This window comes from Periplaneta americana, chromosome 1 (assembly GCF_040183065.1).
Source record: "Periplaneta americana isolate PAMFEO1 chromosome 1, P.americana_PAMFEO1_priV1, whole genome shotgun sequence".
Classification (NCBI taxonomy): Eukaryota; Metazoa; Arthropoda; class Insecta; order Blattodea; family Blattidae; genus Periplaneta; species Periplaneta americana.
In genome coordinates, this window is record NC_091117.1 from 145439978 (window position 1) to 145512066 (window position 72089).

At 34.7% G+C, this 72089-nt stretch overlaps 1 protein-coding gene across 1 annotated transcript; it reads right to left on the reverse strand.

Moving 5' to 3' along the window:
* Positions 1–2146: 2146 nt before the first annotated feature.
* LOC138701831 (UBX domain-containing protein 4-like) lies at positions 2147–41549 on the reverse strand. The gene is made up of 11 exons (XM_069829127.1): positions 41331–41549; positions 36491–36621; positions 34350–34497; positions 24728–24889; positions 22701–22792; positions 21687–21856; positions 17749–17856; positions 13677–13799; positions 10422–10533; positions 8650–8858; positions 2147–7304 (listed from the first exon to the last, which is right to left on the reverse strand). The coding sequence occupies exons 1-11, from the start codon at positions 41410–41412 to the stop codon at positions 7166–7168; spliced, it is 1476 nt and encodes a 491-aa protein (XP_069685228.1). The 5' UTR covers positions 41413–41549; the 3' UTR covers positions 2147–7165.
* Between the last annotated feature and the right edge of the window lie 30540 nt (positions 41550–72089).

Consider the following 72089-nt stretch of genomic DNA (forward strand, 5'->3'; position numbering starts at 1 on the left):
ATATTAATTTCCTTATGTTGTACAATAGCAATTAAATTAAAGCATCATTTCAAGCTAATTATCGGTGTAATTCGGGGATGCATATTATTTAGATTTTTTTCTTTTAAAATCAAAATTTTAACGAAGAATATTTTAATAATCTCTGTTGGAAAACAAGAAATACCGCATGTCTAAATATAGGCTATGTTTAATTCTACTGTTTCCAGTAATTTTAGTAATGTGCTGTACGTAGGCTACGTGTAAGCTTTCTCAAATCGATAGAACTTGTCCTTCCAATATTACTTGCTATTATTACACCTTATTTTGTTTGCAGTTTATTATCAATTTTATTCTCACTTTGCTTACACAGTATAATCCCTCGTATCCGGCACCCAAATAACCGGCAATACCAAAACAACGGCACTTTTGGCTAGGCCAAAATGAAAATGATCATTCATGCGAAAGGGAAGAGTCGGACGATGTGAGTGGTTTTCATGGATCGCACATGCTGCATATTGTGTTTACTCTTTACATTGTTCGTGCGTGAAAACAGACAAAAGAAAACCATTATGTCCCTGAAGTATATCGGGTAGCATCGATAAGCTGTCACTTGGACCTTGCAAACAATGCTCAGAGAAAAATGGAAAAGGCGGATTATTAGCTGTAGTTGGATTAATGAATGAATATGCACAATAATATTCAGAATTAGCAGAGAAAATTTAAGTCATAGCTGTCTCTGCACCAGAAGGAAAATAAGAAGATACAGAACACTTTTTATAAAGAACTCCATAACGTATTACAGTCAACTTTGGATACAGTGAACTCGGTTATAGTGAACATTCGGCTATAGTGAACATTCGGCTATAGTGAACCTAAATCGTTGGTCCCAACCCGCATACATTAAAAAGTACATTATTATTTCCGTTTATAGTGAACCCTGGCTTCGGTTATAGTGAACCTTGTATCCTGACAAATTCTTATTTGAAGTCAGACCTTCTTGTATAAAATTGAAAGAATGTGTTGAGAACAACATTCTAAGTTTCTTACTCCTTTAGTCAAAGGTCAAAGGTACGATTAGTGGTTTCTAGACAATGAGCTGTACTGTAAATCCAGGCAATGCGTGACGAGCTTGCCTCACTCCACCATCGAAGGGTGCCATTCTGTTCTCAAGCACTCTACTCTACTGTTATTTCTAATCCTACACCGTCAAAGGGTTGCCTTTTGTTCTCAGAAACATTTCCATTATGACGGATAGCATCGAAACAACAGAAAATGAAATTGCCTTCTTTTATTAAAAGGAGACGGACATTATGTCCAGAGCATAAATGAAGGTAAGACTTCGATAGCTTTCAAACTCCATCAACCCTCTCCCAGTTTCCATTAAGTGACCCAGGAAATTCCAAGGCTGAGTACGCAGTCACACCATAACAACGTTTCTCATTTCTACCTGATCAGTCTGTTTCTAGTGTTCCAACAGTGACTGTACTGTATAAAAATGTCGAAGCGTAAAGTGTTTTCTTTGGAAGATAAGGCTAATATTATAAGTGACATTGAACGTGGTCTTTTGCTAGCGGACGTGGGTCAACAGCATAGTTTAAGTAAATCAACTGTGAGTAACAGTATACAGTGTAATCCATTCCACAAAAATGAAATATTTTATTTTTTTGTTCACATTTCGTTCATTTCTGTCATTTAAGGTTAGGGGAGAGTCAGTGATATAGTGAACGAAATATTCAAGTCCGCAGAGGTTGACTATATCTGGAGTTGACTGTATTTGATAAAATTACAAACATGATTTTATTTTAATTGGTGGAGACTATAATGAACGACTAGGTAAGATGCTTACAGAAAATGTAATAGGATATTGTGGGAAATTCACTGTAAGTCAAAACGAACAAATGTTAAGAAAATAATAGGATGGTGTGGAAAATTCACTGTAAATCAAAATGGACAAATGTTAAGAAACTTTGTAAATTTTAATAACTAGGATACTGAATTCTTTCTTTGAATGCAAAGAAATGCACACTTATGCATGGGCGACAAGGGAATCAAGTACAATAATTGACTATTTCCTCGCAAATCAAAAGACATCAGTCATTAGTCAGAACATTATTCAGTAAAACTTCTGAAGGACAGAAAACATTATTCAATAAAATAATCACAAAAATTCAGAGAATTAATTTTATTGAGGATCAATTGCATAAAGTTTACATAAATAATGCTAAGAATAATGTTCATAGAATATATATAACATACAAATTCCTGAATCTATGGAAAAAAATATAGTATTTTTATATCTATGGTTTCAGGAACCAAAATATTACACACCTATATCTACAGCCCCAATTGTGAGTGAATATAGGATATATGTACAAAATTCCTACAGAATCATTTGAAAGTTTTTTTTCCTCCATATATCTAATGTATTCATACAGAATGATACAAATCACAGTTTGATTAAATAGTGCATACTGCTAGTCACTACAACTACGTAATAACCAACCAGAATCTTATGTACTGTAGTATCTATAGGTAAAAGCGTCTTCAGAAATGACAACTCAATAACAAATGAAATCAAATCATAAAGAAGCAAAGCCATAATAATAAGTGCAGAAAAAAATGAGATAAAAGAAGATATATTATTATCGCTATACATGGATGAAAGAGAGAGTAAAAAATTATAATTGTTGAGGAAAGGACAGTTTAAATGCTAAAAAATAAAAATAAAACACACTGTGTGTCAGTGCATGTAGGGCCAAGGCCTATCAGTCGACTCTAGTCTCAGATGGGAATTACATGTAGTTAGCTGTTATAGCAGAGCTTTTGTAAACAAATTTTGCACTTACTGTAACTTCTTGCACTGGTCTCATACACTGGCCGAAATTCCATACTGATCGAAAAATCGAAAGAGAATTGGGAGGGCAAATTTAAAAGGTACGCAAATCGCGTCCTTGCAAGGGGTTGGGGGCTGTACAAATCTAAATATGTGAGCTCCAAGCCTGTTGGCCACTAGTCTCACTCCGGGTTACGCTGCTCCACTGAAGGAACTCCAGAAAATTTTGAAGGGGAAGCCGAAATTGGACGTAACCTCTTAGGTACCACATACGTGAGGGGGACTGATAGAAAATTTTCTCCCTTAAGAAGACTCGAATCAGAGTTCATTCTGTATTGCTAGTCTAAGGTATGACAAAAGACCACATGGCTACAGCATGAAACTCGAATACTAAGAAGAAAGACCTTATAAAGAATAAGGAAATAGTGTTTATATTTTATAATGGTGGTAAAATGGTCACGTCCTCTTCCTATTCAGGAGGTCTGAGGTTCGATCCCAAGGGTCAGCTATCCTGACTTGAGATTTCCGTGGTTTCCTAAGTCACTTCAGGCAAATGCAGGATAATACTAATTCAAAGGGCCACAACCTACTTTTTTCTCAATTCTTAAAATAATTTCGTGTATCATCATCTCACCTTCTGCAGCAAGCTGATCATCTGTCAGAGAAGTATTGTAACTGCTGGCCAAGTGTGCTTCCCTCTATCAAGAGGGAAGAATAATTTGTGTCTGTGTGGTTGTTGTTGTTTTGTTGTTGTTGGCAGTAAAGCCATTAGCACTCTTGATCTCCAGTATATGTTATGTATCCAGCAGGTAGGACTTTGCAGGTTCTGTCATTTTTTTTCTTTTTTTTTTGTCGCACAGAGGGCAGTTTGGGTTAGGTAAGATCATTTACTCTCCAACATACCATTATCGTAACATAATTTCTCATGTGAAAGCCATACAAACAATCCTTTTCGCAAAAACTTACCATAGATAGCTTGGTCTAGCTGTGTGGGTGGAATTTTGAACGAATATGGCGCTGGTAGAGGGGAGCTATCATCTACTATTTATAACTACGTCCAACTATACTCGTCTTTAGGGAGGAAGTTCTTGTAGCTATGTCAACATTTATTATACCATCACTCTTTTCCCCATTATGACCAACAGTGTCTTCCAGTTTGAGTATTTAACATTGTGCAACAAAACTAGACAAGTTTCAATGAATCAAAACTTAGAACAGCATATTCTCCAATGTTAATTAAAAGCCACTCCAACAGATTCTAATATATCATACTCCAATAGGTCGAATAAACCTGGGAAGATGAAGAAAACGATAGAAATTGTAACAGACTATTAGGTCTAATATGTGAAAGGGGATGATGATGATGATGATGATGATGATGATGATTCAAACTCTGAAAATTATAACGCTATAAACAAAATAATAATGGATGTGCAAAATAGCAATTATAAAGTCTTAATTAGATGTCAAATTCATGAACATACATGACATAATATTTTGCACCCAAAACTAGTTATGCATGAAGATTTCAATTAACTACTTGCATGTAACTGCTACAAGCACTTCAGATATAAACTGTAAGTGCACCAGTCTGTATGAAATTTAGTGATAAACCCTGTACAAATAGAAAACATGTACAATCATATTTATAGACACAATATCCAAATCTGTTACATGTGTAGTACAATAAATAAGAAATACTCAATTATAATCATTTAATCTGAATTCAAGATAATACCAGTCACCATGGCGTGGCGCATCCTCAGGTTACAGATAGAGAGACGGCCTCCAGATATGGAGGGTAGCTGTGAATATATTGAATAAGCAGTCGTGGACAGCCGATAAAGGGTGGTCCTCCAGCTTGGGGGTTGGGCAAAGGGTTAACAACTCATCACGGTAAAAAACAGCTTGTTACGAAACCCCAACATAAACTGGATTAATCTTGCTCAGGATAGGGACTGATGACGGGCTTATGTGAGGGTGGCAATGAACCTCCAGGTTCTCCAAAAGCTGTACATAAGTATACATTCAGTGAAGAGCTGTATTATCTTCTAACCATATTAGATAGATCAAATACAGAATATGAAATTAAATCTGTGATGAGATGCAAAGCTTTTCTTTAGAATGAATACACAAGGATTATAATCTCTGAAACAGATTCCAATTCACTTTGGCTGTTAAATGCGTTCATATTATAACAAAACATAAATATCCCTTTTTTATTAAGCTGTTATTTATAAAAAAAAGAACCAAAATGTACTTTAATAGGTTAAGAATTATGAACACTATATATGAGCTTTACAAGTTAAAACTCTTTGCCGCTAATGTAGATGCAATGCATGTTTGGAACTTCGTCTTGTAGTTCAAGCCTGTGCATTTGCACCATTGGGTACACTTCTTCAATGAGTCTTCTTTCAAGAAAGAATGTGTAAAGATACTAAATTTGTGACACACATTTATATGCAGAGAGGCCTGACAATACCATGAATATAATTTATTTTGTATACGTTTTATTATTTTTTCTGAGCTAATGTATATGAAGAAGAAATTTTGTTTTTGTAGAATATTATTTCGTTGCACTTTCAACTGTTATGAAATAATGAACAGTGAATGCTTTCTATTTGCAGATGAAGTTCTCTGTTCTGAATATGTTATGTATTATCTCAAAGATCTATAAACTCTTACATGCATTTCAATGTCCTCGTTAAAGAGAACACAGCATCTTATTTAGACTGATATACCATGAGCAACAACACTAACAAGGCTGTATAGTGTGCACAAAAGACGAAACTGTAAATGTTTGTTTAGAAGATGAATGAATGCATTGGGTTTGACTACGTAGGTAATCATGTCTTAGATTTGTTGTATGCTGATAAAATTTCCGAGATTTAGACTGAACAAGCACAGGAAAATTGCTAACTCAGGAAGCAATATGAATTCGAACAGCAATTATGACCTTTTTAGGGAAGTATGCCATTTTCCATATTCTGCATTTAAATACTTTCTAATATCGCAGCAGACATATTTAAATGTAAAATACCGACAAAGGGTTAGTTTATTAGGTTGAATGTAAACTAAATATGTTGTTGTTGGTCTAATGTCTAGGCCCGTGACAATGAACTCATAACTAATAGGGCATAAAATTTCCCGCAAAATTAATTTTACATTTCCTGTCAACTGAAAAACAAAGAAACTGCTTCATACATCTCAATCAGTGTAAAGAGTAATTTAAAAACCTGTGGCACACTCATAAAATCTAAACCAGTGGTTCCCAACTGTGGGGATGGGGGAGAGGGGAATTTTGAGGATTTTAGGAGGGAATGTGTTTCCTGAATGTTGACTTATGTGGATTCGCTTTTTTTTACTACGACAACTTTTACTATTTTAATTTTCTTGCAGTACACCGGTTGAGAATGGCTGATCTAAATCATGACTCTGTCTTTCTGCTAGCACTTCTAATAGTGAAGAAATACATTCTCACAGAAATTTCGTATAAAGAATCTTATAAAAAAAACTCTCAATTACTGTAATTTTCTCTCAGTTAAACATTTTTTGGAGTGTTTCTGAAATGATAAATCCATACAAAATTTAATACCTCTAAAATGTTGAATACTTTTGGGGAGAAGTTTCACATGAATTTATATATAAAAAGCTTTTGCGGGTGCTGCAATTATATCATAAAAGTGTCACTGTATTAATAAATTATAACTGAGTGTAGGAGTCTTAACAGTATTTGAATGAAATTTATTTCACACATTTCTGTTTCAAATGTGAGTGATTCCAGTACAGAATAAGTTACAAAATTGTATCTTGGTGAATGTTATGAACAAATTTCTATTTTTCTTTTATTGTTAATCAGAAACATATGGCTTGCAGCTTCTTATTCACGCATGAAAACATTTATTTGTTCCATTACCCAGTTGCAACTGGAGACTTTATTCTTAGAATATGTAAGACATATGCAAGGTATATACTGTATACCTACAAATAGTTTGCTTCAATGAATTCTAACAAATTCTTTAAAGTCAGAAAATATCCCTTCATGAGAAATGGATAAGCTTAAAAATATAGCCATTACATACAATCTGATAAACCATACATCAATTGAATATGATTATGAAATAAGATATTGTGTTCAACCCATAAGATATGTAGGGAATATTAACTGGAAAGATTTAAACATCAAAAAGAAAGATTTAGAATTGCGTGACTCTGCAACAACCACCTACAAATGTAAAAACCCAAATGGTGTTAGAGAAGGTTATCTAATCAATCATTACCTTTGTCATAGGACACTGCTTAAAGGGGCTCTATTCCTATAAAATAAAATTGCAGTTCTACTGGTATGACCCATCACATCTGTTGTGTTGAGTTTCCATTCCATGTGTTATTCTCGTCATCACTAGAATCATGTCTGTTAGTAAGACGATGTATATTGCCTTGGCGACGAACAGCTGTGGTTTCAGATGTTGGTGTACGCCTCTTTGCACCCCTGTGTACATGATATGCAATCATAATTACAAGTGGAAAACAGATGGGTTACTTTGCAGCTGTAACAATAGGAAAGGCCGAAATGTTTGTTACTGTAACATAATGCACGTGGTAGAGTCAATAATTTCGTGGATCATGGAGACTGAACACTGATAACATAATTGTAACATCTTATCAGTGGCGTAGCATGAAATTTTGAGCAGGGGAAGCTAATTCAAGTTGTCTTTCATGCAATATGAGAAAATGTATTACAAAAATATAGTCTTAAAATAAATAGTAGTCAATGTCAAGTCAGCAGTCGAAGACTGGTTGGAACCTCGTAAGTAACACCAATAAGGCATGACTTCAAATGGTACGTAGTAAAATATGATTTCACGGTTTACACATCAAATAGACACGTATAGTATAACACTAGCTCACTCCCTGTCACAGTTAGAGAAATCACAATATTAACAGTCAATAGATACAGTATTAGTATCATTACGTAAGTATGCGTCTGTCTTTTGGTTGTGTCCTTCATTGACATCAAGGGTGTCGGTCATTTGTTTTTTAGATCACACTTTTGTTCGTAAGTCAGTCTTGATAATAGAATTGTCCTAAAAAATTCAAGTAAATTGGTGTCAGGAACTGTTATTTCACTCATTATTTATTATATCAGCCACAATGCACACTAACACTTCAACTGAACACAACTGATGAAAAGGGATAACTCGGAAACTACTTATTTTCAATGTCAAAGCTAGCTTCCTGCGAGCCTTGCGACCAGGGTAGTTCAGTTAGAAAGGGATGGAAAATCTGCGGGGTGGGTTACACAGAAGAATGAGTGTAAGAAACCAGTCTGCTTGGAAGCTGGTGTGTGCAGGCTTCTTGTTTACTGCTGCATCACAAATCATCCTGAGCTGCCGCATCACAATATTTAACGCGTAAATATAAATTCTATTAAAATTAATAAATAATTTTGTCCATAGACTGTAGGTTTATTATGAAATTATTATTAACTGGGGAAGCTGAGCTTTTTAGCTTACACTGACGCTACGCCACTGCATCTTATATAGATTCACCTTCACAGTAATCTTATCCAGCCATAATGTACTTCTGCCAAAGCTGTTATGATTATTGGAAACAGTCCCAGAAAAAGTTTTTGGAATTGAATGAAAGGATTAAATTGCAGCTGTGATATCTTTTGGATTGAAAAGAACCTAGATACTCAGAAAACTATGAAGATTGTGGCAATACTGTGCTTATCGTTTTGTATACCTTCTGGTACTATCACTATCACAAGATAACATTGTCCATGCAACCAAGCATGTAGAAAGTATTGACTCTACTATGTAACTGATGCTTACGTGGAGTTAGTGGTAGATTGTTGTGTGTTTCTTTCACTGCTATTTTGTCCAAAATTATTGCCTCCTATAGCTCGTGATCCACCACCTCCACCAAACAGCAGGGTTCGTAAATAATTCAGCAATGAGAAAAGAGGCGTCAATAAAGACCAAACCATATTTGTGAGGCCAGAGCCATTCGATGAAGATGAGACAACAGTACCAGATGCGGCCTGAAACAAGGACATCATCACTTTATTTCCCAAATATCAAGTAACTACCATGCTTACTATCAGATGTAACTTTTGAAATGCAGAAGTAAATATAAGTTTAATTAATTCTTCATAGTGCTACAACCCTTAAGGAGCCATGAACTAAATCACTATCTGTACTTTTTTTTGACACAACAAAAACCACTATAGTTTCATTTTTGACTGGGTCACTGGTTCACTGCCTACTGAAGGATGCACCGAAAGGAATGGTGAATGGAAGAAAAGTTCGGGAAAGAAGATACCTGATGATAGACAATATTGAGATACAACCAGTAGCGGCTGGTGGTCAAAGTAATGAGTGTGCTACAATCTCTATATCGGCCTACTGTATACACTTATATGTATTTATCTTAATTTGAGACTCGCCTAGTGACGAAATATGAAGTCCATACGACGTTCCTTCCTACTGCAGAACTTGTCAATTACTCTCCATCTTGGACGTCATACTCTTTTCTATTGACAGTATTGCAAGAGCAGTGAGGCGATCCTGGGACATTGTGTTCCTTAAAAACGTTTTTATGCGTTTCAAGCAAGAAAATATTTAACAACTTCGTTACTTCACAGATTGAATCCTGTAAATTGTTGAAAATTATGTATTGTAACAATTGAACAGCCATCTATATGTCGGAAGCTGGGTCTTCCGTATATAACTCCAAGTTGTGTCTTTAACACTCTTTTGTTCAGTATAGTATAGCTGTTGACAGCAAGTTCAAGTTCGTGTTTAGAAAAATTATGCGAAAAATTGTCAAAAATTTTGCTGTTTAACAATTTTGTTGCATCTAGGTAGCTTAAAGACTGGAAACGGTGAGTAGCTTCCTGAATTATACAGTCACATACTTCCTTGGCTTCAATTTTCTGGGATTCCATTTTCTGTCGCTTACTGAAAAATTCAGGAGGAACCTCAAACAGGTAGATGACAGCAGCAGTAGGACACTTGAATTACCAAATACATTGTAAATAGTTCCGAGTTCTTCCATAAACAAGCATTCTTTCGTTCCACTTTACTTTTGCAATTTCCAAGCTGTGTTGTGCTGAAACTGACTACAGTACTTTCCCGCGTAAAAATAGCCAAGCAGAGCAGTGATTTCAGCTTCGCACATGCGCATAATTGTCTACATTCTCATGTGGAGTTTCGAGTAGCACAATGAACCCCCTGAGGCACCAAAGAGCGAAGACTAAACTCTCTGTAACGGATCATAAATATAACCACAGGAAATTGTCAAATGACAGATCAAATACATTTGAGCAAAAATTATCATTGTGCTGTAGCATTGTAGCACACAAGGACGGGCCACCCCTGGATACAACGATCATATGCGGAGATTAAGAGGAAGAAGGAAAATAGGAGATTGGAGAACTATGAATGAATGACTGAATCGGTACATTGTGGAAGATAACTCTGAATAGAAATAGTCACTTATACAATATTTAACAAATATTACTGTAGATGTCTTATAATAATGACTCTTACAGAACTGTGCTATCTTCTTGGACAAACTGACATTAAACTGTATCATAGCTTACCGGAAGTATTAAAATGACAGCAGTTGGCACAAGTTGCAAATCTCTGACAGTTTGACTGTCATAATTGGCAGTGAACTCACGACGTGGAAAAGCTGTTGACATCGCAAATTCTCTGAAAATAAACAAAGTGAGAGTGTAAATATTGGCCTTTTGAAATTGCCAATAATTAGAACTTTTAGGATTTATGACATTGGAAAGGAAATCTGATTGTGTAATGTCAATGTACATTCAAATTTCATTCGGTAGCTATGCAGATGACAGACTGAGATAATAAAAATCAAGAGATCTGACAAGCTGTTATGTAATTTTCAGGACCTTAAAATAGTCTAATTTTTGTTTTTAATCTTACAAAGCTACTAAAGTTTATAGTGCAATTAATGCTGTCACATTTCAATGAATGTAATAAAAATTGTTTAATCAAAACTGCTATAAAATAATAGTAAAGAACCTATTTATATAACCATAGAAATCTAATGGCTAAGCATGCGGGAGGGGGGGGGGGGGAATGGAGGAGATAAAGCATATATGTATGCAGATATAAACTAGGATAGTGAATGAAAAGTGTCAAAACTCATTGAACATATCTAAACTTGCAGTTATGTTCTTTAATAATTGGCTGCAAAAGGGTACCTGTTGGATACAGGGGGGAGAGCCATTAATCCTTCCCATTGAAGGCTTTAAGGAACCAACCTGGACAAATACCCAATGTCCCATCCCTACCCTCCCGTGACGCAGCTGTTAGTAAGCATAATTTTACAAGCTGAACTAAAGGGAGGGGCTACTCATCAATTAGCACTGGTCAGCTTGATGAGTTAATGACTGAATTTGGTACAATTTTCCTCTATTCAATACCTAATTCCCTCTTTACCCTTTCCTATCCAGTCCTCTGACTGAACTCTTACTTTCTTCGACCCCGACGGCATTAGAGCATTCGAGGCCTAGGGGTTCATTTCACTTTCCTTCCTACCCTTTCTACTTTTCTGTTCCTAGTGCTGACCTGCTCTGGCACTAAAATCGTCCTCCAGTGGCTTAAGGAGGGAAAATTGGTGATCAACAAGCTCTCCCAGCCAGGTCCAATGGACCCGTAGACCAACGGCAGGTGTGGTCCTCCAGACATTCTGGGGGTTGTGTGTGAATGAAGTAGCCACCAAAACGTTAAAATATGGTGTTCACTTAAATCGGCTATAACTTGCCATTTAACAACTCCAATATCATGATAATATCTTTGAAAAATATTGGAGTGCAAGAGGTCAAATGACTCTATTGTCAAACGTCTGGATTAGAAAACAACAACATAATTGAATCATTCACCCGAACAATGTTGTGACAAAAGTAAATTTTACAGAGAATAAAAAATTTGTTTAACACTTCACCATTATTCTTTTATTAATACAAACTTAATATTTAAGTTAACACCGATCATTATACAAAGTAATGTAAACGTTTTAACACATTATGTTTCATTTACACCTGATTAATATAAAAATTAAAATGTTCTAGTAGAAGCAATGTTGCATCTGGCTAGTTACAACTTTGTTCTTCTTTATCTGAAATCTTTTGAAATTAAGGAAAGTAATTTCAATTTAGCATGAAATAGAAAACAACAGTTAATTCTTTGATACAATATTAACAAATAATTGAACGAAAAAGATATTATGTAATACAAAAATTCTATAGAAATTTAGAATCTAAATTTCGTTGAAACATTCACTGTGTTGTACCCAAACCTGTATTCTAAAGTAATCACTTTTTCAGAATCTGATGCAAGTGTTTTTTACACTACCTGGCCTAAACGTGATGCATTGTGCTTTCAATTAAAATGTTTCTTACTTCTTCAGATGAAGCAGCAATCCTCTGCATGAAAATTTGTCACAATATGAACATGAATCGGACCTAGAAACACGAAATTTCAATGGAAAATTATTTCTAAAGATGGTTTTATAGATGCTTTCAGAGACATAAACATTATGATGTTTCTCCCGGAAATCTTATACAGCTGGAACGTCAGTGGAAGTCTGACAAATTCCAAAAGAAAGTACCGGTATGATTCAACTGTTGGACGTATTCTTTTTTCAGACAATACAAAACATATTGGAGGACTATATCGGATTATGCAATCAAGGACGACCATTTTCATTCAAAACTTCATGACAGAGATACTATTGTCACTCTGCATTCATTTCTCGACAATCAATTTCAGTCACCGCGATTCAAAGACATGATTCGATATGCATTTTATAAATCAGAATACATTAATGATCCTACTGAATGTTTTGAAGTGCGAAGCAGTACGCTTTTCACATATCAGGAGTTAACTTTTGCGACATTTGTGGAGGTTCTTCCTACTACATTCATTATATTAATGCCTTTGAAGTTCACACTTCGTATTTGTATTCCATTTCCCATGACCATTAGCAGCTAAAATGGTACATCAATGAACTCTACCAATGCATACTGTGTCAGTATATTTTCATTCTGAAAACGCACAGGCGAACTGGAGAGGTCTACTTGTCAGTTACTTTTAAAATTCTCGGTGGGTCTCTTTCAGTCATGGCTCTTCCTCTACTAATGGATATCCTTATGCACAACTAGTATGTTTTTCCCCTTATTTTAATTAGTCCTTTGTGGTACAAGAAATCTGAAGAAGATAAGTGAAAACCACCTCTACTTGTTGGGATCATACTGTTTGTATTTCATTTGTGTTTGAAAGGACTGGAGTTAGTCCTGGTGAACTAAACTGAACCGTAACCATAGAAAATGTTAATAATAATAGTATAACATAACCAGTATGTGAAAATTTACTGTAAACGGTAACCATATAAAAATGTATATACAAAATACTAGTAGATCAATAGTCTGTGTATATGTGGAGGTACTATGATAATGACTCATGCCACATGTATATCAATTGTCTCTAGGCAAGATGTAGTGTATGTCAACGAGTCATATGTCGATTGTCTGTAGGCAAGATGTAGCATATCTAACCTTAATCGTTATCAGGACTCATATCCACAATAACACGTATTCACAGCAGAAATACGGTATTGCAACACTGATAACTCCTGACTGTACTACTTGGCAAAGTCAAGATGAAACCACTTCCCATTTGAAAGATTGTATAATTAACTGAGTGTTAAGTATCCTGTGGAGTTTCAGTTTCAGTCATTGAAAACTATATAAAGGAAAGAGCAACAATTTTTAAATGGAAAAGACTATTCCAAAGATCTATATCACATGCTCTACAAGCATATTTACCTAAATGGAAAGTTGAGTTGAGTGGCCGCATATATCCTTACTTCACCAAGAGTTGCTGATGCTTCGAAGTTATGAGAATGGGTTGATCCATCAGGGAGACGGAACTGTATGCGAGCCACATCACTGAAATTTACAAACACAAGAGAATTCTCAAATACGAAAATACATACATAGTATATAAGCACCTATAATCTCTAGTTAAAAAGTCTGTGACGGAAAATTATAATTTCAACCTCGTTATTTCAATCAAATGATATTTACATAAAACAGATACACATGTATTGTAATATGTTCTAATGTTGTTTTTCTGTTTACCAGAAATGGCATTTAAAATTGATATAAATGTTAAAAATATATTAGTACCGGTAGTTAATAATCAGGCTCACTAGAGACAATCCTACCTTCTTAATGCTTTCTTTAGGGGTATAATCATGTGTAACATATTTCACTACTGGCACTCGCAACTGTAATCCCCTTGATTATATGGGAGTAAAAGCCTGTCCCATCTTTTATCTGCTCAGTAGTATGGATTATAATAAATTTGAAACCTAGAGTAGAAAGAATTTTATATGTATATAATACATTGAAAAAAAATTTCTCAAATGGTACTAACTCGCCTGTCCTGTCAGTTTATTATACATAACACAATTACTTACAAATAGCTTTTAGAGAACCCAGAGGTTCATTGCTGCCCTCACAAAAGCCCGCCATCGGTCCCTATCCTGAGCAAGATTAATCCAGTCCCTACCCCAACATATCCCACCTCCCTCAAATCCAATTTAATATTATCCTCCCATCTACGTCTCTGCCTCCCCAAAGGTCTTTTTACCTCCTGTCTCCCCCCCCCCCCAAAAAAATCACAAAGATTATTGTCTGGTGATTATCAAAGCACCATTTTTTTACATTTATTTATACATGCTTTAACATCTGTAGTCATATCACGTGCAAGATCTTTGGGTATATCAGTAGGCCATTGTTACTATTGTTGAGTTCCTATTTCTATTGTCGTGTGTTATAAATGTCTTTTTTTTTAGTAGGTTATTTTATGACACCTTATCAACATCTTAGGTTATTTAGCGTCTGAATGAGATGAAGGTGATAATGCTGGTGAAATGAGTCTGAGGTCCACCACTGAAAGTTACCCAGCATTTGCTCATATTGGGTTGAGGGAAAACCCAGGAAAAAACCTCAACTAGGTAACTTGCCCCGACCGGGAATCGAACCCAGGCACCTGGTTTCGTGGCCAGACGCGCTAACTGTTACTCCACAGATGTAGACTATAAATGTCTTGTGTTCATGTAACTGATTTTAGATTTTGATTAATGTTTATGATATTGGTGATTGAGGTAGTGATGAATCATGGTATGTAAAGTTCCAATCCGACATTTACCACTGTGACTGAGGGAGACCATAAAAACCTCAGTCACGGGGTTTGAACCCGGAACCTCCCGAATACACATTTCAAATGTTACTGAGTCAACTCGCTTGCTTGAAGCACCAGTTTGTTTTTGATTTTAAATAAATGTTTATTAATTTTTAATTAAAATTTATTTCATCTGCACTGTTCCCAGATAAACTGACTTGTAGATACTGAACATGAACACACTTTCACCAATAGTGTAGAAGAAATAACTGCAGGCAGGCAAAGAGATGGACAAACAGCAAGTCAAAATCACCTCTCTTGTATTGGGGATGCTGAAAGCGTGTATTTCAGCAAAAATCTCAAATCAATATTTTGCAGCATTATAATACAGTATTTTTTCTTTTATGTATACTAAGGAAGAACTCCATATGTAGATGAAATTATTGGGGATCATCAGTGTGGTTTTAGGCGTAATAGATCAACAACTGACCAGATATTTTGTATTTGACAAATAATGGAGAAAAAATGGGAGTATAAGGGTACAGTGCATCAGTTATTCATAGATTTCAAAACGGCATATGACTCGGTTAAGAGAGAAGTTTTATATGATATTCTTATTCAATTTGGTATTCCCAAGAAACTAGTTCAATTAATTAAAATGTGTCTCACTGAAACGTACAGCAGAGTTCGTATAGGTCAGTTTCTGTCAGATGCATTTCCAATTCACTGTGGACTAAAGCAAGGAGATGCACTATCACCTTTACTTTTTAACTTTGCTCTAGACTAGAGTATGCCATTAGGAAAGTCCAGGATAACAGAGAGGGTTTGGAATTGAACGGGTTACATCAGCTGCTTGTTTATGCGGATTACGTGAATATGTTAGGAGAAAATCCACAAACGATTAGGGAAAACACGGGAATTTTACTGGAAGCAAGTAAAGAGATAGGTTTGGAAGTAAATCCCGAAAAGACAAAGTATATGATTATGTCTCGTGACGAGAATACTGTACGAAATGGAAATATAAAAATTGGAAATTTATCTTTTGAAGAGGTGGAGAAGTTCAAATATCTTGGAGCAACAGTAACTAATATAAATGATACTCGGGAGGAAATTAAACACAGAATAAATATGGGAAATGCGTGTTACTATTCGGTTGAGAAGCTTTTATCATCCAGTCTGCTGTCAAAAAATCCGAAAGTTAACTTTATAAAACAGTTATATCACCGGTTGTTCTTTATGGTTGTGAAACTTGGACTCTCACTTTGAGAGAGGAACATGGGTTAAGGGTGTTTGAGAATAAGGTGCTTAGGAAAATATTTGGGGCTAAGAGGGATGAAGTTACAGGAGAATGGAAAAAGTTGCACAACACAGAACAGCACGCATTGTATTCTTCACCTAACATAATTAGGAACATTAAATCCAGACGTTTGAAATGGGCAGGGCATGTAGCACGTATGGGCGAATCCAGAAATGCATATAGAGTGTTAGTTGGGAGGCCGGAGGGGAAAAAGACCTTTAGGGAGGCCGAGATGTAGATGGGAAGATAATATTAAAATGGATTTGAGGGAGGTGGGATATGATGATAGCGAATGGATTAATCTATCTCAGGATAGGGACCAATGGTGGGCTTATGTGAGGACAGCAATGAACCTCCGGGTTCCTTAAAAGCCAGTAAGTAAGTAAGTAAGAAAAAGAAACACACCAAAATATTTACAGAGAGTCTATAAGCTAATTGACAAATGACAAAATAAAAATTACAGTAACGTATAATGTATAACAATAGCAGAAATTTATCAAGGTGTTCAACAGAGGTTATCTACTATTCTATTATGTTTATATTTTGATTTTGAAAGTCATATGATAATGACAGAGTGTTTTAGAAAGACTAAATTCAATATGCAGTACATAAATTAAAAAATGTAAATAAATATAACATCTGGATCTCTATAGTAAAAGTAAGGGCCTTATTATGACAATACTAATTAGAAAAAAAATAGTAAGAAACGATAAAATAATTGAACAAATCAATGGTTTTAAACATTTGACATTTACGAAGGACAAGGTTTTTTAATTGAACTTAATTTCAAGAAGGGGCACTACGATCAAGTACTGTGACGTAAAAGATTTATTGTGCTAACCCTTCAAGCTAGATGCATTCCCAGTCCACACCAGCTGACTACGCTAAGTATTTATAGATGTGATATTTCTTAGAAAAACTGAGGGTTATACATTACTGTACAGGTACCGGGACCAACCTGTGTGCTTGGCATATATCACAGTTATGTCACATATCTGTACGAACACTAGCAGGAATGTCTGAACTGACACTTGTGAGTTAGCTTATCTGTTGGTACTCTACCTCCTTGCCCAAGCATTGTAACAAGTTGTAACAGTTGTGCAACTGCCGCTAAGCATAGAGATTGGTCCTGGTATCTATACACTGCTTAAATATCGCACTCTTTTTCTGGTGATGGATAATTTGCAGAATGTTTAACTGAGGGACAGACAATCGAGATTAAACTGTATCTGCAAATAGATTTATGAATCAACAAACTTTGATTCTTGTTCAGGTATGAATTTACCTTTGATTTCATGTAAAAAGATTAATAATTATTTTTGATAACCTTAACTATTTTTATAGCACCCTTGAAATACACGTTTGACATTACATGAATATTAAGAAATGACAGTTTTAAAGACATAACTTACCATTTAGCTGCAGCTTCTTTCGCTTGTTCTTCTGATCTCTTTTTCAAGTCTTCCTCTTGTTTCTTGGTAGTGTCCTGAGCCATCCCAAATCTTGAAGCTCTTTCAGCTCTGTATATAAATAAATATAAAACTTAACATTTGCAGATAGATACATTAATGAAATTAACGGTGAAGATCTAACAATTACTTTACACTCACGAATATTGAAGTTACTTCTGGTACAGGCAAAAGAATATCTACATAATTACATTAGATTGACGTAAGCACAGTAAAAATAAAAAAAAAAAAATTATGAATGAAACCTTATTGGTGTCGCTTATGAGGTTCAAACCTGTCTCTGGACAGTTGACTAAACAGCAACAACCTGTGTTTAACTAGCCAAGCCGGCTTTGGCTGTAGTGTAACAGATTTCGGACTGGAAGGGTCTGGATAGGAGTAAGAATCAGATGTCATAACATCCATATTAGCTCTGGAATACTCATCTTTAATAAAATTAAGTACTTGGTCTTCTCCTTGGATAAAATCCAGCCAGAATATGTATTCTGTTGCTAAGGTGCAAAAAGCATGAGAGCTCTGCTTCTGCAGACACTTCACCTTTAATCCAGTTTAATTTGGTAGGCTTGACGTAACATCAGCAAGTATCCAGAATTAGATTTTTGGGCATTCCACTGTGTCCTAGTACTTAACATTTCCAACATTTCGAAACTACATACATGTTCCATTGATTCCCAGACTGACTATCCAGTGATATTGCTCCACAGTATTCACCATCTAGTTGAGATTTTAGTCCACAGTAATTTTATGTCCATAACAATTTGTCCACCTATTTATTCAACTTATGTCCAATGTATGATTTTGTCCACTATACTAAAAGTTCTCTAATATTTTTTGTCCATTTTGTATATCTTTAGTCCATAATATTTATGGTTCATTGTAGAATTAATAATTATTTACGAATAATTTTGTTGTGGGCTGGCACTCAAAATTTCAGAATATAATTGTGACACACCATGCAACAATATGGAAATTTTTGGATCATATAAAAAAAGATCAAAGGGACAAGAAGATCTTGATATTCTAACTTACTGATGAAATGTCCGTTACCCAATTAGGAAATCAAATGCATAACAAGTCAATGTCAAATAAAGAATACTGTATACAGATATCAAGAATATGCAGATAAAAATAATACAGACCTATATTTGCATGCCATTAGCTACAGGATAAAATTCTACAATGAGAGGATTAAGAGGAAGTAGAATATAATTAATACGTTGTTTATTTTTTTTTTGCTACTAAAATTAAATTTGTATTTAATTTCATTGTGTGTGACTGAAATAAAATAGCCTAATATGATTCTGTAAATAATTATTAATCCTACAATGAACCATAAATATTGTGGATTAAGAAATATGGACTAAAAATGTTAGAGTATGAAAGTTGACATAAATAGATGGACAAATTGTTATGGACATGAAATTACTGTGGACTAAAATCTCAACTAGACGAAAGTTTATGGTGAATACTGTGGACGAAATATCACTGGATAGTCAGTCTGGGAATCAGTAGTTTCGAAATGTTGGAAATGTTAAGTACTAGGACACAGTGGAATGCCCAAAAATCTAATTCTAGATACTTGCTGATGTTACATCAAGCCCACCAAATTAAACTGAATTAAAGGTGAAGTGTCTGCAAAAGCAGAACCCTCAGGCTTTTTGCACCTTAGCAACAGAATACATATTCTGGCTGGATTTTATCCAAAGGAAAGATCAAGTACTTCATTTTATTAAAGATGAGTATTCCAGAGCTAATATGGATGTTATGACATCTGTTTCTTACTCCCATCCAGACCCTTCCAGTCCGAAATCTGTTATATTGCATTATTAACTGGTACTTGTTCATGATCACAATTTTTTTGTTTTTGTTTCGTTACCCTTCTAATGGAAATAGATAATTTTTGTTTCTTTTTCATTACATAACAATTTTTTACGGAATTTAATTGTTGTTTGCAGACGACCCGGTTGTCATAGCCAGAAGTAGAGATGATGCTAAATATATGATAAGAAAGCTTTTGGAAGCATTCGAAGTTGGAGGTCTTCAGGTGAATATGAATAAGACTGAATATCTAGTTATTGGAGGAGGTGGGAAAGATATTATATTGCCTCAAGGGACCATCAAGGTTGTTATGCATTTTAAATATTTGGGATCAGTAATCCATGAATCAGGTAGCTGCAGTGCTGATGTAGATCGAAGAATGTTCCAGGCAAGAAGCTCGATAAAAATGCTGAATGGGATTCTATGGAGTAGGAATCTTAGTAAACAAACAAAGAAAAGAATCCTTCAAACAGTCATTGAGAGTATTTTAACTTATGGTGCTGAGGTTTGGACGTTAGTAGATAGGCAGAAAAGTAGAATATTGGCAGTAGAGATGGATGGGATCCGAAGAGGAGCCAGGATATCTAGGTTTGAAAGAAGGAGAAATGAAGATGTAAGACAGCTAATGGAAATGGAGGAAACTGTTATCGAGAGAATTGAAAGACGAACTCTGCAATGGTATGGGCACGTCACTAGAATGGATTGTGAAAGACTTCCTAAGACTTTCCTCCATTGGTCACCTTCTGGAAGAAGAAAATGTGGACAGCCGAGAGCATCATGGAAGTCTGGTGTAGTCCAAATGATGAAGCAACATAATCTGAAGGAAGGGGACTGGCAGGACCGTGAAGTATGGAAGATGGGAATACAGGGTAACTGCTGACAAGTGGAAATGCCCTCAAAAGTAAAAGTAATATAAAATTGGCAACCCCACAAATTGACCGGGCTCTTTGGTTTCATAGACGACAAGTCGAAGTTTAGAAAGGGAATTGTCACTGAGTTCTGGTGAGCCATATTGCAAAGTAGCTGCAAGAAGAGGGCTAAACTTCGAAGTTGTAAACTAAATTATAGCTAAATATTTAGATAAGTTTCTTTCCATTCTTGGGCACTGTTTGATACAACATTCTTAATTTGGCTGATTTATGAACTTTTTTTCCTCGACCTATCATTAGACAGACATAGATTCAATTTATTCGAAATGTGTTCTATTTAGACAGATTTTAATTTATATGTAAATTAGAAATAAGAGTTGGAAATATAAAATTAATATCAATACAAGTCCTTCAGGATGTCGTCAGTAAACAGCAGCCTTGAATAATTATGAAACACTGTATATTTAAAATAATGATGAATGCAATATTGGAGAAATCTACAATTGACCAAACACAGTAAAACCTCTGTTAACCGAAATAAAAGGGGTTGACCGTATTTCGGATAATAAATGTATACCCTTTTCTAGAAACAGTCTTATAAGTTGCGTACATGAAACTATTAAAAGCATTAAAAAAAAAGAAAAGGAAAGATTGATACAATGCATACAGTAATTACAGTATTATCAAATTTAAATACTGATTCTTCGCTATTCTTTAAGAAAAAGTATTACATTTTCTTTTAGATTTCTTGTTCACATCCTTTTCTGGATAGGGATGGGTTTAGAAGGCTTGCATAAACAATAGACGTGTTTTTGCTCCCATACACACTTCTCTGACATGCTTCACGAGGACGACGACATCTTCAGAACTCCTCCTGATTTGTCCTTATATTTTACTCATAGAAATATTAAAATTAAAAATATTATAATATTGTACATCATATGTAAATTTTATATTTCATAAATATAGCACATAGTATAACTTTTAAATTTCTTTATAAAAATTCAGTTACATGACTTCCACATTTTGGTTACACTGGTTTTCGATTTACAGAGGTTTTTATTCCAGTTAATAATGTGCTCGATTTCAATCTTTAGCCATAGATTGTACACCACTTGTGATGAGACAATTACACATTTATAAAAACAGTCCCCAAGAATAGAACATCTCAAAATATTTCATGGTAATTCATACTTGTCTTGAGCAATCTGCTGGAGAATTCGTTCACGAGCTGCAGCTTCTTCTGCCTTCTCTCTCTGCCTTTCTTCTCTCAGTTGTTTCAATTCCTGATCCTGCTGCCACCTACGCAACTTTTGAACTTCCTGACCCATCTTACGGCGCTCCATCTCTTTCAGTTTTTGTGCCTAAAAAACCATTTCTTACAACACATATTTGAAATATATTCATAAAAGTCACCTAAGAAGTAGTAACTCATATTAAAAATCACCTTTTATGCCATAGCTTTGCTATTTGCACAATGTAGAAAGGGGAAAGGAAGTGGGTAAGTTATTCATAAAATCACCATCTCACCAATTTTATGCTGTCAATAGAAATGCACTGTAAAACTCTAAACCTCTGTCATTGAATCACTGTTAAGTCGCAAAAGAAAGTTATCTTCAAATTTTGTTTTTTAAATGCAGGCTCAGTTGACCAAATAGGTGATAATCTGATTGGTGCCTGATGCAGGTTAAAAGATGGGTTTGAAAACTCTATGTGCTCTAGTTATGTGATTGCAATGATTATTCATGATTTGCATTGCCATGTAGCCAGATGTATCATAAGGCCAACTATGAGAGCCAGAAAATTGTGTCTGCAGAGATGTGAATCTCTTCCCTTGCATAGTGCACATTATAACACTTATGCAACTGAGGATTCGATGAACTTGAAGCCTGCATTCATAGAACAAAATTTGAGAACAACGTCCTTTTGATGGGTGTGGAAAAATGGCTGAAAAAGCATGGCATCCTGACTGTTATCATGTGGACATATAAGATCTTATTTGAGCAAGACTCTAATTATGGAGAAAAATAACTTTTTATTTATTTTTTTTCGAAAAGAAGCACCTACACATTATCCAAATGGCAAAGCTGTAAAATAAAAGATGAAAAAGGTGGTTTGTTACTCTTGCAATGACTACCATACTTCCATTTCTAAGAATATAAATTTCATCAATTCACACGAATCAATACTATGTGTAAATATACTTGCCTCTTCTTCCTCTTCCTGTTTAAGTTTTCGTTTTTTCTCCAACAGCTCTTTGGCACGTTCCACTTTCTCCTCGGTAGTTAATGTTTGTGAACCTGTTAGAATTTTTACAGATACTTGAAGGTGGTGAGAATGATATAGCCCTAAGCCTCACAGACAAAATTTTACAGGAGAGTGTGTTAAAGGTTTAGAGTCCAATGCTATTAGGTGCGGTATCATAATTTCTTCAGCATCGTACTTATGTTATTTGTTGAGTAAATGTTATAATATTTTACTAGTAGCTGCCCCATATGTATAAGAAATGAACTCGCACAAAAAACTACTTTTGTTAAAAGTGTGGCTTTGGACTATCTCATTCTCATCCCTTTATTTATATACACATAACACAGAATACATTCAACTATAACATGTAACTATATCTGCCTATGTATCAATTTGCAACAAAATATGTAATGCAGTCATAAATTCACAGACTGTAGCTACTCTGCATACCAATTATATAGTTATGGCATTTTATGCAGATTCGTTTTCAAAATAATCTCCCTCAGCTACAATGAAATGCTGACAACATTGGTATAAAATTCTAAGAAATAGCTCTGGATCAACTTTTTATGTATTGACTGAAGGGCAGCTGATTGTGACTGTAGTAACTTTCTGTGCTGAAGAGAACCTATGTCCACAAATGAAAAGTTTTTACTGCTGTAATGACTATGTCTTTTTCATCATACACTTGTTGGGGCATGCTCTGAGTTCTGATTATAGTTTTGCCTAAATTTTGACAAAAAATATATTTGCCAATTCAAATGTTAATGTAACAGACTTGTCTACTATCATTGTAAGATATTTTATCTCGGCTAACAATTTCACAGTGACGTAGACTAAATGATTTGTCACCAGTAGAGACGAGAATTTCATGCACTGTAAAATCCAAAAATATGCATGCATTCATGCACTAACAAACTATGAGACATGTACGATCAAGCGAAAAATACATTAAAATATGCACTTCCATGTTTGTTCCAAATTTCTTATTTCACTTCATTTCTTTTTGCACAGTTAACAACCAACAACATTTCTAAACTGGTTTCTGTGAGGTTCCTCGCTTGTCAGTATGTTTTTGTAAGCAGAGAATGACTTCTCTACATCAAAAGAAGTTATTGGTGCAAACTAGAATGAACCTTTTTCTGTTATTTATTTATTTTTTCTTTTCCTTCTTCAATCCTGATTCCTTAAGCTAAAATAAGGGACACAAAAATCTGGAAACTGAGGTGGCCACTGAAAACTATTAAAACATGCATTTAAACTGAATATAATGTATATTTTATGCACGATTAAGCTAAAAATTGCTTAAATATGCATTATGCATGTTTTTATCCCCAAAAAGGACAAAACATGCAAATTTGCACGGAAAAACTACACATATTTGGAACCAGAAAGTAATGAAATGGATAAGTAGGCCTACTAAGTTTGAGCTATGTCCCATGTTCCTATAAAAACATGTATTTGCATGGAATTCTCGTCTCTAGTCATCAGTAAATAGTAAAATGTGCCACTAATGAAATTATACATAGCCTACAATGCACAACTGTAAGCCTCTATTCTATTTATAAACTATTGAATTAGTAACTAAAACAGTTTTTCCTGCCATATTTCAAGAAAATGCTGTTCTACATATATGCATTAATTGAAACTGTTGCTTCTCATTCTCAAGCCTCTGATAACACTGTACTAATAGAGATGCCTCTTTTAGTCGTGGAGTCAACTTCATTAATATTTTTTCAACATTATTGTATTCTTAACACTTTTCAAAGAGCAGTCAATTATAAACACTTCCCATAAAACAATGTCTATTCTGATAAGAATATTAGTTAAAATAATTTTGTGTTTGTAGAAGCTGATACACAAAATAACAACAAAATAATGGATTACAGGTTATGGTTGAGAAAATACTTTTACTTCTTGAAATTGAGAATTCCTATTTAAACTACATATATCTATATATTCAAGACTGTCTATTAGAACAAACTTACTATCAGTAGATCCTGCAGCTTCTGTTTCTGCTGTAGCTGTAACATTTTCTGCTGCTTCTTCTGAAGACGATGCTGTATCTTTCGAACTTCCTGACTCCTCAGTATTATTTTTTGTGGGTTCTTGTGTACTTTCCTGAGTTTCTGCCACAGGTGTTTTGTTTTCTGGTGAAATAAATACTAATGATATGAAGATATCGAAATATTAAAGTAGGGAAGAAGAGTGTATTTCGTTGCATTGAACTGGTCATGATTTTCTATGGGCTCATATTTAATACCTTTTTGAAGTGTTTGAGAGTTTTCTAGTGATTATTTTTCTTGAATTGTGTTGTGGAAGTGATTATCTCTCCACGTTATTGTTAGAAGAGGAATACGTACTGTATTTTTATAATATTTTAGTGTTTTTATTACCGTTCTTGCTGGCCATCTTAAAGTTATTTATTCTGCATAGCAACACATTATTTTTTAATCTTATGTAGATATACGTCTAAATTAACTTAACATATTGAGACTAAAACATTCTTACCAGAAGATTTTCAAGAAGTGTGATATATAAAATTTGGTATGTATAGACATGTTAGCACAGTCTAGTATATACAGTCGTGAAGCTCAATACGTAGTAAATATGCAAACATTTGGTAGTTGCTCACCACTAGGATCACTAATATTGTCTCATTACAGGCAATGCAAAATAGTACTGTCACAGTCTATTGTTTCTAGCACCCTCAAAACTCAAGCTTCGTGACTGCATATAGTAGACTGTGATATTAGTGACTATAGTGAAGAAATTAATGAAGAAAATGGATCTTACTGAAGGCCGTGATGTTCAGTGAGTTTGTGAGTACAGGAGAATTAATATTTAAACCCATTTGCTTCATATAACAAACTAATAAGTAAATTATAAATACCGGTATTGCTTCTTATACTTTTGCAGTCTTGGAATCTGTGATGCTGTTAGTTGTTTTGCATATACTAATTTCTTGGAGTTTATGAACATTATACATCTGCGTTTTTCTTCATTAACGAAGGACAAGTGTTACTAAAGCATACATAACAATGTACACAACCACCATTGAAATCTGCACGTTCATTATTATTTTATTTTATAATATAGCTATTTATCCTATCTAATTAATATGTCAAAATTAAGAGATCCATCCACGCCTTCTGGTAACCCGCCTATTAACACCGAGTGCAAGATATGCAATAAGACAGTGGTTTCCGAAGTGTGCTCTGCGGATCCCTGGGGATCCGCCAACACTTAACAGGGGTTCTGCGGTTTGCAATACAATGAAACCTGTTCAAATCGGAACCTGAATAATCCGAAATCCTGTCTATTTCAGAACAATTTATTGGTCCTGGCGAAATTCGTATGTATTACGTGTAATTTGTCCTGAATAAAATGGAAACTGTCCAATGAGGAAATGGAAACTATCTGATACTGTTCAAAACGAAAATAATTTTTTGGACACACTATTTTAATGTAAACTATATTTTGGAACAGTGTGTAATTTCAAGAAATTTACGAAATATGTAGGTCACTAAGATAAAAACAAGTTTTCTTTGAAAAATTCTAGAGGGTGCGAGGGTGTGTTGGCCTGGCAGTCATAAATTTTATTACCCTGTTGACTAGGCACACGAGTTCCTTCAAAGATTTTCAATGCTTCACACCAGTATACTGTTGTAGCTGGGCAGAACGCAAGTGTAGTGATTTCATGATAGGAAAAAAAGTTGCGTAAAAATGTGGCACTATTATTAAGTGATGAAGTAAAAGTTGTCGATTTAAAGGAAAATGAGAAACTAATTGTATGGGAAATAATGTTGAAGTTCAGTTGTGAAAAATTCAGGTGTAACACTTTGAAAAATACAGACCATCTCATGAGTGAGTGAAAAATAAAGACCGTCTCATGAGTGAGTGGCTTGCGGTCAATAATGGTGACAAAGAGAAAACAGGAAACAACTAGTTAAATGTGGAAATAAATGAACTGTTGTGAGAGTGGGTTCTTCATGTCTTTCAAAGACCGTACCAATTTCTGGACCTATTCTGTCCACAACGGAAAAAAAAAAAAAAAAATGGAACCATGTCACCTCCATCTTGAACAGGTTTTACTGTATATATTTTGAAATAAATAACATATTACACTACCATTTTCTCAACGCGATTGTATAGTACTGTATGTGATGAGCCCACGAGCCTTAGGACAGTGATATAGGCAGTGAATGTTTATCGTCCTCCATTGGTTTGAACCCACGAACTTGGAATCTAATGGTAACATAACATGAAACCACTGTGGAAGACTAATAACTGAGACATTAACGAGAAAAAAAATATTAATCTGTTTTAATTACCCCATGTCACAAATTTGATTCTTCATAACAAAAATGACAAAAATGCACAGTAGAGGTCTGCATGGCCACAGGCCAAACCCAACCCCACATTCAAATATTTAATTTAAGGATTTGCTAGGCTCGGGCAATTAGAACATAGATTAAATATTTTTATGGGCTTTTCCTCTGACCTTGATAACTTTTTCTTTATAATAAATAACACGTTAATAATTTTTCACCATAAAAGTGAAGAACCGGGAAATCTTTGTTGTTTGCCTGCTGCTAAGATTTATACGCAATCATCTTAAGCCTCAATATGGCAAATACACAATCCGTATATATTATTTTTTAGATTAATAATGCATCCAGTGCCTCTGATTGAGATTCTGGTTGATATGTACACTTAATGGCAAAAAGAATGGGCCGGCCGACAATTTCTAAGTTCCAGAGACATAACGCATGCGCGTCTCGTCAAAGCCGTAGTTCATTAGGTAACAAATAATTAAACCATTTAAATATGCTGTATTTTGTTTAAGAGTCTAAAATATGTAATGAAATTGAATGGCGGGTTTATTCTAGATACATCGGGGCTTCTGAAGAGTGAAATAATAATAAAATTGATAAATATAAAGTCAACTGGAGCGAATATGAACAGGAAACAACGTATTATGCCGAACCGATATTAACAGTAACAGTAGCATAAGTCGTTGGGGCATTGGTCTATTGAATAAGTTAGTAGTAGTAACTCAAGGTTCGAATCTCCCTCAATCTTCTTTTTTTTTTATTACAAATCTGTCATCATATGTTTCTCGCAAAGCTAAAATTATGTGGCGATATCTCGTGGATTATGCCCAAACTCTAATAAATAATAAACCTCCCTCTCCCTTTCAAGCAATACTGCTATCTGTTAATACAACGTTCTGTCTCGTCATTACGCTTGAAGATGGCACACAAACAATAACTCATTGCCCTGGTTCGCATAGGTTATTCTGCGTATGCTACTCTCCGACAGGACTTCGATTGGAGAAATGTCATTTTCTCCGACGAGGTAATTGTCTCCAATAGCAACGATAGTACTGCCCTAGTTTATTATATGAATAGCCACCAATACGATGAACGCTTCGTGAGACGAATTAACAAGTCGGGTTGCGTGTTGGGGGTGGATGTTATAGGATGGGGCAGGATTTCTGGAACGCATCCACGGGCGGTTTATGGCAGAAGTCTACGAAAACATTTTGGAAAATGTAATGATCCCTTCCGCCCAAAAATGATATCCAGAAGGAACACTTTTCTTCCAGCAGGATAATCATCCGATACACACCGCCAACCGGATTCAAAGATGGTTTACGAGGAGGCGTGATGTCGACCCATTCGACTGGCCTCCAAATTCAGCAGATATGAATCAGATTCAAAATTTGTGGGGTGCAGTCAAAAGCATCCTACGCTCTAATTGGGCAGAACAACCACCCGTTCGGACACCTGAGGAATTGTGGGACAGAGTTCTAGATGTGTGGGAGGAGATGGCCAAGAATTTAGACCTGTTCCATAATCTTGTGGACTCCATGCCGCACAGAATGAGGGCAGATGTTGACGCAGGTGGTTTGTGGACGAGATACTAGTCCCCACCACAGGCCTTGTTGTGTTAATATATTAAAAAATTGTTTGTTTTTGTTAATTTAATTATTTATTTGTGTTTGATATTCGTCTGGTTTTTTAGGATGTGAAACAAGTATTTTTGTTTATACAGGCCAGGTCTCACCTATTAATAGCCCACAGGTAATGGGCAATAATATTTTTACAAGGCAGGCATAACGAAGTTTGTTAACAAATGCCATTTCACATTTAAACTAATAAAGCAAAGTAAAAGTTAAGATAAAAAAATAATAATTTTACCATACCGGGAGGCGAACTCACAACCTATGGTACGGATGCCAGACTTCTTACCACTGGGCCACACACTGCTCGTAAGGTTTACTACATTATAGACGGATAACTTTCAATGAAGAGACATCATAGCAATGCCTTGCAGTGGGTTACGTTTACACGAGTGAACCGCGTGATAGAACTTAGCATTTCTATCGACCAAGAGTCGGCCCATTCTTTTTGCCGCTAAGTGTACATCTATTATCAGGCAGTAGGCCTACATTTCGCTTGATGATATGTGTCAGAGGAAGAACAATTGTTTGTATGCATCTGAAATCTGACTGGTGTAATACGTAGCTAGTTGGCGACGTATGCAATGAAGGGGGAAAGGAACTGGTCACCCTACCTCATTATCTCCTGGTTTAGTTGCCTTATTATTGATGCCCTATTGGTCACTTACAAGGTTCAAACCTGTCTTTGGACAGTTGACTAAACAACAATGTATCCAGAGCAGCAGTACATCAAATTAAATCGTAAGTTGATTAGTAAGCAATAATGAGTTACAACATGGACCAGTGGGAATTCATATTTTCACAATACTTGTGTATTACTGGTTTAATGTGGTTGTTTCTATGCTTAAGGTTATCTTTATCCCAACTGCACTATTCATTTATAGTTCTCTGCCCAAGCACAGGTCTTTCATTGCAAACCCAGTATTTTCTAATCATCCCTATTTTCCTCCTTCCTCTTGGTCTCCACATACGATCCATATATTTTAAGGTTGTCTATCATCTGATATCTTCTACTGCCTCAAACTTTTCTCCCGTTCACCATTTCTACCATTGCATCCTTCAGTAGGCAGTGACCCAGCCAACTTCTTTCTCTCTTCCTGATCACTTTTAGCATTATTCTTTCTTTATCCATTATACTAATATAACATGCGTAAACATTAATATCTTAATTGTAGCCTTCAATGGGCTCCTTTGAAGACTTTTAAGTTTGGGTGGGTAATACATTTACAATCTCGGGTTTAGGCTGAGTTCAGATTAAGAGGTGAAAGGCCTGGGCCAGCCTTAAAGATTTTGGCCCATACAGATCTCTAATGCACAGTAACAGTATCTGAATCAATGACTATACACATTTGACTCCAAGATCTCCTTTCCAAAAGATGATTTTTTGTTTCTAACTCCTATTATTTATTTTCTGGTTTTGATCCCTCCTTTGATTTTTTTTACATATAATGCAGGCAAACTCTGAAAAATTCATTTCCTATCCTAGAGGAGTAATTTGTCTAATATTTTATTCAATTATGGAAATTTTCAAACAAATTTAATGTGGCTATAATATTTTTTTAAAACCACTTATTAGGGATTAAAAAACTGCATATTCATTGCACTTTCTTCCAGACAGAACAGACTTCTGGAACAGAATATACTGTTATGTAAGGACACGACCGACTTGATGTTCCCTTCGTTTTTTTGTATACGGCCTTGACAATAGTAATATTTTCTTGAAATTGGATAATTTCTCAATTCCACCATTTGGCGCTGTCTGCCAAGCTCTGGTGTCCACAGAAGAAATACTCAATATGAATTAAAATAAATGATTAAAGAGTAATAATAACACTTATAAATAATAAATAAGAAAATAATAAGTATTATTATGTTTAGTTCTGTTAATTATGGTAAAAGCGTGAGTTTAAAAGCAGGGAAGGTACCACATAGTAACCTGTTCAGTTTAAGTAACATGATGACAGAGGCGTAATTCTGTAGTTCATTCGCTGAGTAGCAACCCTAGGCTAAACTGCGATGTTTCAAAGTAATCACTTGGGTAATTATTTACCATAACTTGTACTGAGTTTTCTAATTTCACTCACTGCACTGATACATTCCACTTGATATTGCAGATTCAAGAATCATAGTTTCAAGATTTTGCGACTCAGTGGATTATAAGCCGCATTCTTCGAAGGAACAAGCTTTTCAGTTAAAGCTGCTGCAATGTTATCTAGAAGCGGCCTAACAAATTTCACAGTAATTAGATTAGCAAGTCCGTTTTGGCCGTCTTCATCACAAATTGGCATTGCAAGAGAAGGCATCTACACAGTAACGGCTCAATTTCTGAACACAAATTTTCTAATATATTCTTGTTTGGTATTCTCTTTCGATGATTAAGCAGCTGATCTAGAATCAATTTTGCAATAATATTGCCTTCATCGGCCTCTTTCCATACATTTTCTTGTTCTTTATGTAACAGATCTCTTTCAATTGGAGTTTTTCGGTTGTTTTCGTTATCCCATCTTGCTTTTCTTGTAACACCTGATTAAGTTGTGTGATTTTCACATGCAATCTGTTAATTATTTCTTTTTAGCTCCACAAAGTTGACAACGTCTGTTTGCGTCGCTTTATGGTCATTTTCAACTGGCAAGAAGGGAACGTCATTAACTGATGCTGAACCACTCGGAACATCTTGTTCGAACAGTGAAAAATCAATATTACTAAAAGATTTGCGTTTCTTAGGTGGAGGGAGATCAGTTTTAGTAACTCTTCGTCATGTTCTTCTGTTATATGTCACTTATACCTAGGATAATGAGGGAATATTGTTGGCACAGCATTTGGTTTTAATAGTCTAAATTTCCCATTATTAGAATAATCTTCTTCCCTGAAATGTAAACTACAAACGACTGAAAATGGGGAGTTGCTTTAGGAACAAAGTCTCGACGTGAAATCACTTCAAGCCATTTTCGCATATTTCCCTTACTTACTTATGGCTTTTAAGGAACACGGAGGTTCATTGCCGCCCTCACATAAGCCCGCCATTGGTCCCTATCCTGTGCAAGATTAATCCATTCCCTATCATCATATCCCACCTCCCTCAAATCCATTTTAATATTATCCTCCCATCTACGTCTCGGCCTCCTCAAAGGTCTTATTTCCTCTGGCCTCCCAACTAACACTCTATATGCATATCTGAATTCGCCCATACATACTACATGCCCTGTCCATCTCAAACGTCTGGATTTAATGTTCCTAATTATGTCAGGTGAAGAATACAATGCATGCAGTTCTGCGTTATGTAACTTCCTCCATTCTCCTCTAATTCCATCGCTCTTAGCCCCAAATATTTTTATAAGAACCTTATTCTGAAACACCTGTAATGTCTGTTCCTCTCAAAATGAGCGTCCAAGTTTCACAACCATACAGAACAACTGGTAATATAACTGTTTTTATAGATTCTAACTTTCCGATTTTTTGACAGCAGACTAGATGACAAAAGCTTCTCAACTGAATAATAAGAGGCATTCCCATATTTATTCTGCATTTAATTTTCTCCCGAGTGTAATTTATATTTGTCACTGTTGCTCCAAAATATTTGAATTTTTGTCCACACCTGTGGAGTAACGGTTAGCGTGTCTATCTGCGAAACCAGGTGGCCCGGGTTCGATTCCTGGTCGGGGCAAGTTACCTGATTGAGGTTTTTTCCGGGGTTTTCCCTCAACCCAATATGAGCAAATGCTGGGTAACTTTCGGTGTTGGACCTCGGACTCACTTCACCGGCATTATCACCTTCATCTCATTCAGACGCTAAATAGCCCAAGGTGTTGATAAAGCGTCGTAAAATAACCTACTAAAGTAAAATAAAATATTTGAATTTTTCCACCTCTTCGAAGGATACAACTCCAATTTTTATATTTCCATTTCGTACAATATTATGGTCACGAAATATAATCATATTTCCCTGTCACTCGGAAATTCGTGGAATGATATTGCTCCTTCACTCTTTTTTTCAATTCGAAGTACACAATTGTACACAACAATACGTCATTTTGAATCATATCACAATAAACTCACATACCAGTAGAAATAAGCGCAATATTACTAATTATAATCGTACAAGAAACCATACACACATTCCTCAGTGAACCTTGGGAGTTCGTGCCATCTGGCGGGAATTCTCGATTACAGCTTTAACACAGGGATCAAAATGAATTGTCAAGGCCGGTAAAGGAGAAGCGAAGCGAGAACATCAAGTCGGCTGTGGTAAGGAAAAAAAAGTAAAGCTTTTGGCCACTGTAGTGTACTTGTACAAGATAATTAATGCTAAAGAAGATGAAGATGATATGAATCTGATTTAATTATTCTAAAATAATTAAGAAAAGACACAATTTAGCGTTTTAAATTATAATTCTGCATTAATGATGATGCAAGCATTCCAAACATTAAGTATTAAGTAGGGCCATAAAGGTAGGAGGTTGTAATATTCCGATAATCAAACATTGCTCCTATAATTCATTGAATATGGTATGATGTCAGGACATGAAGGATTCAAGGTAATAAAATGATAAACAGATTGACTAATGATGAATAAAGAAAAATAATTTAGATAACACGAGTCTCTTATTTTGTCATGCAGGCTGCTAGTGACTGAATGACTACTAGATACAAAGAGTACTGGAAAATTATTCATGGTTACAAATATTTAAAGATTCTGCTTGAAGAATCAAATAAGAGCAGTCTTCCAAATTGCTTAACCAAGCAGAAAATGACTAGAATGAGTTGTTGATCTACTAGGTGTTATGTAGAATGATCATACATAATATAAAAAACTGAAAAGAAACGGATCCTTTTTTGCTATGAAATTTAATAAAAAAAAGAAATAACTGCTAGGAAGGAAAGCTCACATTTTTGGGAGCTTCTTTATGCAACTAGGCTAAGTGGCCTCTCTTAAGCCTTGATAAACGTCTTAGCTACCTTTGGTAAAGATTCTTGGATAGTAATTCTTAATCTGTGGCCCACAGACACCTGGGGTCCAAGAGTAAATAACAATCAGGGATCTGCAAGTGAGCTTTGAACTAAAATTTGATTTATTTCATTATGGAAAATATAATAAAATGCCATGCAATCCCAGCAATAAATGCATCTTAATTTTTATAAAAATACTGTAATTATAATTTTGTATTGTTAACAAAGATAATTTTTTCAAAGTTCGTAAACTAAACTTGATTTTGTAATACTGTAATTTGTAAACTGAAAAATAAATAGCTTATATACATGACTCGATTCTTATCTAAGCAAAAATGAGGATCTGAAAAAAATTGAAAATTGAGTTAAGCACATATATGATATTATGTCTCAGGGTAAGGTATCATATGTTCTTTGTTAGTTTATTGGCTTCAAGAGAAACCTCCTGAATTCTAAAACATTCTTTGTCCATGTAATTAGTACATATAGAATTTAGGAAGTACCAGGACTTCACATGTTTCAGAATTCAGGTTTTCAATTATATAGTTAATGTGTTAAGGAGACCGGCACATATGAAAGGGTCCTCAAGCTCTAAAGTTTAAGAACTGCTGTTCTAGGATATTGGAGATTACAGGAAATAAAATACAATAGATCTTGAAGGTTGTAGTAGGCACTAATATCTTTATATACTTTACCTTGTGAAACAGTTTTACCACTTTTCTCCAAAACTAGGTTGATTCTACGGAGTAATTCAGGCACATTCACTTCTCCTGCCACTACTTCAAGTGGCACCCCATTGCCACCAATAAAGAACAAGGATGGAATCGGTACCAGTTGGTATAAGTTATGTTAAGGAAATTATTCTAGTTTGTCTTATTTTAAAGCATTTTGAATACATAAATTGATGTGACAAGTTATAATACATCAAATGCAATAACTGATTGAAAACCAACCTGCCTTGCAGCTTAATGGAAAGTTGTTTTGTATCCTGCTTCTGCTTGTAAAAGATGGGCTGAGCTGGCATGTCACACATTCTTAGTCGCAGTTAGTTTTGATGTCATTAGCCTTTGTCACTACAATTTTATATCTCTTCACTAGATCAGCCATAACTAATCTATAACAGGTAGTCTAGAACTTGGAGCTTGTTTATTAGTTACTTTCACTTTAAATATTCATTTCATTTTAAATATCTTTATTATTATTATTATTATTATTATTATTATTATTATTATTATTACAATTACAATTATTACAATCAGGAAACTACAAAAAAAAAAAAAAAAAAACATATTAAATATAACAGAAACAAAAATACATTTAAAAACTATTATATACATCAAACAAGAATGAACATGTCAAATATTTAAACAAAAACAGAAATATAAATGAAAGAATTTACCCCCGTATGAGCAAACATTCGTGGTCGAGAGTTCAAAACCGCACTGCAGACAAGCAGAAAGAAGACGAAATAAACAATTGATATAAGCAATAAAATAGGACAGATTACAAAAAGAAGAGCCAATCACAACTGAAAAAGTTTAATAATCAATATTCACAAATATATATATATATATATATATATATATATATATATATATATATATATTTTTTTTACCAATGCCACCAGGTTGTCTTTTCGACATTTTTGGTCTTCTCTCCTGGCCGTGGCTTAGTTGTAACCTACTTCTGAGGTTGGGGCGCCTGGAAGGCGGAGTTACATTACCCCGATGATGTGATAGAATGATTATGATAATGTAGTGCCAGGAGAGGTCTTAAATCTAAACTTAACCTAAATTCCAGACCATGGACGAACACAGGAATAATCCCCTTTAAGGAAAAATTCCTGTGCTCTAACTGGGAATCGAACCCGGGACCTCATGAACTATAGCCAGAAGCTCTGACCACTAGACCATGAGGCTGGTATATTCACAAATATATAAGACTAATATTAATCAATTAATTATCTAACCATATGTCAAGTGCCCTTAATAATTTCTTTAATTTTCAGTTTAACTGGAAATACAAATACTTTTAGAAACGTTTTTTTCTACGTAACCTTTCATTTTTTTTATTTTTTAAGAAAGAAAATGTAGAAAGATGTGTGTTTATATTTAAATTTGATTAATCTAAACATGAATACCACCATGACTAGCAATGAATTCCATATATCTTTTACCTACCAGTGGTACTGAAAGTTACTCTGACTGCTGTCTGTGAGAATTTATAAATAATTTAAAATTATTACTCGATAAAAGAGTTATATTTTTAACAGCTGTTACAGAACATATGAACGAGGAAGATCCATGAACACAAAATTAACAGACATGAGTAATCCGCAATTTTCGGATCTGAATTTTTTCAAAATAATCACAGCAACAAATTATTTAATAATTTAAAAAAAAATGTAACTTGGAAGAGACAAGCTTAAAATAGGCTATGCTTACTATAAAAAAGTGCTTAAATGTATAATTATACGCAACATGAAGTAAATGCAACAAAAGTAATAAATACCTTACTAAACATAACCTCTTGGAATTGGTCTCAGGACCATTTGAATAAACTACAACCACAGTCTAGTATATACAGTCACGAAGCTCAATACGTAGTTAATATGCATCCATAGATAGTTGCTAACCATTAGGATCGGTAAGATCACCTCATTACAGACAATGCGAAATAGTACCAGCACAGTCTATTGTTCCTAGCACCCTCACAACTCAAGCTTCATGACTGTATATACTAGACTGTGCTACAACATAAACTCGATGTCTTCTTTTCCTCTCTAAAGCTTCCATGATTAATTTTCATTAAGTTTCTTTCGAAAAAGGATACAAATTTGAGCGAATTGTCTGTAGGCTTCTGATTCACTATCCAGTTTTATTGCTACAAAGTCATCTGATTCCAACTTCGATGAAACAGCAACATCATCCACAGTAGCTGCTGCGTTTTTTGAAGTATCATCTTTCCCTTTAAATTAAAACAACACTTCGTGTTACGAATTAGGAAAAACATAAACCACAAGGCTGTCTCCCATGTAGTAAAGTAACATTTCTTAAACTAAAGGAGTTTATCATCATTATCGTCATCAACTACAACATACTACCTAGATCTAATTATCTCAGGATGCGAGTCTTTAGCCTACTCTTTCAAGTGCAAGATTCCTCATTTGTAACTGCCTGCCAATCTGTGTTAGCTGCTGTTCCCAGATAATAATTAATTATTTTGTGGTAAATTAGTAAATGCGAGGTATGAATGGTAGTCTCCCTTCGTATTCATTACTATTTACTACAATTTCAGTCAGTGTATTTTATTCATTTTATGTTAATCATAGAAGATATAAAAAGAGTGAAAGTAAGTTACAAAGGAAGCTTGCTGACATTTAGTACCATAATTCAATATCTTAGAAAGTTTTAGCATCCTTAATAGGTACTGGAAATGTGGCCGTCGTTACACAATGTGTCTCTGTACAGAAATTTCTTCTGAACTATTTGATAATGATATGCAAATAAATTTATCTGGAAGTGATGTCCATTAAATGCAATAATTTTTAGATAGTAATTAATGAATATTTATTTAAAATGAACAACACATTGGCAATATACAGTCTTAGAAAAAAGTTTTGTCGCATAGATACTTTATAAGTCCCAGAAAGAAGACAGTGCACATGATCAGAGGATGAGCGACCTGGTTCACAAGAGAACGACTAGTTGAGGTAATAATGTCTGATCATGTGCAATGCCTCCTTTCTGGGACTTATAAAAGTATCTGTGCAACAAAACTTTTTTTTAAGACTGTAGGCCTACTCCAAATTGAAACAGATAATTTTCTTTGTGATTTTTTCGTCACATAATTACGTATTTAGGCTATTTACTTTACCGATACCATTCCTATCTATTTCTCCAGTGTCACCTGTGTGATTCCCATCCAGCTATGTTTTAGACCAGGCATGCCCAACCGGGGCAGATCTAGTCTTCAATCGAGGTACAACAGTGACTTAGAATATACATGTACCTGCATGGTATTCTGAGATTCTTTGTCACTATTGAACCTCGATTGAGGGCTAGATTTACCCTGGCTGGGCATACCTGCTTTAGACTACCCCTTACTCTCCGGAAGTTAGGTTAGGTAAGAAGTGGCCATTTTATGTTATCACTTATGTCAAACAATGCCATGTGACTAATGCGTTCTTTTTAAAGCGCTTCATGCCTTTGCTGCAGCAAAATGAGGGTCGAAAAAAAACGTAAGGAGGTCAACTGACTGCAAAATGGTGGACAATTAATATTGGCTTCTATTACTGCAGTAATAATTTTAACCTTAAAAGAACCGAACATGTTAAATAGTTTCGACTTCCATGATAATGACATAGAATTATTATTACTAGACGATTTTAACAATAATAAACATTGCAAAAGAATGCATTCCGCCAGCAAACTCATAAAGCGATGTTTTAATTTGCTGCACGCTTACTGCAGCAACAGTGAAGCAAATGTAATAAAAGAACGGTCTTGCTGCAGTGCTTTACGTCTTGCTTTAAAAAAAAAAACCGCACGGGACAAACACAATGCACTACGTGAATAATACAATACTTGCACGTCAACAACTACCGGTACAGTGTCAATAAAGTAAATAATTACCCATAATTATAATATAATAATATACGATATGGTATAGTTCATGTCAAAGAAAATATAATTTCTTTGAGAAATTACGGTAATTAACATTCACAAAATTAATTCTACCCCTTTCTATTTTTAGTTTGTCTTTATTAAATTACACCTAGCTTAGAACTATCTACACAAAAGGCCACTCAATGTATAAAAGTGGACAAATCAGAATGTACCATATTGTAATCCTCTTGAACAAATCTTGAACCTGCATTTCTTAGATTTGACTCGTTCATGAGTACCAGAAAAATGAAAATACCGTAAAAGAATGATCATTATTAACATGATTTCTAAAAAGGATCACAAGAAGATTGTGCACTTCTGAAATTTCACTAAGCGTTTAAACAGGTTAATAATTGAAGGAGTGAGAATGATATAATCCTAAGCCACACAGAAAAATTTTACAGGATAGCATGTTAAAGGTTTAGAGTTCAATGCTGTTAGGTACGGTATCATAATTTCTTCAGCATATAAGTAAGCCTACTTACATTATTTGTTGAATAATTTCTATATTTTATTAGTAGCTTCCCATATGTGTAAGAAATGAATTCGCAAAAAAAGCCATTTTGGACTATATTTTTCTCACCACTTCAATTAGGTATATCTGTATGAAGCATTCCATTTCGCACTTTGTCAGTCGTATGTACAATCTTCTACTTCTCTAAAGACAACAAAGAAAATTGTAGAATGATCAACGACAATTTATCATCTACACTTCTGTTTTACTAAAAGAGTCTGATGCTTTATGTCTACGTCTAGGCTTTGGTACTTACTTTGCAGATCAGTGCTCGATTTACCTACTTTAGTCTCTGTAATATTTTAACATGTGGAATTGCTAAAATTTTCATGTCACTTACACTACAATAGAATAATGATATAAATGTATAGCTATGCAAAATTTTTTGCATATATACGTTGTGAAGGATCATAGAGAACAGAGAGATAGTAGTTGTATATTTATGTAAATATTTAATATCCTGCACTATTTTTCTGAATTAAGCAGATGTGATGAAGAACCTAAACAGCACACAGTGATAAGTAGGAATACAGTAGACTTCATTTGAAGTATAATCCGTGTAGCTAAGATTGGGGTGCTGCTTCTAATATCAACGGAAAACATCCACATGCAGGTAGCGATCCTGTTTTATTTATTTATTTTTTTTTTTTTCAACTGGAAGCATAAAATAGAAGTTTTGTTATAATGCTTTTCATGGGACATGTCTACAATATTTTGTCTGGACGCATGTAATATTTAGCTCACTATAGCAGCAACTGAGTCTTAACATTAAAACTAAGCAACAATGCTTATGGCTTGTTGTTTTAGGCGGCTAAAAAGCAGCGATCTCTATGAACTAAGTTGCATGAAGAGAGTTATTGTGCAAAATGTATGTGAAAATATGTGCCATTCAGAAGGTACTGATTTGTTTCTCCTGCCTTATAATGTAACTAGCATATGCTTGGGAATACATACCTAATTTTACATAATATATTCGAACTGTTTATCTCTGTTGCCATTTATTATTATTATTTTTTTTTGGAATAGGCCTACATATTGAATATTACATATTTGCCTGAAGGAAATGTATTTCAGAAGACTGATATCTTTTCTTGCTTGTGGTAAGTGTCCAAGTTTATTCATCACAGAAATTGTCACTGATATATAAAATTGTATTGGAATTTGTCTAGCCTCAATAGTCTGACAGCTAGTGTGTTAAACAGAGTATTTAAATACCAGTGACATATAAATATATTTTAGTGATTCTGGCTCAGATCTAGACGTTGGCAGTGATAAAGAACCATCAATGGGGCAGTTGCTGGTTTATCAGTTTCTTAGAGTTGTGGCCTAAGTCCATATCTGATTTCTTTTTATTTTTGTCTACTTATGTTAACAGTAGGTAGACATAAAATGGGATATAGTACAAAGAGTTGTCACAATCCCAGCTGCTACCGAAATTGCAGTACCATACATAGGCTACATCATGAAAAAGAACATACATGCATGTTGTAGCTGCCATTCGAACCTAAGACTGTATCTTCTATTTAGCATTAGAATTGCACTTATTTGTGTACAACAAACCTGGCTATCAATGTCCAGCAGATTATCTCAAGCAAGTGAAGCAATGATTTCAATAGATACACTGAATGTTCGTTCCATTTTTCTTTCACTTGCACTCTAATTTTTTTAGAGAGAAGGAAACAGTAATTTCGGCCTAATTTGTAATTTGAATACGCGTAAGCATCAGTTTACCTAAGGATGTAATATGCCGAAGCTTGTGACAAGGTTAATTACGGTTTGACGAGGGATTAGCTAAATGACAGGCAGAAGTCTGTGATATATGACCCTCAAGATCTGTGACAGCAATGATTTCACAACATTTCTTGTGTCCCGCAATTCTGCTTGCCATCACCGTAATTTGTTTGAAAAGATAATAATAAAAGACTAAATATTATACATTATTGGTTCCAACTTATTCCATGTCTATGCTGCTGATCAATTGCGATACCGTACACTGAATTTTCTTCGCTCTGTATAGATAGCTGTCCTTCACATAAACTTCATTTCACAGTTAACTTTTTATATCTTACTCTTATCCAAGTTCTCCATGTTTCGGATATATGAAGCCTATAATGGGTGTTATATTTAGGCAAGGGAGCTCCAGTCTGTTGGTAAAGAACTGAGAATGAATGAATGTAATTGAAAATCTTGGAAGCGAAATTACATAATTACTGGGCTCCCCTCGTGACTAGATTCTAATTTCGTAAGTTTCACTACAGTTCTTTAAGGTTAGGGCTACATATGCAACACATATTCCAGGTGTACTGTCTTTTAATCTAGGTCTAATCAATGTAAGTTATGCGAGTAAATGTATTACATTATTTCGGACTGCTGCATATAAATACAGTAAACAGTCAACCCTAACCCCTGAATTCTCACCTAAGCTATAAATGGATGGAAATGTACTTTAAACTGATACGTAAATAGCACTGTAATCTTGTTACACAAAAACTAACCTTCAACAAACACAACAAAGACAGCATTTCTAGATTTAGACGTTGCAACTGCTTCTGCTATTCCACCTTCAAACCACCGCATTGCGGCGACGTTTAAATATTAAATGTACTATTACTGTAACTGGAAAAAGATATTGGTGTATTACAACCAAGATTATGCAGTATCACGTACAACGAAACTTTCGGATGTGACATACACAGGTGATGATGACGTATGAATGGAAACAAACAATTGAATATCAATCATTCTAACTTCAGAAATTCGTGACCACAGTTTATATTCGACCACAAGTAACCAAACACTGGAAAGTTGTAGAAATTACACATGCAACAAATAATTTTGTATAATGTAATGTATAATGTTTTTGTTACATTTACGGTTACATTCAAACATGTTCCAAGACTATAAAACATCTCTGGTTCCAAGTTTGCCAGAGGAACCGTTACCTTTAAAAAACTACATTACCAACTACAAAGAAAGAAGGAAATGGAAGGACCAATATATGTAGCGACAGGACGGGCAGTCATCCAAATTTACAAAATGGAAGAAGAAGAAGAAGAAGAAATAATCAAAATGAACCACCTCTCTTCTGTTTGTGTACGTACTTACAGTTTTACGTAATAGATGGCAGAAGTAAAAGCGCCTGCGCCTATGTACTAGTAGAGTCCCAATATGTCATGAGCGGGGAATGTTGGATGTTTGAACTAAGAACGATACCTTTTGAGTGTTAATTTTTTTCATTTAATTTATTGAATTCCATACATAGAGCTTACATTTGCATTGAAGCTTTCACATGTGGAACAAGATTACAATTTTTTGGCGAGATGAAGTGAGGTGAGGCCGAGGATTCGCCATAGATTACCTGGTATTTGCCTTATGGTTGGGGAAAACCTCAGAAAAATCCAACTAGGTAATCAGAACAAACGGGGATACAACCCAAGCGCGAGCGCAACTCTGGATCAGCAGGCTATAGCGAGTGTAGCGACTGAGCTACAAAAAAAAATAATAATAAATACAGTACATAGCAATCATATGATTGAATTTACAAACCTAAACAATTATTCATCAGTTGAGCTATAAAATATAATAGGTACATAGGTCACAAATTGCCACTCTTAATACAACTCGTAAATTTTCGTCTGCTAGTCACGATCTTTGTTTAGATTTCACAAGTTTTCATTCAGAAAACAATTCTTCGGAAATACACTGAATGTAGTGCCAGCGAAAAGGGATTATAAAGAATGGACACTGAGCGAATTTGCCTGTGTTTTGTTCCTCGTGCGCCAGCGTTTAGTTCTACTTTCAAGCGCTAGAGGTTAGTGTAATCGAGCATAGGCTATAAGATAATAATTGAGAATAGAGTTGAGACACAGGATTCAAACATCGCCTACCTTATTGCATAATCCAGTAACGCTCTGCTTCAAATAAATTCAAGTTAACAGCTTTTCCTTATTTCTCAGTAACGAACTAGTAGTAATAATAATTTTTTATATTCCAGATATAATAAATTATATTATAAAACAATATAATACATTATAAAATTAAGTATCAAATTCGTTTAATATTTGTATATAATATAATATAGGTATATGGTTTTACTTCTCGTAAGAGTTTTGTTTTTCCATTTTCAGTGCTATCAAATCATTACATATTTTAATTGTTGTTGGGGCCAACGTCTCAACTCTCATTATAAAGAAACTCTAGAGTCTAGCCATTACAGTTAATGACGGATTTATTTTATGGATCCAATTTATTTTATTTGAGTACATAATGTACCTAGATGTATTAATTATATGTGTTATATTTCCGCTGTGTCGACTGCTAACTGGTGTGATGTCAGCGCCAACTCTAGGGAGAAAGCAGAATCTCACGCTCTAGCTGGCTTGAAGGTCATTGAAATCAGTCCGGCTACATCAAAGGTACCGACGCGAAGTGTCCATTCTTTATAATCCCTATTCGCTGGTAGAGCCAAACATAGCAGCTCTGTAGGGTCGCGGCAGGCGACCTATGATAGGACTATCTATACATATTTTCCTATGGAAGCATTTTAAATAAATCTAATCCAGTCTGGTGTGTTATACAATGCAACGTTTTATGTCCTCACTTATTCCAGCTCTCAAATAACACGTTAGTCCAGCTAGTAGACTTTTTTAAAGTTCATATTTCGAATCCCTTATGTTACTACAGATACAGGTTGCTTTACGTTAGATTCATTTCTTCTAATATTTCTTTTCATGCTTGGAATAACTCCTCTCCTGTTGTATTTTCTTCGAGTGCAATGATATCGACTAAAATATTCTTATACACTATGAGTGCACACTGATGCCCGGCCCCGGAACAATTTTTCCCTCGAAATTATTCAAATCAACTTCACAGGGAGTTATACTTGAAAGCTTGATTTGCATAATGCACGTCACTGTTCGTTAACAGAAAACCACAATTTAAGTCACACAGAGTTAGTGTGCACTCATAGTTGGTTGCTTGACGGTTGTCAGCCCACTTTGAGGTCTGTGGATATAGAGGGAAAAAATTGGATCGGTGTCTGGTAGAGTTCCCGGGTAGCTCAGTTGGGAGAGCGTTGGTACGTTTAACCAAAGGTCCCGGGTTCGATGCCCGGCCCCGGAACAATTTTTCCCTCGAAATTATTCAAATCAACTTCACAGTGAGTTATACCTGAAAGCTTGATTTGCATTACCAATTCTACTGTATCAATATCTGTGTTTCCACCTAAAGCCAGAGTTAGACCACCGTTTATGCATCTTTTATTTTATTCCTCGTTCAGCTAGTGTTTTAATGTCACTTTTCCTCCTTTGTATTGTGCGTGTGGATAATTTCATACTGTTGAAAACATCAGGTTATTCGGGACAAATAATGTTAGCAACTTTATTCAGACATGTTTTAATGAACTGTCCTTCATTATAGCACTTCAATGATTTTGCGATTTCCAAAGCAATAACATAACTTACATGGGGTTCCCTTTGACTCAGAGCTCGTTTCATCATATTTTAGTATTGGAACTGTTATTTGAATTAATTTTTTTAATGTTTTAATTGCTTCGTCTCGTCCAGTCCTATGAAATGAAAATTATTTTTGTACTTATTTTCTGCTGTAGCTATATATTTCCGTTTACAATTTTTGTTACGTTGGATATGTTCTTGCTTACCTATGATTTCGCGATAATCTCATGATGTGTCGTAATGTCGCTACATCTTTGATTTATAAGTGCCTATTAGAATTTTAGTTCATAAGAGGCATCTACATTGCACAACAAATACTGTTCCTCCCATTCTTCCTTAAACATACATTTCCGAACAGACGTTGAAGGTTTTGAGAAAGAAGCAATCTAAATGTAATCAGGTAACCCACCACTGATAGATGCCTGTGAACTGGAGTTGTAGGAGAGTTGGAAGGAAGGGTGGGGGTGAAGCAAAGTCAGTTTACTGCTCTCCTCCTGCGACGTCACTATTGCTAGTGATCACGATGACATTTTTGCCATTCCCTGCTCTAAGGCGATATGGATATACAGGGTGTTCATTTCAAAGTGTGTCATGACGTCACTGTTGTGAGTCAGCGATTTGAAGCGAGTTTCAGCTTTTATGTCAGAGAAGTTGCCTATTAATCAAGGCGTTCAATCTGAACTTGAGAACATGTACGGTAAAACTTGAACGTCGTAGCAACAGATGGCGGTCTGTAAAGTCTGTGTGCTACCATAACTTCTTTCGAACTGTGTTTTGCGCGGGCAAGTCGTACGCAGGATATTTGTTATCATCCGTTGCATACCGCAACATTCCACAATACAAATCAAATGCTCCGTGTCCATGTTGACCGTCGAAGTTAATGTCAACAAATACGTAAGTAATCGTCTTAACCCTCTCGCCATATCCCGACAGTAAGAAAAAAAACTCATCTCAGTACGTGTTTCCAAACACTTCACATTCCTGCCACTACCGGCGTTACCGCACGTATCGGTACGTACTTCCAGAGTCCGTGGGTATCCACGGACTCTGCGTACTTCAGAATGAACGCCGTACTTGCTAGCAACTTCTCTGGCACATAGCTAATACGCCTTTGCGGAAGTGTAGGAAGATAGAATTCTCTAGGCTCATCGGCTAGACACATGACGGCATACAGCGAACCATGACACACTTTGAACTGAACACGCAGTAGTCGACATAAAAATATCAGAATTTTTCTTTGATATATGACTGAATAAAAATTTGGGGGGTTGTAGAGGGTTATATGGTGCAGATTTTTCACCAGAGAACCCATGACCGGAAATGATAATAAATTGGAGTATGTTGTTTTTCTGTTCTTGTGATGGAGAATTTTAGTTTAGTGCTTTTTTTATTTTTTTTTTTTGGTGAATTTCAAACTCAAATCTTTTTTCACGCCAAACTTATTCTTCTTCTTACCTCTTTCTCCCTCATACAAGAGAGTACGCTGTAATTAGTTTTATTTATATCATATATTTCTCTTTCTCTTATGTCGAACATCATTTGAGAGTTACTTAGATTGATAGGTGAAATAAGGATAGTTCACCCACAGTGAAATTCAAAGAATATGAGCAAAAACTCTTAGTATTCTTCTTTATTTATAACCATCATTTCTGATGATGCACAGAGCTGTTAAAAATTCAAAATCACAGTGAACGTTGACGTCATGTAGGAAGGCCGACCACCGGAAAGACTCGCATGCTACTGCCGCTGTTTGTTTCCGCGAATGCATGGCGTAATTCCATAATGGATACATGAACTTTATCATTTAATTTTTTTCCGTAGAATGCATTCTGCACGATTCGTATTACGTAAATTTATGAAGGCATGATTATCAAGATATTACTGCAATATTGCAGTTGTAATAAATAGTTTCCGAACTTTAATTGCATTCCTAACGTATATTACAAGAATGAAATTCTAACGACTAAAAAGTTAAAGACGACGTTATAATTTTAGAAATAAATAAATCTTTAAATATAGCGAAACCATAAATTAGACATAGTAAGTGGATTAATAAAGTCAGTATAATTCTCACTTGTATTAATGCTATCAAGATGTCCTGCAACCTTACTGCAGTGCGCTCCGTTCCTGGCAGAGCTTTCAACGCGACCCGTTTCCGTCACCCTGGCTGCAATGAGACAGAAACTCTTGGCCACGTGTTGGGCTTTTGTCGGAAAGGAGAGTTATTGCGTAACAACAGGCATCATAGAGTCCGTGGAGCTATCGCCTGTCTTCTTCGGAACAAGGGTTGGGAAGTTCATGAAGAGGTCCACTGTATTTCTGAAGACGACTCTCACAGAAGAGCGGATATAGGCCTAATAGCAATAAACAGACAACAAAAGGCTATTATCTTAGATCCAACTATACGCATGGAGAGAGATCTAAACCAAGCTCATCAGGTTGATCATGAAAAGAGGGCCATTTATGAACCTTGTATTCCCTACCTTAGTGCCAAGAATAACATCCCTCTCTTCAATTGGTCAGTGACAGGTTTATTTTTTGGTGCTCGGAGTTATTTTTTTACCAGAATTTACATATAATTTTTTTTTTTAAATTATCAATACCATCTTTTGAAATTCAAAAAATCATCTCGCAAATTCTTAAAGATTCTTTACAGATTATACAGTTTCATTTATACCACTCAGAAGGTCTTAATTAAGGATATGTTAATTTTAAATAAAATCTTTTTTTTATAAGTATAATTTTAAAGTCATCTTATATGATTTTATTTTATAATTTATAATCAGTGGTGCTTAATTATTACATTTTATTTTTATAACAATATTCATATTTGATTAATTGTAATTATGTATTTGCTATTAATTTCCGGATCCTCGTGGTCATCCTTAATTAAGGCCGGACGATTTATTTCTCTCTCTCAGGTTGAAAGTTTTTACAACTGTAGCGCCTGTATATTTTAAATCATACGGTTACCGTCACAATCACAAATTTCATTTGATTCAAGTTAATTTGAAGTTAAGAAATTGGAACTAGGCCAATCTTCAACCCACATTCATAGCCTCTGAGTTTAATTTTGTTTTCAGTCTTCAATTACTGATGTGAAATGTTAAAACATTAGTGTAGATACAGAATGAATTTACTGTTTAATGTGAGAATTCAACAGCTTTAACCCACCTTGTCATGCACGTGCACAGTACATCATAGGTAACCAACCGCACTACAATAAAATAAGCTAGTAGGCCTAGCTACTCACCTGAAGGATCAGCATCCAATCTGTAGCAAATTCTGTGAGGGCTGTGTTGAACAAAGCAGGTGTGGCTTAGGATTTCCATGAACAACTCAGTTCCACAGTAATTCTTTCTTCATTTCCTTTTCGTTGTTTTTCCCATTCCTTCTCTCCTTAATTTAGGACTATCATAATAGAAGCTTATTTAGTCCCGTCCACTAGTATTAACCTGTAGTCAAAAACCAAATAAAGTAAATTTTAATGCATTTGATATTATTATAGATTTTCTAGGCTTGACTTTCGACAGTATGCAGACACAACATCTCGGACGATTCAGAATTATAAATCACTTTCTGGTACTATCAAATGGTCTATGTCTCCAAAAACTGAAGACTGCTTAATATCCCAGGTCATCTGGCTATCCAAACAATTAGACACTAGCTAGCGAGACACGAAAGACTTAGCAAAGTAGACAACTCTTCAAGTTATGAGAACATGATTTTAAGAATGAAAAATATACATCAATTAGTTCTTAAATGATTGATAAATTACGTTTCATTACATGATTGGAAGCCCGAAATTTTTGTTTGGTTATGTAAAGCGTATCTACTGACTTGTTATCCTGAGGAGCAAAAGAGCAATTATTGAGGTATTTTACCTTGTTGAGTTACCCTAATCATACGTCAATGTAATTTTTTTACTTTTATCTTTGTTACATTTTGTGAAGTTTAAACACTAAATTTAAAACTATTACTGAGATTTTATCCGAATGTAAAAATGAATGAAGTTTATACATGGTAGAAGGATTTCGGTGATAATCTTTTGGGAGACGAATTCTGAGCATAATGTAACTGGAATAGTTCTCTACCATATCATTCTTTGCGTTTACATTTCTCAGAAATAATACTTTTTATTTAATTGTTTTTGATCCCATTATCTTTTAAACACATTTACAAACACACATTTTGTAAACATGTCTACATTGAACTTTTCAATTGCAACAAATAATTTTGTATAATGTTTTTGTTACATTTACGGTTTAAGAGTAATTCTTTTAATACTTTAATTAATAATGAATCAGTTTAACTACTGGATATTTTGCAACGCTGTTACAAGACGCTTGCTTGACCTTAAGCCTGAGCACCGCGGGAACAGGGTGTAAGGTTAATATGATGTATTGAACAATAAGGAATAAAAATAATTGAAGAAAGCTTGTTATAGTATTTTTTATTTGCCAATAAGTTACACAATATCAATTCTTTATTTACAAAGATTTCCTAAACCACATAAAATTTTTATAACAACGAAGCAGAAAACAGCTTTGGTCAACTTGAGAAATAACAGATATATTATTTCCGAAATACTATAAAGATTTTATATTATTTACTTTTTCCCTAAACATTTGTTTTATGCTTCAAGATTTAGTGGAAATTGTTTCAACTTGAAGGCAGGTATATCTATAATCTAACATTGTACTCACACAGAACATCAACAATAATGATACATTATACAATAATAGAGGTTGACAACCTCATATCTGTGCGCTTATGTTTAGCATCAAAGTCGCTTACTGTTCGTTGAAAGTATATGCTTGGTTATGTAATTAAATTCTAGAATGCTTGGATGTACTGTATTTCAAAACATATCGAATAATTTAAATATCTAACCTAAAATTAAAATCTATAGAACTATAATTTATTATCGTTTTTGAAAGAATCATATGACAAGAAAGGAGAATTACAATAACTTGTTCTGTATTTCATTTTATGCAATATTTTGCCACCTGTGAAGATGATATATCGTTACGTACATTGCTTACCAGATACTGAAGGCCTAATAGAAGAAAAGTTGAACGGCAGATTTTGTTGAAAACGAGCAGTGTTCTCTCTTTCGGATGCCTTTAGTTATTGTTTTATGTCTTACTACAGTGCGTGAAAAGTACATCAAATTCAATTGTCTCATATATGATGAAAGTTTATACCCGATAAAATAAAATTACGAATTAGAAATCTGAGTAACAAGAAGTTCTTCGAAAACTACTGTTTTGCATAACTTCCATATGTAATAATTGTAAAAAGTAGTAGTAGTAGTAGTAGTAGTAGTAGTAGTAGTAGTAGTAGTAGTAGTAGTAGTAGTAGCAGCGATTACAGAAAGTGCATAACATTATGTCATATTCTGATGCTTTCTGTCTGAGGAGACTCTCCTCAACTTTATTGTCAAATAATGTAAATATTGTAATTTTCTCCTAGAGGTCTTGAAAGATGATCTAAAATACATTTTAAAATAAATACTAACAAATTTCTGCTTTCTCTTAACACCAAAGTATCTTAACACATTTCTAATATATATATTTTTTAGTTTTCTCGTGTTAAAAAAGAGTAAGAAAGTATTAACGAAATTTTGTAACCGTTTTCCTACGACGACGAATTTTTCTGTGATAGGTACATTGCCTATCTCGTGTTCAGACATTTATATCTGAAGAGAACAGGTGCAAATGTTCGCAAAGAGGAAGAGAGAAAAAATTTCACAACACCAATCATAGCAATGTTAATATTTATGTACAATAATAAGTAATTCGCGACATGCAAATAGTGTTGAAAAGTAACACCGTTAGTAATACAGGACGTAAGGGGTATAAGTGCCTTTATTTTAACTGATGATTATTTATGTCATAAGGAAGAAAAAAAAATGTCCTTACAATTTTTTTTCTAATTGCAATATTTAACTAATTATTAAAGTTTACAATATTAGACGTTTTGCAACGTTGCTGGATGGGGAGGAGGAGGTGGTTTACAAGTACACGGTCCAGTTAAAGCTGGTACAGACATGCCGGTACAAAACAGATGCTCTGTTCTAATGCAGGGGAGGACAGGGCAAATTGTTGTTTACATAAAACGAGCAGCAAGTAGAAACTTTCAATCTCATTAATAGAATATTATGTTAAATTTACATTTTATTTAACAATATTACTCCATTTTTTATTATACGTCTAAAAATAAACAATAATGGTTTACTGCACAAAATCACACGAACTTTTTTCTAATGCAAAATTTTAATCTCTTCCACTTCCGTAAATCAGTAGACCTATCATTTTTAAAGAAATTTCTCGTTGTGTGATTTTCGAAACGAGGTAAGAGACTCCCAGTTTCTAATAATCTCTGAGAACTGCTTTTTGCGAATAATCATGATTACTTGGGAACAATATTAACGACATATGGAAACTGAATTGATAAAGGAAAAAAGCTAAAAAGCCGATTAGGTAACCTTCTTTTGCGGAAAGGCTGACGGTACATTCTTCTTACCGCACTTCATATACGACGATTTTCTGCATAAATTAATAACATATCATGATATTCCTGAACCGTGAATGACATTGTAGCCTAAGTTGTTTGTTGAATACCCTGTACTGAACTGCCTGCTCGGCAGGAGATCTATGGACAGGAAGCTTGAACTCATTGTCAGCTGATCTGTACGTCTGTGCAGACTACAAGCTTTCAGCAGATGAATCCTGCTAAACATGTTGTCACGTCTCTCACGCGCCAGAATATTAACAAATTTAAGCATGCATTGTTATTTAATTTCGACGGTGCACAAGGGACGGCTCCGTTTACCCTTTGCACATTTCAGCGAGTGCTGACGACCACTGCTGTAAACCGTCCCCGATGACTGTTAAAAGGACGACACTTATACCCCTTACACCCTCTATACATAGCAAGACAATTTTGTAACATTTGTTAATAAAATTAGCTAACTTATCGAAGAATGCATAATAGGGAACAATTCGTCGCGAAAGATAAAAAAAATAATAATTCGAAGTACAGTTTGTCTCTAGCTTAAATCATAAAACCAGAAACCCAAACTGCTATAGATTACCTGAAATTCGTCTTACAGTTGAAGAAATCCTCGAAAAAAATTGAAGCATATAATTAACCTAAGCTGGATTCGAACCCATACCTGAGCGCAGCCTCAGATGAGGAGACCAGCTCCTTATCCCTGAGGTATGTTAGTGATTATTACAGAAAATCGAAATTTACAACTTGAATTATTTTAATATTTTTCGTTTAAATCACAGTAGGCATAGTTGAATTTTCAGAAGTTATAATAGATTGTATGCCTATGTAACATTTCCCAACTATTTGTTAGTCACATTTCCTCATAATACAACCCGTGACTATTAACGGGGTAATGAGGTCATTTCAAATGATGTCCAGAAGACTCCAAATGGCTGAACAGAGATTAGAAACCTGTCATAACAAATACACAACTTATCTGAAGCAAAAATGAATAAATAATCAGTGACGTAATGTTCGTAAATAATTATGACAATGATAACGACTACTATTGTATTTATGTTAATATTCATTTATTCTATTTATTCATGTAACTCAAAATAGAACCGAGACCCAATAAATCAGGCTCCGCCAAGTCGAGTCAAGATCGCGAGAGGGCGTACAGGCCTACTTACGGCTTCCACTGCGGGCAGTACACTTATACACTGCAGTCTATCAGTGGTGGAACCTATCGAGGTCGCTTGGGGGCACCGGTGCACTGCATTTTGCACCAGGAATATTTATGTGCTAAAAACATGAACCTTAGCAATGTAATGGATGTTGTTATGCGAACAATTAATTTCATAAGGTCTAAAGGACTCAATCACAGGGACTTCAGGGCACTGCTTGATGGTATTAACAGTATGGGGATTTACTCTACCATACCGAGGTAAGGTGGTGAAGTCGAAAAATTCTGGAACGTTTTCTCGCACTTAAAAATGAAACTGCCTTATTTATGGATGTACATGGGAAACTGTTAGAAGCCTTGGACATGAAAGAATATATAAGAATAATGCAACAATTGTGCGAAGTTTCGAACGTAGATTTGAGGATATTAGAGATCTTGAACAACAATTTAAGATATTTGCAATATCTTTTTCAGTGAGTGTCCTGGATATTCCTGCTGAACTACAATTAGAAATATTTGATTTACAAAGCGATATTGAGCTAAAGGATAAGTATCAAAACAGAAAAAGTATTAACCATTTTTATACTTGTTTTCCACGAGAAAGGTTTCCTAAACAGTACAATCTTGCTGCAAGAACGTTGTAAATGTTCGGGACAACCTACGTATACGAAACACTGTTTTGTTTAATGAAGTTTACAAAGTCACGTCACAGTAACAACTAAGTGATGAACAGTTGAAAGCATGTTTGTGATTGGCTGGTACTAAAACAATAGCTCCGAGAATTAAATAGCTGCTTACTAACAGAAAACTGCAAAAATCGCAGCGGATCTCTGATGTTTAAGAAAAAGTACTATTATTAGAGAATTGTAGTTGAATAACAACGTTTGTACTGTTGTTTTATTTTGTTAATTGAATTGTATAGCAATGAGAAGAAGACAAACAGTATATTAATCTGTATAAAAGTGTATATTTTGTTTTGTTTCATTATTGTGCAAACATGCAAAAATTTGTTTCGTATATAGTTAACTGTACAAAATTGTATAGAGTACTGTTTTTCAGTATAGTGCAATTAACAGTGAAAGCGTGCTTCAATTAAAAGCTGAAATTAATTTACATTCTTATCACAAATTTGGTTCACATACAAGTTCTTAGCTCCGCCACTGTGGAAGCAGCTACCCTTGCCCGCAGCCGTACGTCAGGGCTTGAGGGTTTGTACGTACGCACGAGAGTGTAGTCACTTGACGGTCCCTGCAATAAATTGTGGGAAGATTCTATGACATTAGGATGGCACTTTATTTTTCTGTTTGGATCTAAAGAATCACGTATGCAATAATTCTTCACATTGGCAGTCAAGTTATACAATACTTCATATGGATTTACTACAAGGTGTGCAAAATAAGGAAACTGATTTTGTTTATTAAGATTTGCTGATGAATTGGCTTTATTAGCAGAAGAAATGGCACTAAAGGATATGCTACTGGAGCTAAATGACAGCTGTGAGCAGTATGGGATGAAGATAAATGCAAATAAAACGAAGAGCATGGCCATAGGAAGAGAAATACAGAAGATAAACTTGCGAATTATAAATGAGGCAGTAGAGCAAGTGGACAGCTTCAAATAGTTGGGGTGTACTACAAGCAGTAACATGAGCTGCAGCCAGGAAGTCAAAAGAAAGATAGCAATGGCCAAGGAAGCTTATAATAGAAAAAGGAGCATCTTCTGCCGACTTCTGGAAAAAGAACTAAGGAAGAGACTAATGAAGTATTTTGTATGGAGTGTGGCATTGTATGGGGCAGAAACATGGACATTATACGACGAAGTGAAGAGAAGGACTAGAAGCACTTGAAATGTGGATATGGAGAAGAATGGAGCGTGTGAAGTGGACACACAGAATAAGAAAAGAAGTTGTGTTGGAAAGAGTAGGTGAAGAAAGAATTATGCTGAAACTGATCAGGATGAGGAAAAGGAATTGATTGGGTCACTGGCTGAGAAGAAACTGCCTTCTGAAGGAGCACTGGAAGGTATGGTAAACGGGAGAAGAGTTCGGTGTAGAAGAAGATATCAGATGTTAGACGACATTAAGATAAATGTTGATCATATGCGGAGACTAAGAGGAAGGCAGAAAACAGAAAAGATTGGAGGTAGCTGGGTTTGTAGTGGAAGACCTGCCCTTGGGCAGAACACTAAATGAATGAATGAATGAATGAATATATAACATATTCTTATACAAAATTTGTGACCGACATGCTGCAGTACACTGTGGAGGAGTGTGTTTGTTTTGTGAAACAATACTTCCGAAGTTACGATGCAGGACGAGGAGGTGGTCCATCCTTGGAGCACGTAACGCAGAAGTTTGAAGATCATTTTCAAAGAGAGGGATTTTCAAACGAAACCATACTGAGTTGGAATAAGATCACAGGGTCTGTAAAGAACTACAATGCAGGGAAATTGGTAAGGCCACGAAGCGCAGATCCAATGTTATAAAAAGTTTTGAATGATGGAAAGGAGACAACACATTTCAGTAAAACAGGGAACAGAGATGGATATACCACATGATCCCACAAATTATGATATAGTGAAAGTCTAATCCCTGGATGAAACGGAAAGAAAGAAAGAAAGAAAGAGCGAGAGAAGGAAAGAAGAAAATAAATAAAGAAAGAAAAAAGAGAAGCTGGACAGTATCGAGTTCTTTTTCCTGAAGTGTTGTTCGCTCTCAATCCTTCCAAATATTGAGGATATCGAGGTATTAATAATATCGTGGACCCCACTCTAATTTTTTATGTAATTTCTTCGAATTAGAGTCGTATTTCGCCTCGTCACTCCAATGTATGTCCGCATAGTGTTAGGTTAAGAAATTGTAACTTGGAATTAGCGTAAACGCCCCTCAATAGTAATTTTATTTGGAATTGTATGTAAGTACAAAATATATTCGTTTCATTTTTTTACTGAAGGAACTGAAATGCAAATCATGGATAGTGGTGGCTGAATTCTCACTAAACGACATTTCATACAAGTTGAGAGGAAGCGAAAGCATTCTTTCCCTTTCTACTTGCCCTGAGTCCGTCAGTAACAACGGTAGCTGTTACCTCTTATACCTGCACCTCCAAAGTTCTACACACAAGAAAATAAAATATTAAATAAAGTACATAAGTAGATATAAAATACAGTGACACAGCTGTTTAACAATTACATGTTTGAGTATATTTTAATACCGTTCTTACAATATTTCCAACTAATAATTAAATTAAGGAATGTTAGTTTGTATTATGAAGTCAGGGGGAGTGACAGTGTAGATCTGAGAGGATAAAAAGAAAGGAGGGAGTACTTCAAGCGAAATATGCTTGAAATCGGTGCGACGGATATGACGTCAAACTATACCTTTTACGCCCCATAATCCACCGTGAAATACTACCAGTTGCCAAATATTAAATTGCTACTATCGGTTTTGGTCATACGTAAACGGATTAGACTGGATCTGGAGGTAACAGAACTACTAGGAGATTATTATATCAATGTATGTTTCACTAAATATTTATTAAAAGTGTTATGGTTGTGACATGGACTGTAACACTTATTTCCACATTCTTTCTCTTATCAAGAAGGATGTTGGCATTCCTTCATATGTTAAAGCATAGGGGGACATATCAACGGACATATTCTACAGTTGAGCCGAACAGAATATTAGCTTATTTATAAAAAATAACTCCTGCTGAACTTGACTACACTTTTGAAATATTCACAACACGAAACAACTTGTAATCGTAATAATATGAACAAAACAGCTGATAAACACACTGGAAAAAGAGATGAACTATGGGTAATTTGATGGCCATACTAGTACATCTTTTCGGTTCCACCGTTTCAAGCGTATGGCCCAGGGTTGGTGTAGATTGTCCCATTGTATATGCTATAGAGTAGCAACTAGAGGTGAAAAAAACATTTATCTTCTGCTCTCAGTAGCTTTTTAATGTGCCAGTTGGTATAAACAGCAATAAAATGCAATATAAACGCTCAGTATAGACTCTCGAAATATAGATTACCGATAAACATTTTCAATAGTAAGAATTTTCACTATGTTCAAAGTCAATTAGTCGAACGTTAGTGAGATGGAAAGTAGCATTTTCCCCTTCACAGATGGTAAAGAGTATGAGTAGAGGGGAAGGCCTATCAACCAAACTGAAATGGGGATTAGGTCCCTTAACAATAATAATAATAATAATAATAATAATAATAATAATAATAATAATAATAATAATAATAATAATAATAATAATAATCCTTTATTTTATTCTGGTAGAGTTAAGACCGTGAGGTCTCCTCTTCCACTCAACCAGAGGATAAAAAGGAAATACATGATAATGTAATGTTAGTACAACAGAAAGTTAAAGCTATACCTAAGACAAGATCGGAACAGAAGAATATGCATAAGCCAGAGGATTATCGAACTTAAATACTTACTTAAACTAGATGACAAATTAAATTACAGTATATGATTACTTTATAAACTAGTTACAATTGTGAATTGTAATATATATCCTGGGGCACTGTGCGTTCTAAAGTAAGATGCTTCAGTTTGGACTTGAAAGCGTTTAAGTTCGGGCAGCCCGTAACATCTGTAGGTAATAAATTCCAAGAACGGATAGTGTCTATTGTAAAAGACGAAGAATACGCGGAAGTTCTGCGGAGAGGGACTGACAATAGAGTGTCGTGTCGTGACCGAATATACAGATTATGATGTGTGGATAGATTATGAAATCTTGATGCAAGATATTCAGGGGTTGATGTGTGCAAAATCTGATAGAGAAGAGAAAGGCAATGCAAACTGGGTCTGTCAGCCAGCCGGAGCCAAGACAATTCATTGAAAGACGGTGAGATATTATCATAGATACGGGTATTATATATAAGCCGAACACAGGTATTATGGACACGCTGTAATTTTTGAGTCAGATCATCGCTGAGATCACTTAACAAAACGTCGTAGTAGTCGAAGTGTGGCATGATAAATGTCTGAACTAAGATTTGTTTTAATTTAAAAGGAAGAAAATTTTTATTCGTCGAAGTGAGTGCAGTATCGATTTTTTTTACATACATGTTCAGTCTGTGTGGCCCAGTTTAAGTGTTCATCGATATGAACACCCAGATTTTTCGCAGTTGCACTAAACGGGATTCCAGTGTTATTTACAACTATGTTGGGAACAACAGATTTTTTAAATTTCGATAGAAGTCTGTGATTTCCTAGTAAGATAGCCTGTGATTTTTCAGGGTTCAGAATCAATCCAAATTTAAATGTTTGGGACCACATTTTCTAGAGTCTCTGCAGTCTCACAAGACGTTCTGCAGAGACATCTGCAGTCTCAATCTAAACGTTATCTTACAGATAGTCTACATCTGTCGGCAACTCAAGAAACTTTGGAAGCGAGGAGCAGTTGTCCTATAGTTCTGTCTGTTTAGAGGTTATTCGCATGCTTTAAATATAGCCTACGGTACAGAATGTCTAGTTTTACTTTTTTTCCAGACGAAATGTGACTAAGAATTGTTACTACTTCCTGAAATTCCATCGTTACTGATCGGTTTATACAGACCCAGAAACCGTACACTGATAACTAGGGACCGGATTTTTATGTAATTACATATTATATTCCTTTCCGCCTAACCGTATATAAATAACAAATCTTTGCGAATCTTGTAATTGCCATTAATATATTAAAATTTGATACTACATATTTTTACATATTTACCCCACATCACATATTATGACTTGGTATTACATAAATCTACATATTTAGGGGTTTTATTCATTTTTACTTCTCTAAAAGGAAAAAAAATAACTTCTGCTGGGAAAGTTTACAATTTGAAATACACAGATTTAAAAAGCGCTTTTACCTACCCAAGAAGGGATATATTTCGGGGCGAAACATAACGTCCTTAGTTCCAGGCACTCACCCCATACCGACCACTGTAAATATGAGTGAACAAAAGGTAACCTTTTTCATACAACTACCTTTTATTGTAAAAATCACTCAGAAAGTAGCATTTCTTTCATGCGGTGGAGTGGGATGAGGACGATATGATTTGTCTCGAACTATAATTGTTCTGCACACGTCTTAACAAGCTGCTCCCATGCAATTTGTAACCCTACCCACTCTCTTTCTAATTCTTACAAGGAAAACCCGTGTCAAGTCTGGTATGAGCCGCAATAGAGTAGCCACTTTTGAAAAGAAGCTGAAGTAAAGGAACAAACTGTAAAGATGTTGAAAGATTAAAATAAATAGCTTTTTCAGGTTATTGCTTGACCTCTTTACTTTAAATTTATTAGATCTCCTCTTATTTTCTGCTAATCCAGTACAGCGAAACGTACTTGCAGTGCTGTTGTGTCATTTATTTCATTCAGTTCTCTAGTTTTACAGCATAATGTGCGAGTTTATCTACTGCTTTTAACTAACTAAAATGACCTCTGTGTCTTCAATCCTAACGACAAAAATAAAATCATGGATAGCGATGGACGAAGCTTTCACTACAGATGGAAAAATAGTAATGTGTCAAGTGTGCGGTAAAAAAAGTCGGGTGCTCTATGAAATCACAACTAGAGAGTCTTACCTATCCTATATCTGCCAGATATTGATATTAAATATTTTCATGATTTTACATATTTTGGTACATATTCAGCTTATTTTTCTTACATAAATATGTACATATTTCACACCTTGATATTACATAAAAATCCGGTCCCTACTGATGACAAATAAAGAAACCACCAGAATACCGAGGATAATTTTTACTGGAGGAAGTGAGATACTAATAAAATTCGAAACTAGCTTTGTTTTTATGAGATCGTTTAGAAAAAAAAAACGCAACTACGAATTCGTGCTTGATGTTATACGAGATCTTTTAGAATAGAATCAGAAGGTCACCGAGGGAACTTTGACGACGGATAGAAATCCGACCACCACCGCTTGAATTATTGACCGAGAACTCCTGAAGTCGAAGCGGTTATAAATTTGAACTTAGCCTCAAGTAATGGGCCCACAGGGTTCTGCCACCACATGAAGCTGTCAGCGAACCGAGATCGGGATTCTGCAGCAGGCGTGAGCCTGTGCTACGTTCTTAAACCAATTATAAAATACACTGTAGTATAGTCGACACGTTTCAGGATTAAAGTATTTGCACTGTAGTTCTGGATTATGTGTATACAAGAATGATATCAAGAATCATAATTTAGTTTAACAATTTATTTTAATCTAACTCTTTCTACTTTAAAAAATCTAATAGGCCTTGTGCATATAGTACGATGCATTTTTCTGACAAATCATGTGGCCATGAAGGACTGTAAAATTATTTTGCAGAAGGAAAAGTTATATTTGTTCGCATAAAATTTCTGCACATTTAAAGGAAAAAAAACTAAAATTCTTTTAGTCATTTAATATAATACCACTACTCTCTTGAATTCACTGAGCTTATTGGGAATTAAATCAATGGCTTTCCCAAAACACGCTATGAAATATTTCATATAAAACAATTTTTATCTCCAAAATAAAGCAAAAACGATCAAAATTGTGTTTAACTTTTTTGTTTGAAATATCTCAAAGAATAACCCCTGAAATTAATGGCATTACTTACAGTTTACGATTCACTCTGTATAATTATATACTATGTTATATTATTTTACAATAATTGATTTATAATACATAAGAAATATATTTAGACCTTCAGCTAGCTTGTCACTGAGAAACAAGGAAAATTTGTATTTACTACTGTAGAAACAAAGCAATTGTAAGTGCTTACTGGATTATGAAACAAGGTAGGCGGTGTTGGTATCCTATGTCTCAATTGTTACATTCAGTTGTTATCGAAACACTCCACTACGGTTCACCAAGGCAACTCCTACTGCAGCAAAAAGAACTACAGCGTCAACGCGTTGCCCATAATTGGGGATACTCTGATGAATGACACAAAATCAAGTACTCGCCGTTGAATTAAAACGAAGAATTGTGAAAATTCAGTATAAACATTGTGCTTACAAGAAATGAGGCTATTTTCCGGCTATTAATATTTTCCAGCTGTTAGAGCAATGAAGTCAAGCGTCAGTGCTTTACTTTCTCAAATTATATATTAAGTAGATGATCTTTTTACGTCACACTTAATATAAAATAGGGATAACGATTAATGAATTTGACAGTATGATCCTGGAATACAATTAAAATTTCATAAAATGAACATAATAATAACCCATACATTTTAGGAAATCAATATTTCACAACAGTTTAGTGAAGAAATATTGTGGTAAGTTTCTACGGAGATTATAGGCCTATACGTATATATATATAAATATATATATATATATAGTATAAAGCATTATTTAAATTCAGAAATGGTTCTGATATTGACACTCTATTTATAACTTTGTTATTGTTATTCGTGTGTGATGATAAGTACTTATAGAGGACAAGATGCACGTGATAAAGATATAGGCTATCGGTGGCTAAGACGTGATACTATACCTGTGTCTAGAAAAATGGTCTTTCAGTTTAACAACCTTATTATTTAGAATAACTACGTTGTTGTTATGTTCACAAAATTGGACAGTTACGTAACATTTCGTCCTCGAGTAGAAGAACTTGCAAAGCAGAAACATAGACCTACATAAAATTGTCTATTTTGAAAAAAATCGCAATACTTGATATGTAAGTTAATTATTTTTAACATATGTTTGGCAGTGAAAGTAAAATTTACAATTCTTTTCTTAATTTTCATGGCAACAACTCTTGAACAGGTCTAAATACTTACAGTTCTAGTTTAACAGATGAGAAATAATTACAGTACTAGTTTGACAGATCTGAAATACTTACAGTACTAGTTTGACAGGTCTGAAATACTTACAGTACTAGTTTGACAGGTCTGAAATACTTATAGTACTAGTTTGACAGGTCTGAAATACTTGTAGTACTAGTTTGACAGATCTGAAATACTTACAGTACTAGTTTGACAGGTCTGAAATACTTACAGTACTAGTTTGACAGGTCTGAAATACTTATAGTACTAGTTTGACAGGTCTGAAATAATTACAGGATTAGTTTGACTGGTCTGAAATACTTATAGTACTAGTTTGACAGGTCTGAAATACTTATAGTACTAGTTTGACAGGTCTGAAATACTTACAGTACTAGTTCGACAGGTCTGAAATACTTACAGTACTAGTTTGACAGATCTGAAATACTTACAGTACTAGTTTGACAGGTCTGAAATACTTACAGTACTAGTTTGAAACTCACATAGCAACCAAGTCATGTGTTACTTGAATTAATGAATCTGTTGCAAAATTTAGAAATGCAGTTTTGATTTATTATTACTTTTTCCATTTTTTCAAGTATTGTAAAAAGTTACTCACTAACCGCAAACTGTAAGTGACTTATCTGATCTCGAATGCTTGGAAACTTCGGCTCTTCGAGCCTCGGTTTTCCAAACTGCATTCTCGACCAGATAAGTCTCACCTATAGTTCTCGGTACGTAATATATTATTTAAAGCAGTCGTTTGTTTTAACTGTTAACTTCTAGATAAGAGGTATCACTTCTCAGCCACCGATATATTAAAAATTACAAAAGATAAATAATTTGATTTGTGGAGTGGTTAGAAATCTTCAAATTCTTTACTATAAAGTTACTTGCATGTGACCTTCCATTTTGTTTCTGTAAGTCCTTCAAGCGGCAATCCGTTTTTCGATTCTCGAACAAGTTACATCATTGATTTTCTTGCACTTTTCAGCTGTTAGATGAATGGTTGACCCCCTCTAGCTTTTGAACCTCAACTGTTTCGGTAGATTTTTTAGTCGAACGTAGCTGTCGTAGCAGATATCTTATTATCACTCTCACGTGTTCATTTATGCTCAGTACTTCTTGTTGAACACTTTATCTAATATCAGAACCTTTGCGCTTGTTTTACATGTGTAAGTAGAATGAGGACATTTTCACTTATTGAATTGTTTTTATGTAAGTATTTTTTAATTTAATTATTCTAATAACTGCGTGCTCAGAATCAGATAATGTGGTAGCCCCACCTAAGTTGGAATTTCCTTAGTTCGTAATGTTACCGATAATGCCGAAAATAATCCTTTGTATTATTTACTTATATTATAGCAGTGACTTATGACGTCGCAGAAATTATAAGTTTCATCCTGTAATTACCAAAACAGTAAGAAATATATTTGAAAACTTTTCAGTTAGCGACTTTGATACTTAATTCTTAATTCAGTTACCTCAAACTGTTATAACGAAGATGAAAATTTAATTCTGTCTTTGATTAATTTTCTGTCATAATCTCTGAGCAATTAATCTACAGATTTAAAACATACACATCATTTTCCTTTACTTTTACCATTATATTAGAGAAATCGTTTCAATAGAGACCAAAGTTTCAGTAGAATCTGCAATAACTTGTATTCTTACAATCTGCCACACACTACAATAAATAAATCTTAGCACATGCACAGGTGCAGTAATGGTAACATGTCTCAGTTCATAATGCCATGCCATCTTAAAAATAATCAAATATCCTTATAACATTAAATTTACTGTATCAATATAAAATGCAACAGTCTTAAAGATATTTCAGACTTGATTCTTGTAACAAGCATTCCAGTTCATTGCCCACTCACCCTCGAAGTTGAATGCAGAATCAATACACACGAACCTTGGCCTCTTTTGCAAAGACGTTCTGCAGTTTGAGCGTTACTGGATTAAGTGAATGAGAGCAGACTATCAAACATAAACATGTGGAACTTCACCTGGCAACTGATGTACAATGATTCATTGTCCGAGATCTTCAACATATTACACCGGTCCTACATATTGAGAAAAGTTCTTCCCCCAAGAAGACTCGACCCAGCGTTCATTTCATATCACTAATCTTGGAAAACATTTAGCAAAATAAATAGAATTTTCTGATTGGTAGGTAACAGGTAAACTAAAAAGGTTCAATACACACACTCACGAAAGGGGGCGCACAGACCGCAAGTATTTCCAATATTTTGCCAATTGGTGAATTGGTAGATTCTCTAGATTTCTGTTTGTGCCATCAGGTGCCAGATGAAGCTGAATTAATGCACAGAGTGTAAATATTATACTTTCCGAAACTTCATATTATATGTATCTGTAATCTTTATTTTGTACATGGTTTCTTTTAGTTGGTTAAATTTATAAACTTTTGTAATATTATTTGATCACTGATAGTAGCAATCTTTTTGCACAATGTAACTCAAATATCCTTTCAATTTACGTAGTTAGAAGTCATGTAGTCATTTCTCCAAACATTATTTGTAAAGTGAATGAGAGTTTGAAGGAAGAAATAGTTTTTTAAATCATGACCTAATGAGTTAATGATATTCTCGGTGAATACAGCGTTTACACTCTGTGGAAAACTGCGTTAGCCTCGGTAATACATCGTCACAAATTTCACGTCATGTCTGCATAAATACCAGTTTTCTAAAGTGGCACATTCAAGTTCAGCGATCTGAGATCTACAAAGGTTCAAAATGTTTTCTCTCTCTCTCTCTCTCTCTGTTGCTAATGTTAACGTAATGTTGCTTCGTATGAGAAAATTATAGATATTAAGTAGAGTTAATTTTCGTTCTGTCACACGTCTTCGATATAACAAATCAGCAATATTGATCGTTATATAATTTCAGTGTGTAAATAAAATACTTTTTGAGTCGTGTTAATGATTTTCTTATGATAGGGTAAAGTATACCGGTTGTTATATATGGTTGTGATATTTGGACTCTCGCTTTGACAGAGGAAAATAGGTTAAGGATGTTCGAGAATAAGGTGCTTAGGAAAATATTTGGGCTAAGAGCAATGAAGTTACAGGAGAATGGAGGAAGTTACACAACGCAGAACTGCAAGCATTGTATTCGTCACCTAACATAATTAGGAACATTAAATTCAGACTTTTGAGAGGGCAGGGCATGTAGCACGCATGGGCGAATCCAGAAATGCTTTGAAGAGGCCGCGACGTAGAAGGGAAGATAATATTAAAATGTATTTGAGGGATGTGGGATAAGATTGTAGGGGTTGGATTAACCTTGCTCAGGATAGGGATCGATAGCGAGCTTATGTGAGGGCGGCAATGAACCTTCGGGTTCTCAAAAGCCATTTGTAATTAATAGATAAGGGTGAAGTATATATTGCGAGCAATAAATAATAAATATTTTGATTATGGTGAGCTTGTACATAGATATTTAAACTGTTCTTGAAATAGAAAATCCTACGTTTGGGAACTATTTCCTCGTTTCTCTGTTGAATCCATTATGCGCAAATTTAATTGGCAGCTAGAACAATAAAATTACCTTTGTAGTCCTGAAAGTTATCAGTAATCAACTTTACAGATTCCGGATATCCGTGTTGAAATTCTGGCGGATCCGTGTGGATGTTGGATAAAGGCGATGTTGGGGTAGGTTTTGTCTGGTATCTTCAGTTTCCCCTGCCATCATTCCACTATTTAACTATTCAATATAAGTAACAAAATTAATTAAATAAAGTAATACCGCCACTGTAAGACGCGCCTATAGCTCAGCTCTGGCTGCGGTGTTCTTCCATTCAGACAACCAGGATTCGATCCTTGATCCGGTCATGATGAAATTAAATGGAACACATTTTGTTGTGAAGAAAGCAGACGTCAAACAGAATTCTTTTTCGGGGTACTCGGGATACTACCCTTCCTTTTTCATCAGCACACTCTACTTCTCTAAGACAATCTTTGTCCTTACATGTTCTTTACCTATAGGCTAAAGCCTAATACGTTTGTTTCCTTTGTAGATATTTTTAAATCGTATGATGTTGCAATATTGTTTAAAATATACACAGCCCTTTTGTAAAGAGTCTTCGGAATCAGCAAACCCCACCTGATCATTCGCAAATAAAATCGTATTCAGAGACCTTATTCCAATAAAGTAATTGTGTTTCAATTTCATTTACTATTCTCTAATGACTTCGTCTGTACCTACATTAAAAGAACAGGGGGTAAAAGACATCCTAGTTTTGCCCCTTGTGTCATATATTTAAAATCATTGCTAACTTTGTCTCTAATTTTCACATATATTTTAGTGTTTTATAAAAGCTTTGTATTGATCTTATCAAATGATTTGGGATGTCTTTTTTTCAATCTTCCACATAATTTTTACGATTAACCGTTATCGATGGCCTTTTCAAAGTACAGTAAATGAATGCCTTATATATTTTAGCACATTATACTCTCTACATTTCTAGTATCTGTGATACAGTAAAAATACGATCTATGCATGATCTATTTCTTCTAACTTCATTTTGTTCTTCAATTAATAAGGATTCAGTAATTGTGTTTAATCTTTGGTTAATATCTATAACAGATCGTTGAAGATGTATCTTTATATAAAACGCAAGTTTTCGTTGCATGATGGGGCATCGGCTCCATAAAATCAAATGATCAGTATCGAATCAAAATACGCTAAGTTCATTTCACTTTCTTACAGATTTTCCCTCTTTTCATATTCATGAATCAATCTGTGTTGTTGGTTTGCTTGAAAATGTACTTCTTCCTCATCTACAAGAGCCTTAAAATACGTATAAAAATATGCAGTCTTGTTCAGAATCACTGATTAATTAAATATAGCTCTCTTTTGAATAGTTATTTTTGCAAAAAGTGGATAATTTTGATGAGTATGGCAAATTTTCACTAGTATCATAATAAGATTATCTATGATTTGGAATGCTGGGTAACTTTCGGTGCTGGACCCCGGATTCATTTCACTGGCGTTATCACCTCCATCTCATTCAGACGCTAAATAACCAAAGATGTTGATAAAGCGTCGTAAAATAACCTACTAAAAATCTATGATTTGGATACAACACTTCATGGCATCTTAGCATTATAAATTGTAGGAAATAAATTATGAAATAATTCGGCATCCATAACTGACGTAAGTGTTGATATGTTCGTATTGATCGTATCGATTACTTGCGTCTGACATTGGCATTGAATAAAGAGAAATGGATAACCCTGCAGGTATTACAAACTCTAGTTATACCTTAGGTATCAAATTTTATGTTACACATGTTCCTTTATTTTGTTAATATAGTTTCTCTGAACCACAGAACTGTTTTATGTGATATTACAAAAGTTATACAAAATTGTTAAAGGTTGGACATAAATGATACGTTACCTTCTGGCCTGTATTTCATTTCTTGTTACATGGCGAGTAGAAGCGGAAATCAAGATAATCAGTCGAGTTGCATGCATCCCCATCCAAGCGTTCCGGAATTACGTCATGGCGAATATGTCATTATTATTATTGGCACGCGTGCCATAATAAGCCGATTACGCACGATATTGGATGTAGTAACAACCTGATTATAATGCTAGGATTGCATGAAAGTATTTTATTTGGAAGTAAGTGCATTTTGAATCGACGCTCCTTAAATAGAAAACATACATTTTATATACTGCGTTTATTAATTTGGCGCCCAACTGTATGTTACCGATAGAAGATAAGAACTATCTAAATTAAAGCTTAACTTGTTTCCCGGAGATAAAAGGCTCCACATTTCGGTGATTTAATACCCACATATTTGTTTTCGTTGCAGGGTACGTCATGAAGTCTAAATTGTACAAAAACACGATTTCGTGTATTAATTAACTACTAAAACATTTAATTAACAACACACTTAAGGCATATTTAGATATGCTACAAAATGTCTTCGTACCAGTTCTGGAATGCTAAGAACAGTCTTAGAGCAGTAGAATTTTATCTGAGTGTGTTTTCAAATACAGAGCTTTATCAGCGTTTAAATTTAACATGGGTGAGAAGTGACTGAGAGATTTAGTCTGGAGCTCTCTTTTATGTGTCGTAAACCTACGACAAGGTCTTCCCAGCTTTACTTCCCTCCCTGAAAAAGCTATGCTAAGAATTTTATTCTGCCTTAAATCCATCGTTCTCGGAGGACCATGAGTCCGCCGTTCTATCCAGCCTTGGCATGGGAGGTGGTTATTTTGAAAAGTGCTGAAAAATGATCAGAAAACTAAAAAAATTAGGCCTAATATTTGTCTTTAAAATACACCGTGTCCACACGAAGAGTATACACTTTACAGAAATAATAGCTCATAATTTCACAACCGTATATTATAATTTTTTAAGATAAAACTCAATCAGTAGAAAAACTCTCCAAGATTTCGTTTCATACTTTTTCCATGACCATTGTTGTATGGCGTGTTTTGTTTCAAGCTTATTGTTGCATGACCATTGTTGTGTGAAATGTTTCATTTCAAGCTTATTGTTGCATAAATGAAAATTTGAATTTATTAGTCTAGTTCCTTGTTAATGGAGTTTTGGACGGTACAGCAAAAAGTTCAATGCGTGCTCTGGTTTGCAGAATTGAATTCATTTACGCGTGTTCAACGTACATAAGGAGGGAATGGAATGTGGATCCTCATACATGCAAATCCATTTACGAGTGGGATATAATTCTACGAGATAATGGAAGCTTGATTTCAAAGACAGGGAAACATTCTAAACAGCATGTGGCCGAAATGATTGTGGATCAGGTGCTTAAATCATTTGCTAGAAGCCCACGTAAATCATTTAGGCAGGCTAATAGGGAACTGCAGATTCCTCGTTCAACAGTTCACAAGATTCTACGCGAACGTCTCCGTATGCATGCTTACAAACTTCAGCTCCTTTATCAACCCAAACCAGATGATTGTCGTAAGAGAGCTAATTTCTGTGATGAGATGATTCGACGTATCGATGAAAATCCCAGGTATGTCGATTTGTTGCTTTTCAGTGATGAAGCAACCTTTCACGTTTGCGGGAAGGTTAATCGTCATAATTGCCGCATATGGGGTTTTCAGAATCCCTATAGCGTGATTGAACGTGAAACGGACTCGCCAAAAGTCAATGTCTGGTTGGAAATGCACAGAATTGGAGTAATTGGGCTATTTTTTTTTATGGAGTCAACAGTGACGGGAGTCACGTACCTTGACATGCTGGAGAACTTTGCTATTCCGCAAATTCCACCAGGTTCAACATTTCAGCAGGATGACGCTCCACCACACTTCCATAGAAATGTTAAAACGTTTTTTGGATGTAACCTTCCCAAGAAATTGGATTGGTAGGGGTGGGCCAACTTCCTGGCCGGCTAGATCCCCGGATTTAACTTCATTGGATTTTTTTTGCGAGGGGATTTATTAAAAATTTTGTGTACAGCAGAAAAGTTCGTAATTTTATTGGTTTGAGACAGCGTATCATTCAAGCAGTTGAGCTTATAACACCTGATATGTTGGTGAAACCTGGCGAGAGGTTGGGTATCGTTTTGGTACTTGTCCAGCTATATATAAGTGGTGCTTATGTTGAAGTGTATTAGTGGAAATAAAAACTTTTTCAGTTACTCTATACAATGCAGCAGAAATTTATTTAATAAACCTTATCCAAGTTACGATATAGGCTGTTATTTCTGTATACTTTTAGTGTGGACACAGTGTACTTCAATATTTTTCATCAAAGTGAATCTAGGTTTCTATAGTCATAGCATTTTAGAATTACTTTAAGGGGTTATGTACAGCTTACAGCAGTAAAATGTTTGGAAATACTCAACATTTTTTTCCTCCATTACTGTATCTTGTACGTACAACATTGAAAATTGGTATGTGTAAAACACTGTTCTTCTGTTATATGGAAAAAATATTTTCACGATTTAAAAAATTATTTATATAGCCTATATATTTTCTTTTTTCAAAATTCAACATGTTGGCAGTTCACTGTGCAGTGATGAAGCGTTTCCCTCATAACTCATAAATTTGTTAACTTTTTCATGTTATCTCTCTTTTATTTTATTATTGCTGGAACTCATGTTTACAATATCATGCTCTTTCAACTACATTCCTTAATAAATAATATTTTTTTTAATTTTGTGTTAGAAGAAAATACTGTTATTTGACCATTTTTAAAATGAATTTATTTTTTAACATATAATCTATCAAAGGTAGAGATGTGATCTTGCATCATATTGTAGATATGATATGCATAAATACACACAAAAAATTTCATCACAGAATGTTGGATAGTTTTTGAGTTATGTGGGAAGCGCTTCATCGCTGCTCAGTGAACTAAATTAAAAAAAAATGTGAATATATATTTTTTAAATCGTAATAATATTTTTTTCAGATAGCAGAAGGACAGTGTTTTACATACTAATTTTCATTGTTGTACAAGATACAGTAATGGAGAAAAAAATGTTGAATATTTCCAAAATTTTACTGCTGTAAGCTATACCTAACCCCTTAAAGAAACAGTATCTTCACTATACATGTTTGTGCTGATACATGACAATATGTAATGAGAATTACACACTTTTGTTTTCTTTCAGATACTATGGAAATATATTCAAAAAGAAAATAGAGAAGTAAGGTAAGAGAAGACAACCAATGGCTTTACTATAATATACGTAGGATTTAAATTCACTGAGTTTAAATGTATCATATGCATATATTCTCATTTTAAAGCAAACTACATTTCTGTAATTATTTCGTCGTGATATTAGGTTTTAATCAAACCAATACACCATCATTTGTCTCATATCGCTGATGGCCTATAGTATGCATAGAAAACAGTGATCAACAAAACGACAACTGTATTACCGAAGCGTTTCAAATAGTAAACTTTACATTTTGTGACGCCTGCGTCTTTTCTTTTAAATTCAATTGTGAGCCCTAGGCATACGTGAGCAATACTATTACATTGAATCGGACGCAACATTTGTACATTTATAAACACTTACAACGTTTTCGTATTTTGAAAACGAAAATTTTCTTATATAAATTTATACATCCAACATCCAAAATAATTATACTTAAACATTCAAAATAAAAATTGACATATAAATTAACATTGTTATGAGCTTGAACCAAGAAATCGTAAACTTGTTAGTAATCACACTGATAGTGTGTTTTGATTTGTTTATAAAATTTACATCATAGTATGTTACAACACGCTTTTAAAAGGAACAGAGATACGTAAATGTATACACAATTTAGTCTATTGCATAATGACATAGAAATAGTTGATCAAACTGATGAGTGGATAACAATCTGATATATACAGAATGTAGATATGTAGTCTGTACGAAATCTGATGGTGTATCCTGAATGCCAAGACGAGTAATTTATCTCTTTGTCCTTTTCTGTCTTGTAATTATTCGTTCTTATTTTATCTTAGTTTATTAATCATCTATTTCTTGTTGCATAATAGGAGCAACTGTTCAAATTTTTGACCACCTACTTCATTACACACTTGGGAATATTACGCATTAAATGTTATGCGACTCTTCTAAAAATAACCTGAGCTGTTTCGTATCGAAGTGCAAGCTGCTAAAATTCTGGTAACCATCTTCTCCTCAGTCTCTACCCAAGTTTTGTGAACTGCAGCAAAAAATCTAGTAGGTTCAGATGCCAACATCACGCTGGAAGCTTTCGGATCTCCTCCGTCGATACAGCGATGTACATATTTTTGCTCGAAACATTCAACATAATTACAAAACGAAAGTGAAACAAGTAGCAAAATCAAATGAAAGCACCAAGTAGGCTGCCTTTATGCAGGTGTAGTGTCACCGATTCTGGCGTGTGAAGTAAGTAATGAGAACCTGAGAGCGAATATCTTATCTTTGTAACAAAATGTGGGCAAGAAAGCTGACAGCTGTGATTGGCAGATTGCTGACGTCACGTCTGTTTAGAAGGTGGTACCATTATCAGCCGTGCACTGGCAACAAGTGCTCACTGACTGGCTTTTTACTCAAGGACACGCGTCATAAATGCTGGCACTGGCTATAAGTAGGCCTCTAAGATTATGGGTTTCCTACTTACAATTACTTAACTTAACATCCCGCACAACTTCCAAGATTATTGTACGAGTACATTTGCATTCTATATAAATACATACATTCGTGATCTGTTAATTTAGATGATTTTTATAGAGTGAAGTTAGGTAATGGAGATGTTCGTATCTTCATCCTACATTGCCTACTATACACAAATTTATTACACAACATATAAGTTATATTATGTTATGTTTGTAATGTTCTACTAATTATCAACACTTGAAGTAGACGCCAAGATATTTTAATTTACATTTTGTGTATACATTCTTAAGAAATTCTGTGTTCCTTTTATTTGTTACTGATTTGTCATTGTTGCTTAAAATGTGAGACATATTTTTTATCTACTTTCATTTTAAGTGTAACGGCAAATGCTTCAAAATCTTAGTGACTTATAATAATACTTAGGCAGTTTTATCAATTTGCTTGGTCCATCACAATACTACCCATTTTTACAATCACATAAACAGGCAAAATTAGTGATAAGAACACACTATACAGTATCTATTTATCAAGTTCGGGTTTTCAATAACAAAATATATATACATAGTTTTTCTCGAAATTGTCATAGATCAGTTAATTTCTTTTCTTGTGGAGTAATAGAATATAAGCGCCATTTTTAGCTTTCGAAATTTATGAAATCTTGACAAAATGTATAATTATGACAGTACAAAATCAGAGTCGTTTCATTTGTTGCAAGATACAAATGTGTTCGTGTAGTTGAATAATATCATACAGTGTTCTTATTTAGAACAACGAAGTCTTTCTTGTTCAGCTTATGCTTACTAACGATTGTATTTTCCATTTATTTCTGTACAAATAACCATTATTATTATCGTGTTAGGCTCACTGATGGGCTACACTGATGTATTTCACAATGCGGTACTACATTGAAATTATATTTCTGTGATTGACCACTTGATGACATATTTATAAATTTTTTCACACCTGAGCACTATGTTTCTCTATAAAGATTCTAGAAAAATGATATCAAAAGTAACATTTTACATTATGAATCTGTAGAATAGGATTCTGGTAATAAATCCACACTATTATAGTAAAGGAACCAAGAAAACTGTTCTGACAGTTCTTAGCGGTGTTGCCAGCAAGCACCAGCTACTATAAAATGCGACGTATCTCACATCAGGCGTAATACGTACTGTACTTACATGAACTATACTACAATATATTATATAAATATTATACTTAAAGTCAACAATACAAAT

Coding starts and splice junctions, on each gene's coding strand:
- LOC138701831 (XM_069829127.1), bottom strand. CDS start 41,412: ATGCGGTGGTTTGAAGGTGGAATAGCAGAAGCAGTTGCAACGTCTAAA. Junction 22,793..24,727: donor AGCTGCAGGATCTACTGATA/GTAAGTTTGTTC, acceptor AAATTCTAACAG/GTTCACAAACATTAACTACC. Junction 17,857..21,686: donor CAGCAGATTGCTCAAGACAA/GTATGAATTACC, acceptor ATTTATATACAG/AGCTGAAAGAGCTTCAAGAT.